Here is a 70,952-nt window from a genome sequence, read left to right on the forward strand (position 1 = left end):
CAAAAAACCCAAATACAAATAAACAAAAATTAGTTGGGCATGGTGGCAGGCGCCTGTAATCCCAGCTACTCCTGGAGGCTGAGGCAGGAGAATTGCTTGAACCCGGGAGGCGGAGGTTGCAGTGAACCGAGATTGCACCATTGCACTCCAGCCTGGGCAACAAGAGCAAGACTCCGTCTCAAAAAACAAGCACTTTGGGAGGCCAAGGCAGGTGGATCACGAGGTTAGGAGTTTGAGACCAGCTTGCCCAAGATGATGAAACCCTGTCTGTCCGAAAAATACAGAAATTAGTTGGGCGTGGTGGTGGGTGGCTGTAATCTCAGCTACTTGGGAAGTGGAGGCAGGAGAATCACTTGAACTAGGGAAGCAGAGGTTGCAGTGAGCCGTGATCATGCCACAGCACTCTAGCCTGGGCGACAGAGCAAGACTCCATCTGAAAAAAAAAAAAACAAAAACAGACATCCACAAGTAATAAATGAATCTCAACATAAACCTCATACCTTATACAAAAGTTAAATTGAAATGGATTATAGGCTTACATGTAAAATATAAAATTATAGAACTTCTTTTTTTTTTAGAGATGGGGTTTCACCATTTTGGCCAGGCTGGTCTTGAACTCCTGACCTGTGATCCACCCACCTCGGCCGCCCAAAGTGCTGGGATTACAGGCATGAGCCACTGCACCCCGCCCAAAATTATAGAACTTCTAAAAAATAGGTGAAATTCAGTATCTAGGGCTAGGCAAGGAGTTCTTAGATTTGACACTAAAAAGCATTATTTGGCCAGGCACCCAGCAGTTTGGGAGGCCAAGGTGGGTGGATCACATGAGGCCAGGAGTTTGAGACTAGCCTGAGCAACATGGTGAACCCCATCTCTACTAAAAATACAAGAAGTAACTGGGTGTGGCGGTGGGTGCCTGTAATCCCAGCTACACGGGAGGCTAAGGCAGTAGAATTGCTGGAACCTGGGAGATGGAGGCTGCAGTGAGCCAAGATTGCACCACTGCACTTCAGCCTGGGCAACAGAGCCAGACTCCATCTCAAAAAAAAAAAAAAAGAGAGAGAGAGATACTACTTATAATGTACCTTTTGCTTGCACATAGCAGGAACTGCAAAAATGGAATGTAGCTGGGCGCTGTGGCTCACGCCTGTACTTTGGAAAGCCGAGGTAGGCAGATCACCTGAGGTCAGGAGTTCAAGACCAGCCTGGCCAACATGGAGAAACCCTGTCTCTACTAAAAAAATACAAAATTAGCCGGGCGTGGTGGCACATGCCTGTAATTCCAGCCACTCAGGAGGATGAGGCAGGAGAATCGCTTGAACCCGGGAGGTGGAGGTTGCAGTGAGCCAAGATCACACCATTGCACTCCAGCCTGGGTGACAAGAGCGAAACTTTGTCTCAAAAAAAAAAAAAAAATAATTAAATTAAATTAAAAATTGGAATGTAAGCAGACACAGCCAGCAAATGTATACACCAAGAGATTTGCCTTTCACCTGTTCATACCACCCTCTCTTCCCACAAAGCAGAGATGCTCTGATTCATGCTGCTGAGGACACCAAGAAGAATTAGACAAGGTCGTTGCCCTCAGGATATTCACAGTCTAGTGGGGGAAGCACAAGGTACAGCGCATTGAGGGCATTTAGGAGAGAAACCTGAGGAGTGTGAGATTTTGCCAGGCAAGTAAATGCTGCTGTAACCACCCAGGACAGAGTGAGTGGATGTAGGCTGATTGTACCCCAGGAGACACTTGGTAGTGTCTGGAAATTTTGGTTGTCATGACTAGGGGTGAAGCTGGGGAGAGGTGATACTGGTGTCTAGTGGGTGGAGGCCAAAGAACATCCTGCTTTGCACAGGACAGCACCAACAACATAGAATTATTTCGGCCCAGCGCAGTGGCTCACGGCTATAATACCAGCACTTTTGAGAGGCCGAGGTGGGCGGATCGCCTGAGGTCAGGAGTACTAGACCAACCTGGCCAACATGGCAAAACCCCATCTCTACCAAAAATGCAAAAATTAGTCAGGCCTCATGGCATATGCCTGTAATCCCAGCTACTCAGGAGGCTGAGGCAGGATAATTGCTTCAACCTGTGGGTGGCGGTTGCAGTGAGCCCAGATCGCACCACTGCACTCCAGCCTGGGAGACAGAGCAAGATTCCATCTCGAGAAAAAAAGAATGATTTCACCCAAAATGTCAATAGTGTCAAGGTGGAGAAACCCTGGACAGGGGCTGTACTGGGAGTCCTCCATCTGACTGTCATGCAGAGGGAAACATGAACAGGGATGCATAGGAACTTATAAACTAGACTTTTTCTTGAGGTTCTCAGGAAGACACTGAAGAATTTTAATCAGTCTAGCAGCAGAACTGAATGTGTACTTTAGTTTTCATTTGTTTATTTATTTTTTGAGATGAAGTCTCACTCACTCTGCTGCTCAGGCTGGAGCACATTGGTGTGATCCCTGCTCACTGCAACTTCCGCCTCCCAGGTTCAAGCCATTCTCCTGCCTCAGCCTCCTGTGTAGCTGGGATTACAGGCACCCGCCACCATGCCCAGTTAATTTTTGTATTTTTAGTGGAGATAGGGTTTCACGGTGTTGGCCAGGCTGGTCTCAAACTCCTAGCCTCATGTGATCCACCCACCTTGGCCTCCCAAAGTGCTGAAACTACAGGCATGAGCCACCACTCTTCCACCTCTGGATTTGTACTTTAAAAAGACCCCTCGGTTGGGCGCGGTGGCTCACACCTATAATCCCAGCACTTTGGGAGGCCCAGGTGGGTGGATCACGAGGTCAAGAGATCGAGACCATCCTGGTCAACATGGTGAAACCCCATCTCTACTAAAAATACAAAAATTAGCTGAGCATGGTGGCGCGTGCCTATAGTCCCAGCTACTCAGGAGGCTGAGGCGGGAGAATTGCTTGAACCCAGGAGGCGGAGGTTGCGGTAAGTGGTGATTGCGCCATTGCACTCCAGCCTGGGTAACAAGAGTGAAACTCCGTCTCAAAAAACAAAATAAAAAAAAAAAAAAAAGACCCCTCATGCCCGCTTCGGCAGCACATATACTAAAATTGGAACAATACAGAGAAGATTAGCATGGCCCCTGCGCAAGGATTACACGCAAATTCATGAAGCATTCCATATATTTTTTTTAATTAAAAAAAAAAAGACCCCTCTGGCTGGCTGCAGTAGCTCATACCTGTAATCTCAGCATTTTGGGAGGCTGAGGTAGGCGGATCACCTGAGGTCCAGAGTTTGAGACCAGCCTGACTGACATGGAGAAACCCTGTCTCTACTAAAAATACAAAATTAGCTGGGTGTGGTGGTGCATGCCTGTAATCCCAGCTACCCAGGAGGGTGAGGCAGGAGATTACTTGAACCTGGGAGGTGAAGACATTGTGGTGAGCCAAGGTCATGCCATTGCACTCCAGCATGGGCAACAAGAATGAAACCCTATCTCAATAAAAAATAAAAGAAAAAATGTAAGGACCTTGGGATTCACAGTCTAATGGGAAAGATAGACTGAAAGATGACATAAACAACATACCTTTCAATCTGCTTCCTGGATTAGGAAAATTTATTTATTTATTTTTTATTATTTCTAAAAAATTTTATTTATTTATTTATTTTTTTTTTGAGACGGAGTTTCGCTCTTGTTACCCAGGCTGGAGTGCAATGGCACGATCTCGTCTCACCGCAACCTCCACCTCCTGGGTTCAAGCAATTCTCCTGCATCAGCCTCCCAAGGAACTGAGTCTACAGGCGTGCACCACGAAACCCAGCTAATTTTTTTGTATTTTTAGTAGAGACGGGGTATCACCATGTTGACCAGGATGGTCTCGATCTCTTGACCTCGGGATCCACCTGCCTCGGCCTCCCAATGTGCTGGGATTATAGGTGTGAGCCACCACTCCCGGCCCTATTTATTTTTTTTAAAGATGGGGTTTCACCATAATGGCCAGGCTGGTCTTGAACTCCTGACCTCAGGTGATCCACCCACCTCAGCCTCCCAAGGGGCTAGGATTACAGGCGTGAGCCACAGGGCCAGGCCAGGAAAATTAATTTTTTAAAACCTGGTTTCGGCAGGGCGCGGTGGCTCATGGTTATAATCTCAGCACTTTGGGAGGCTGAGGCAGGTGGATCACGAGGTCAAGAGATCAAGACCATCCTGGTCAACATGGTGAAACCCCGTCTCTACTAAAAATACAAAAAATTAGCTGGGCATGGTGGCGGGTGCCTGTAATCCCAGCTACTCAGGAGGCTGAGGCAGGAGAATTGCCTGAACCCAGGAGGCAGAGATTGCGGTGAGCCGAGATCGAGCCGTTGCACTCTAGCCTGGGTAACAAGAGCAAAACTCCATCTCAAAAAAAAAAAATAAAGAGATCAAGACCATCCTGGTGACCAAGGTGAAACCCCGTCTCTATAAAAATACAAAAAAAATTAGCTGGGCATGGTGGTGCGTGCCTGTAGTCCCAGCTACTTGGGAGGCTGAGGCAGGAGAATTGCTTGAACCCAGGAGGCAGAAGTTGCGGTGAGCCGAGATCGTGCCATTGCACTCCAGTCTGGGTAACAACAGTGAAACTCCATCTCAAAAAAAAAAAAAAAAAAAAAAAACCTTGGTTTCCTGCCTGGTCTATGATAATAAAAAAAAAAGAAAATCTAGTTACCCAGTTCGTAAAATGTGATGATATTGGTACCTTCCTTCTTAGCTAAATAAGCTTAGATGAATGATCCAGCAATTTCACTTTTAAGAATATACCCAAAGATGGCCAGGCACAGTGGCTCATGCCTGTAGTCCCAGCACTTTGGGAGGCTGAGGTGGGCAGATTGCATAAACTCAGGAATTTGAGACAAGCCTGGGCAACACAGTGAACCCCCGTCTCTACTAAAATCCAAAAAATTAGCCTGGCATGGTGGCATGTGCCTGTAGTCCTAGCCACTCAGAAGGCTGAGGCAGGAGAAGTGTTTGAACTCGGGAGATGGAAGTTACAGTGAGCCAAGATCGCACCACTGCACTTCAGCCTGGGTGACAAAGCAAGATTTCCTCTATTAAAAAAAAAAAAAATTAAGAAATTAGCTGGGCATGGCGGTAAGCGCCTGTTTTCCCAGCTGCTCCTCAGAAGCTCAGGAGAGAAAATATATATATATATGGGCCGGGGGTGCTGGCTCACGCCTATAATCCCAATACTTTGGGAGGCTGAGGTGGGTGGATCCCGAGGTCAAGAGATCAAGACCATCCTGGTCAACATGGTGAAACCCCGTCTCTACTAAAAATACAAAAAATTAGCTGGGCATGGTGGTGCATGCCTGTAGTCCCAGCTACTTGGGAGGCTAAGGCAGGAGAATTGCTTGAACCCAGGAGGTAAAGGTTGCGGTGAGCAGAGAACGAGCCATTGCACTCCAGCCGGAGTAACAAGAGCAAAACCCTGTCTCAAAAAAAAAAAAAAAATATATATATATATATATACACATACATACACACGTATATATGTATATACCCAAAGACATTGAAAGCAGGAACACAAACAGACTTTTTTTTTTTTTTTTGAGACAGAGTCTTGCTCTGTTGCCCAGGTTGGAGTACAATGGAGTTGCAGTTTCGCTTACTGCAAACTCTGCCTCCCGGGTTCAAGTGATTCTCCTGCCTCAGCCTCCTGAGTAGCTAGAATTAGTAGAGACAAAGTTTCACCACATTAGCCAGGCTAGTCTCAAACTCTGGATCTCAAGTGATCCTCCCACCTCGGCTTCCCCAAGTGCTGAGATTACAAGTATGAGCCACCTTACCCTGCCCCAAGCAGACATTTATACACCCATCTTCATAGCAGCATTATTCACAGTAGCAAAAAGGGAAACAACTCCAGTATCTATTGACAGATAGACAACGTTTGCTATATACATGTGTCAACTGAAGAATGATGAGGTTCATACATTTGGAAAGGAGAGCTTTATTTCTCAAAAAGGTTGCACCCTGCAGGGTGGCCATTCTGATAGGTTGGGAAGCATAGCCTCTGGTCAGAAGCCAAAAACAGCCACTTTGTGGAAGGGATAAACGGAATAGAAATTGGTACTGAGTGAGGTGGCTGCATGTATTATACATATTTATTTTTGATCTGTTCATTTATTTTTGATCCATTTATTTTTGAGACAGAGTCTCACTCTGTTGCCCGGACTGGAGTGCAATGGCGCTATCTCAGCTCACTGCAACCTCCGCCTCCAGGGTTCAAGCAATTCTCCTGTCTCAGCCCCCCAAGTAGCTATGCCCAGCTAATTTGTTGTATGTTATTTTGTTTTTATTTATTTATTTATTTTTTTTTTTTTGAGACGGAGTTTCGCTCTTGATACCCAGACTGGAGTGCAATGGCGTGATCTCGGCTCACTGCCACCCCTGCCTCCAGGGTTCAAGCAATTCTCCTGCCTCAGCCTCCCGAGTAGCTGGGACTACAGGCGCGCACCGCCATGCCCAGCTAATTTTTGTATTTTTAGTAGAGATGGGGTTTCACCATGTTGACCAGGATGATCTCGATCTCTTGACCTCGTGATCCACCTGCCTCGGCCTCCCAAAGTGCTGGGATTATAGGCGTGAGCCACCGCACCCAGCCACAAGAAATGAAACCCTTTTTTTTTTTGAGACGCAGTTTCGCTCTTGTTACCCAGGCTGGAGTGCAATGGCACGATCTCGGCTCATCGCAACCTCCGCCTCCTTGGTTCAGGCAATTCTCCTGCCTCAGCCTCCTGAGTGGCTGGGATTACAGGCACGCACCACCATGCCCAGCTAATTTTTGTATTTTTAGTAGAGATGGGGTTTTACCATGTTGACCAGGATGGTCTTGATCTCTTGACCTCGTGATCCACCCACCTCGGCCTCCCAAAGTGCTGGGATTATAGGCTTGAGCCACCGCACCCGGCCAGGAAATGAAACTCTTATCCATGCCACACGTGGATGAATTCTGAAAACATCAAGCTGAGTGAAGGAAGCCACACAAAAGGACAAATACTGTAAGGAAAAACACAGGGCACATAGAATAGGCAAATTCATGGAGACAGATGGCGACCAGGGGCTGGTTGCGCAAGTGTAAGTGTACCTAATGCCACTGAATCATAAACTTAAAACTGGTGAAGTCTATGTTACATATGTTTTACCACAACAAAAAAAAAATTACGTGACATCATCTTATAAGGTCAGTTAGCTCAGGAGGCAAATATTTATTATGACACCTTTTACCTAGAAGTAGTCCAATAAAGGGAAAATCCAAGAGCTAGGAGGCCAGAAGCAAGCAGGTTGGCAAATTCGGTCTGTGATCTTGGTCGGGGAAGAGTGGGGGCGCTTCACAGCCAAGGCCACGTGGGTGGAGATTTGGCTGCAGAGTTAGAGGAGGATGCTCCTGTGAGTGAGTGTGAATCCACTGACCATAAATAAACATCTAGGAGCAGGCTCCCCCACACACTAAGCTCCTGGTTGGGAGGGTCCACCTTTGGGAGCCCTTTGCACAGACCACTTGAGATCCTGTCCTTTGTTTTAGCAGGGCAGGAATTTCCCAGCCTGAGGTATTTGCATTTGGTATCTTAACTACTGACCTGTTCCTGCAGCTGCTAAACCACTGATATACTTTCTCTGAAACCCCTGATAAGCAGGCAGAAAATCAGTAAGCCTGGCCCTCCCAGCTTTCGTGTCATAATTAGTATTTTATTCCTTGTGGGGAGAGAAAATAGCCCAAACACCTGCTCTCTGAGGCGTCAGTTGCCGGCAGATCTCCTTTGTACACTCTCTATACATATGATTTTAGAGGAAGGAACTTTAGGAGTCTTAGGCCAACCCACTCATTTTACAGTGAAGCCAGCACAATGCCAGAGACGTAAACAGAGTGCAGTGTAAGGGGTGTGGTGGTTCGAATCTCTGCGGGCCACTTGCAAGCTCTGCGCCTAGGTAAATTATTTAACCTCTGGAAGCCTCATTCCCCCACAGTAAAACAAGGATAAAACAGCTTCCTCTTGGGGATCTTCTGAGGAACGAGGCCATGGTGGGGTTTCAAATTCGCTGGCAACTGGCAGGAGGGAAACTCAGCCAGCACCCCCTCAGAGAATCCTGTCCACGCCAGCCCCATCTCTTCACTCTCTCAAGCTCAACCTGGTTTTACTGCCTTCTTGACACCTGTCTTTAACTGAAGTTGGTTACCTGTATACTTTTTGGTTTTGTTACCAGAAAGGGGTTCTGTCCAGACACCCAGAGAGGCTTGAACCTCACACAAGAAAGAAAGAATTGGTGGCTGGGCATGGTGACTCATGCCTGTAATCCCAGCACTTTGGGAGGCTGAGGTGGGTGGATCATGAGGTCAGGAGTTCCAGACCAGCCTGGCCAACATGGTGAAACCCTATCTCTGCTAAAAAAAAAAAAAAATTAGCTGAGTGTGGTGGTGGGCGCCTGTAATCGCAGTTACTCAGGAGGCTGAGGTAGGAGAATCACTTGAACCTGGGAGGCAGAGGTGGCAGCGAGCCAAGATTGTGGCACTGCACTCCAGCCTGAGCTACAGAGCAAGTCTTCACCTCAAAAAAAAAAAAAAAGAAAGAAAGAATTAGGCAAGAGTCCACAGGGTAAAGTGAAAGCAAGTTTATGTAGGAAGTAAAGGAATAAAGAGCTGACATTGGGCCGGGCGCGGTGGCTCAAGCCTGTAATCCCAGCACTTTGGGAGGCCGAGGCGGGTGGATCACAAGGTCAAGAGATCGAGATCATCCTGGTCAACATGGTGAAACCCCGTCTCTACTAAAAATACAAAAAATTAGCTGGGGATGGTGGCGCGTGCCTGTAATCCCAGCTACTCAGGAGGCTGAGGCAGGAGAATTGCCTGAACCCAGGGGGCGGAGGTTGCAGTGAGCCGAGATCGCGCCATTGCACTCCAGCCTGGGTAACAAGAGCGAAACTACTCCGTCTAAAAAAAAAAAAAAAAGAGCTGACATTATCTTAAGTTATATCTCTTTCACTGTCTCGGTCATAATTTTGAAAAGGCATTTTCACAAAGACCTTGCTGGTAAAACACCAGCCAAAACCCACCAAAAGCAAGATGGCGATGAAAGTGACCTCTGGTCATCCCCACTGCTCACTACATGCTAATTATAATGCGGTAGCATGCTAAAAGACACTCCCACCAGTGCTGTGACAGCTTACAAATGCCATGGCAACATCAGGAAGTTACCCTATATGGTCTAAAAAGGGAGGAACCCTCAGCTCCGGAAATTGCCCACCCCTTTCCTGGAAAACTAGGGAAGGGCTAAATTCCCTTTAAAGTGAGAGACATGCTTCTGAAAAGATGTCCTTATTTCTGCTGAGAGCAAGTGTGGATGGAGGGAACCCAAAGTCCCCTTGACATCCCTTTTCCCCTGGCTCATCCCAGCGTTGGCCAAGGGACTGGATGTCCCTTTCTGGGCCTGGATGGGTCCTACTGTAAACTAGGAGGGGGTTGACGAGATTGGCATTACAAGCCCAAATGCTTACTGGGGTCATGTCAATGATAGAAACATCATTCGTGAATAATCCACTTCTTGATTACCACACAATCAAGAGATATCTATAATTAGAGTGGCCCCCCGCGCTGGTGCTCTGCCTATGGAGTAGCCATTCTTTATTCCTAGTCCTCCCAGGCTGGAGTACAGTGGCACGATCTCAGTTCACTGCAAACTCCACCTCGTGGGTTCAAGCAATTCTTCTGTTTCAGTCTCCCCAGTCTGGGACTACAGGCACACACTACGATGCCCAGCTAATTTTTTCTTTTGAGACAAAGTCTTGCTGGGTTGCCCAGGCTGGAGTGCGATGGTGTGGTCTCAGATCACTGCAACCCCCGCCTCTTGGGTTCATGTGATTCTCCTGCCTTAGCCTCCTGAGTAGCTGGGATTACAGGCAACTGTCACCACGCCCAGCTAATTTTTTTTTTTTTTTTTTTTTTAGTAGAGATGGTGTTTCTCCATGTTGGCCAGGCTGGTCTTGAACTGCTGACTTCAGGTGATCCACCCATCTTAGCCTCCCAAAGTGCTGGAATTCCAGGTGTGGGCCACTGTGGCCGGCCTAATTTTTGTATTTTTATTAGAGTCAGGGTTTCACCATATTGGTCAAGCTGGTCTTGAACTCCTGACCTCAGGTGATTCAACTGCCTCAGCCTCCCAAAGTGGCATGACAGGCATGAATCACTGTGCCCAGCCAGCCTCAAAGGCTTCTGATACACAGGGACCCAGACCCCTCCCATTCCTTCTTATCTCCTCTGCAAAGGCTCCCTCTTTTTTTTTTTTTTTTGAGATAGAGTCTTACTCTGTTGCCCAGGCTGGAGAGCAGTGGTGCAATCTCAGCTCATTGCAACCTCCACCTCCCGGATTCGAGTGATTCACCTACCACAGCCTCCTGAGTAGGTGGGGATTACAGGCGCCCACCACCACGCCCAGTTAATTTTTGTATTTTTAGTAGAGATGGGGTTTCACCATGTTAGTCAAGCTGGTCTTGAACTCCTGACCTCAGGTGATCCACCTGCCTCGGCCTCTGAAAGTACTGGGATTACAGGTGTGAGCGACCGTGCCTGGCTGTTTCCCTCTTTCTTTATTTTTTAGAGACTAGAATCTCACTATGTTGCCCAGGCAGGACTTGAACTTCTGGGCTCCTGCAACCCTCTCGTCTCGACCTTCTGAGTAACTGGGACAGGCATGTGCCACCCGGTCTGGCTGAATTCCCCCTTAAAGTGAGGGACATGGAGATGAGGGTGATGTTGCTTCTGAAAAGATGTCCTCATTTCTGCTGAGAGCAAGTGTGGATGGAGGGAACCCAAAGCCCCCTTGACATCCCTTTTCCCCTGGCTCATCCCAGCGTTGGCCAAGGGACTGGATGTCCCTTTCTGGGCCTGGATGGGTCCTACTGCAAACTAGGAGGGGCTTGACGAGATTGGGATTACAAACCCAAATGCTTACTGGGGTCATGCCAATGATAGAAACATCTAGGAATATTCATTTCCTCTAAAAGAGGTAGGTTCTCTTCTGATTTCCTTGAAACATGCCACAGTCTCAGTTTCATTTCCTACTTCTGATGACTCCGTAGAGGCAGATCTAAAGTAATAATTAAAAAAAAAAAAGCGGGCCAGGCGCGGTGGCTCACACCTGTAATCCCAGCACTTTGGGAGGCCGAGGCGGGTGGATCACGAGGTCAACAGATCGAGACCATCCTGGTCAAAGTGGTGAAACCCTGTCTCTATTAAAAATACAAAAAATTAGCTGGGCATGGTGGCACGTGCCTGTAATCCCAGCTACTCAGGAGGCTGAGGCAGGAGAATTGTCTGAACCCAGGAGGTGGAGGTTGCGGTGAGCCGAGATCGAGCCTTTGCACTCCAGCCTGGGTAACAAGAGTGAAACTCTGTCTCAAAAACAAAAACAAAACAAAACAAAACAAAACAAAAATGCAAGAGTGAAGAAAAATGATGGCCGGGCTCAGTGGCTCATGCCTGTAAATCCCAACACTTTGGGAGGCTGAGGCCGGCGGATCACTTAAGGTCAGGAGTTCAAGAAGCAGTCTAACCAACATGGTGAAACCCTGTCTCTACTAAAATACAAAAATTAGCCGGGCATGGTGGCATGTTCCTGTAATCCCAGATTCTTAGGAGGCTGAGGCAACAGAATCGCTTGAACCCAGGAGGCAGAGGTTGCAGCAAGCTGAGATTGCCCCACTGCACTCCAGCCTGGATGACAGAGCAAGACTCTATCTCAAAAGAAAAAAAAAAAAAAAAAGCCGGGCGTGGTGGCACGTGCCTGAAGTTCTAGCTACTCGGGAGGCTGAGGTGGGAGGATTGCTTGAGCCCAGGAGTTCTGGGCTGTAGTGCACTGTGCCGATCGGGTGTCCGCACTAAATTCGGCATCAATATGATGACCTCCTCCAGAGCGGAGGACCACCAGGTTGCCTAAGGAGGGGTGAACAGGCCCAGGTCGGAAACAGAGCAGGTCAAAACTCCAGTGCTGATCAGTAGTGGGATCTTGCCTGTGATTAGCCACTGCACTCCAGCCGGGGCAACATAGGGAGACCTCGTCTCTTAAAAAAAAAAAAAAAAAAAAGAGTGAAGGAAAATGAGAACTGGCACTTGGTCTCAGTGGAGGGGAATAAGAGGGTCCTGTAGGCGCTCACTGTCTACGAGGCACATGTAAGAAGCCTATTCTGGAGGGCTGGGCGCGGTGGCTCACACCTATAATCCCAGCACTTTGGGAGACCGAGGCGGTCTCCCACGAGGTCAAGAGATCGAGACCATCCTGGTCAACATGGTGAAACCCCGTCTCTACTAAAAATACAAAAATTAGCTGGGCATGGCGGTGTGCGCCTGTAATCCCAGCTACTCGGGAGGCTGAGGCAGGAGAATTGCTTGAACCCAGGAGGCAGAGGTTGCGGTGAGCCGAGATAGTGCCATTGCACTCCAGTCTGGATATCAACAGTGAAACTCCATCTCAAAAAAAAAAAAGTTTATTCTGTCTTCGGGGGCAACTGGCACTCAGCAAGCATGTGCTGATTGGTGCCACGTGGACATGCGGGCCCAGTGTTAGTGGATCTTACATGCTTTCTTTCTTTCTTTTTTCTTTTTTTTTAAGATGGGGTTTCACCATTATGGCCAGGCTGGTCTTGAACTCCTGACCTCAAGTGATCCACCCACCTAGGCCTCCCAAAGTGCTAGGATTACAGGCATAATCCACCACACCTGGTCCATCTTACATGCTTTCTAAAGAAATTGGACACATCAATTTGTATTTGAAATTTCCTGGCTGGGTGTGGTGGCTCACACCTGTAATCCCAGCACTTTGGGAGGCTGAGGCGGGTGGATTACCTGAGGTCAGCAGTTTGCCTGGTCAACATGGCAAAACCACATCTCTACTAAAAATACAAAAAAAAAAATTAGCTGGGTGTGGTGGTAGGCACCTGCAATCCCAGCTACTCAGGAGCCTGAGGCAGAAGAATCACTTGAACCTGGCAGGCAGAGGTTTGCAGTAAGCTGAGATCATGCCATTGCATTCCAGCCTGGGTGACAGAGCAAAACACCATCTTAAAAAAAAAAAAGGTCGGGCACAGTGGCTCATGTCTGTAATCCCAGCACTTTGGGAGGCCAAGGCAGGCGGATCATGAGGTCAGGAGATCAAGACCATCCTGGCCAACATGGTGAAACCCTGTCTCTATCAAAAATACAAAACAATTAGCTGTGGGTGGTGGTGTATGCCTGTGGTCTCAACTACTCAGCTGAGGTAGGAGAATCACTTGAAGTCAGGAGGTGGAGGCTGCAGTGAACTGAGATGCCCCACTGCACTCCAGCCTGGACCACAGAGCGAGACTCTCTCTCCAAAAAAAAAAAAAAAAATTTCCAATTATTAAAATGTCAGCTCAAATTTTTCTTAAAAAGTAGATGGGCCAAATGCAATACGTTCTGGACTGTGAGCTGCCAGTCTGCCATCTCCAGCGTAGGTTCTTTTGTTGTTGTTTGTTTTTTGAGACAGGGTCTCCCTCTGCACTCAGGCTGGAGTGCACTGGTGCAATAATGACTTACTGTAGCCTCAACTTCCCAGGCTCAGGTGATTCTCCTGCCTTAGCCTCTTGAGTAGCTGGGACCACTATTCAAGGTAGTGTGCCACAACTTGGCTAAATTTTTTTTGTTTTTTTTGAGATGGAGTCTCAGCCAGGTGTGGTGGCTCACACCTGTAATCCAAGCACTTTGGAGGCCAAGGCGGGCAGATCACCTGAGGTTGGGAGTTCAAGACCAGCCTGACCAACATGTTGAAACCCCGTTTTTTTAAAAAAAAAAAAAAAAAAGGCCGGGTACGGTGGCTCACACCTATATTCCCAGCACTTTGTGAGGCTGAGGCTAGTGGATCACGAGGTCAAGAGATCGAGACCATCTGGTCAACAAGGTGAAACCCCATCTCTACTAAAAAAATACAAAAATTATCTGGGTGTGGTGGTGCGCGCCTATAGTCCCAGCTACTCGGGAGGCTGGGGCAGGAGAATTGCTTGAACCCAGAAGGCGGAGGTTGCGGTGAGCCGAGATCGAGCCATTGCACTCCAGTCTGGGTAACAACACTGAAACTCCATCTCAAAAAAAAAAAAAAAAATATATATATATATATATATATATAAAAGAGATGGAATCTCACTCTGTCACCCAGGCTGGAGTATAGTTGCATGATCTTGGCTCACTGAAACCTCTGCAGGCCTGGCTAATTTTTTTTTTTTTTTTTTGAGACTGAGTTTTGCTCATTACCCAGGCTGGAGTGCAATGGCGCGATCTCAGCTCACCACAACCTCCACCTCCTGGGTTCAAGCAATTCTCCTGCCTCAGCCTCTCAAGTAGCTGGGACTACAAGTGCGCACCACCATGCCCAGCTAATTTTTGTATTTTTAGTAGAGATGGGGTTTCACCATGTTGACCAGGATGGTCTCGATCTCTTGACTTCGTGATCCACCCACCTAGGCCTCCCAAAGTGCTGGGATTACAGGCTTGAGCCACCGTGCCCGGCCATGTTTTTAAAGCTGTCTTTCTGCTGGAATGTTTTGTGAAGGGAGCAGTGAACAGGGAAGGAGGAAAAGAAGAAGGGATGGCAGGAGCCACTGGGGAATCTCTTTGAGACCCAGTTTGCCAGGAGAGGAAAAGGCCTGGCCTTTCCTGGCTCTTGTTAGGCTATCCCTTCTTTTCCTCTTGCTGCTGGCTCTCACTTGGGAGAAACGTAATGGCCCAAGCCTTAGGAGTGACTGAGCAGGTTTCAACAGCACACTCCAGTGTGTAGCTGGAGAAGCAGGGCTGCGGCTCTCAGCGCTGGTGGAAGGAGAGAGAGGAGACCACCATCATAGTCCAGAAGAGGCCTCGGCCTCGGCCTCCGAGTGGACCACTCCCTGTGCCCTGGCCTGCTGCTAGCCCTGGAGGAGCCCCGGATGTCCTCCTGACTGGGCCTGTGTGTCAGGGAGAGAGAATGTAGTCTGTGGTCAGTGTGGCTGACGGCCAGCCTGGCAGATGGCCAGAGCCCAGAGCTGGCTGGGAAGGAGAATAAACAAGGCGCCTGGTGGGCAGCTGTGACCCAGAATCTTCCAGCAGAAAAGCAGTGAGGAGGGAGCGGGGACACCAGGGGGACCTTCACCGTGATTCCCCAGGCTGCCCAGGACTCAAGCATCAGTCAGGGACAGCATGGGGCTCCCTGAGGCACCGGGCAAGCAGCTGAACTGGAGAAGCCCACCTGGAAGGGGTCTCCTGAGACTCTGGGATCCCATAACTGTGATTCCGTTTTTCTCACACCGTAGAATCTCTCTGCACAGAGGACATATGCGGTTTTCCCTTGCCCAGCATCCACTTTGCTCCTTCTATTAGCAGCATAGTAGTTATCCTCCAGGAAGCCACCCCGCCTCCACTCTCCTTCCACCCGGTTTGGGTGAGGCTGACTTTGCCTTTCTACCCTCCCAGCTCGAGGGTGGGCATGTGTGCCAGGCCTGGCCAATCAGTAGATTTCTTCTTCTGCTGGATCCAGGGAGACCCAATCCAAGGGATTTTGCTGGAATTCTTGGAGTATAATTGCGAGGAATTGGCTTGATGCATATCTGGAGGTGCTGGGGGCATCTGGTCCTCACATGGGAGGAGCTTGCCTGAGAATGAAGCCATCGCAAAGAAAGACATCATAGAGAGGAAGGAAGAGAACAACAGATTAATTAATTGACATGTGTAAGAGACAGAAAAAGACCTGAGACTTGGTAAAAATGGTTTGAGCTCCTAAATCCAGGGTTTATATATATATATATATATATATTTTTTTTTTTTGGAGACAGAGTTTCACTCTTGTTACCCAGACTGGAGTGCAATGGCGCGATCTCCACTCACCGCAACCGTCGCCTCCTGGGTTCAAGCGATTCTCCTGCCTCAGCCTCCCGAGTAGCTGGAACTACAGGCACGCGCCACCTTGCCCAGCTAATTTTTGTATTTTTAGTAGAGACGGGGTTTCACCATGTTGACCAGGATGGTCTCGATCTCTTGACCTCGTGATCCACCCGCCTCGGCCTCCCAAAGTGCTGGGATTTATAGGCGTGAGCCACCCTGCCCGGCCATATATATATATTTTTAAAGACGGGGTTTCACCGTATTGGTCAGGCTGGTCTTGAACTCCAGACCTCAGGTGATCCACCCGCCTCAGCCTCCCAAAGTGCTGGGATTACAGGCACGAGCCACCGCGCCCCACCTAAATCCAGTTTTAAATGACATAGTCGGTATGTAATTCCTGGGTTTTCCAGTGAAGGGGTCCAGGATATGCCGCCATGGGCATAAAAATTACCTTGAGCAGAAGGTATTTGAATTCCTGAAATCTTTGATCTGCCTAAAAGTAGAGCCTCTCAAAAGAACAATTATAAATCCCCTCCCATAGCAATCAGGGAAGATTGACTCTTATCTCTGAAGAGAAGTCACCACACCTAAACACACAGTCACAAAATTATCATATCTGCCATCTATTCTTCTAAGGGCCCATTTATCTATTATTCTAAAAGTCTTGTGTTCCTGTAAGTGCCCTTCTCCCTTTGCCTTCCTCTATTGAGATGGTGTATAAACTCCCAATTCTAATGCCTCCCTGAGTCACATTTTTCCATTAAATCCTGTAGGGACATGATTAAATGATTAAATCTGTCTCTTCTCATGCTAATCTGTCTTTTGTCAGTTTAGTTTGCAGGCCCCCAGTCATTATCCTAAGAAAGTAGAGAAAAACTTTTCCCTGCCCCGCCTCCACCTGCTCACCTAAGCTTCCGTGACTCCAACGTTCTACACAAGTCTGTGATTTACCTAAGAACTAAATTCTACTTCATTTTCTTCACGGCAGAAAGAAGACAGCAATGAACCTGGGGCCCCTTAAAACCTACCCTGATTGCTTAAAATCAGAGAGATTGGCCAACGAAATCTCAAGAATCCTGGCTGCATTTCTCCCCTGTCATCACCACAGTGTTATCGGAAAAGGGAGTCCCAATCGAGACCTCAAGAGAGGGTTCTTGGAGCTCATGAAAAAAAGAGTTCGGGGAGAGTCCATAGAGTAAAGTGGAAGCAAGTTTTATTTATTTATTTATTTATTGAGACAGAGTTTCACTCTTGTTACCCAGGCTGGAGTGCACTGGCGCGATCTCGGCTCACCGCAACCTCCACCCCCTGGGTTCAGGCAATTCTCCTGCCTCAGCCTCCTGAGTGGCTGGGATTACAGGCACACGCCACCATGCCTAGCTAATTTTTTGTATTTTTAGTAGAGACGGGGTTTCACCATGTTGACCAGGTTGGTCTCGATCTCTTGACCTTGTGATCCACCCGCCTCGGCCTCCCAAAGTGCTGGGATTACAGGCTTGAGCCACTGCGCGCGGCCTATTTTATTTTATTTTTTTAAAGCTGGGCTTTCTCCATGATGGCCAGGCTGGTCTTGAACTCCTGACCTCGGGTGACCCACCCACCTCGGCCTCCCAAAGTGGTAGGATTACAGGCGTGAGCCACCGCGACAGATGGAAGCAAATTTATGCAGGAAAAAAAAGGAATAAAAGAATGGCTACTCCATAGGCAGAGCAGCAGCTTGGGCTGCTGGACAAAGGATACTTACAGTTATTGTTTGATTATATGCTAAACAAGGGGTGAATTATTCATGAGTTTTGTGGAAAAGGAGCGGGCAATTCCTGGAGCTGAGGATTCCTCCCCTTTTAGACCGTATAGGGTAACTTCCTGATGTTGCCATGGCATTTGTAAACTGACATAATGCTGGTGGGGGTGTCTTTTAGCATGCTACTGCATTATAATTAGGGTTTAATGAGCAGTGGGGGCGACCAGAGGTCACTTTCATCACCATCTTGGTTATGGTGGGTTTTGGCTGGTGTCTTTACTACAACCTGTTTTATCAGCAAGGTCTTTATGACCTGTATCTTGTATTGACCTCCTATCTCATCATCCCGTGCCTAAGGATGCCTTAACTTCCTGGGAATGCAGCCCAGTAGGTCTCAGCCTTATTTTATCCAGCTCCTGTTTAAGATGGAGTCACTCTGGTTCAAACGCCTCTGACAACGACATATACCGTAGGCAGCCTTGATTTCTAGAGCCCAAACCCACAAAGAGAATGTCATAGGTCCCAGTATTGTCCTTCATTCATCTGTCAATTCAACACACATGTGTGGAGCACCAACTGTGTTCAAAGATGTTCTCATTCTCAGAGATCTTAGATTTTGGTGAGGAAAACAGATCAGTAAAAAGAATTTCATCAGAATGTGATTAGTGCTGTATTAGAGGTAAGTACAGAGACGTGGCCTCCAGACCAGGGGGAGGCAGCAGACATGACATAGCTGCTTCCTGAAGGAAATAACCCTTTAGCTGAATTCCACAGGATGAGGAGTCAGGCAGGAGAGAGGGCAGAGGAAGAGCTTTCCAGGCAAGCAAAGGAGCAGCATGAGGTGCCAAATCCAAAGCATGAGAGAGGCTGTCGCTTGTAGGAGGAATTGGTTGGGGTAGAGTTGGTGTGGGTAGAGGCTGCCCATTGGGGAATAGGGTGGCTGGCCCGCTGTTTGACAAGCTGGCTTTGATGAGGGCTGCTTCCTATGTGGGCACTAAAGGCAGGGCCCAGCGACACTTTGCAAAGATCTTCCTTCTCTCCCACTCCCCAGTTCCTCCTAGATTCCCCTCTTTCCCATGCATGTCCTTGAGCTCTGCAGGGCCTGTGAGAACAGGAAACGATTATGGGTAAAGGTGGGTGCTTTGTGGAGTCAGACAACCTCCAGTTCCATGCCTTGCTGGGCCATTATTGAGAGGGTGACCTTCTTTTTTTTTTTTTTTAATTTGGCTTTTTTGAGGGGCGTGGTGAAGGACACAGTCTTACTCTGTTGCTAAGGCCGGAGTATAGTGGTGTGAGGATAGCTCACTGCAGCCTCAAACTTCTGGACTCAAGGAATACTCCTGCCTCAGCCTCCCATGTAGCTGTGACTATAGGTGTGCACCACCATGCCCAGCTAAATTTTTTTTTTTTTTTTGTGGAGACAAGGTTTTGCTATGTTGCCCAGTCTGGTCTTTAACTTCTGGCCTCAAGCAATCTGACTTCCCAAAGTACTGGGATTACAGGCATGAGCCACTGTGACTGGCAAGAATGTAACCTTTTTTAATTTAAAATTTTAACATTTTATTTATTTATTTATTTTCTGAAACACTTCTCACTCTGTTGCCCAGGCTGGAGTGCAATGGCACAATCTCGGCTCACTGCACCCTCCACCTCCTGGGCTCAAGTGATTCTCTTGCCTCAGCCTCCCGAGTAGCTGGGACTACAGGTGCCTGCCACCATGCCTGGCTAATTTTTGTATTTTTGGTAGAGATGGGGGTTTCATCACGTTGGTCAGCCTGGTCTCAAACTCCTGCCCTTAAGTGATCCACCTGCCTTAGCATCCCAAAGTGCTGGGATTATAGGCGTGAGCCATTGCACCCAGCCGAGTGTGACCTTCTGACACAATCTCTCTGTGTCTGTCTCCTCCTCTGCAAAATGAAGATTATAGTACAGATTACATGAAGTAACGTATATATAGTGAAACAGTCATGAGTTCACTCATTGACTCTTTTGTCTATGAAGCATTCCTTTCTTTGAGAATTCATGCTATTCATTCATGCACTCTGCTGAGACTTTCAGTCAGAGCCTTGGCCTCTTCCTGGGCACAGGGTGGGGGCACAGACCATGCCCAGCCAATCATGAGATCCCTGTTTTGGCAACAGTGATTGGTCCCTGAGGTGGGATCAAGCCTCAAGAAGGCCAACCAGCACCTGCCTTGGGAAAGGACTGCTTCTTCCTGGGGTTACAGAGCTGGGAGAATATGAATCTGGAGAGAGCCTGTCTATCTGTGGATGGATGAAGTCACTTCGAAGGAAGGAAAGCCAAGATGATGAAGATGATGTAGACATCATCATGTACTACTTGAAGCGAAATTCACTTTAGGACTTCCCAATTCCATGAGCCAATTAATAAGTTGGGTTTTCTTTATTTAGTTAGGGTTCCTTTATTTGCAGTCACAAGAATCTTAACTGTTTGCCATGCAAAGCCCTGAGCACAGTATCTGCCACATACAAAGGTCTCAGCATATCGTCACTACAATGAGGAGGGTGGAAATGATCTTATTGCCCTTCTTCACCACTGTTTTTACTCCCAGAACACAGTTTCACTTCTTCTCCTTCTGGTCTGTTGGCTATGTGGGCTTTCCATTGGCAAGAATGGGGTGGGGTTCAGGGATGCAGTGAGAGGCAAGCCAGACTATGCAGTGCCCACTGGACAGACAACATGGGAGCTTTGCACCACTAAGGTTCCCAGCCTCGTCACTGTATGTGATTGGAATCAACTGCACGGTAGAGCAGGAATAAGCTGGAGTCAGACCGACCTAGTTTAAATTCCATTGCTAGAGCTTTGTGACCTACAAAAGGTCACTTTATCTTGCCACTTTATCTTCCTGGTCTATAAAACCAAGACAATAATGACCCCTTGTCTATAAAACCAAGACAATAATGACCCCTTGTCTATAAAACCAAGACAATAATGACCGCCAGGCGCGGTGGCTCACGCCTGTAATCCCAGCACTTTGGGAGGCCGAGGCGGGCGGATCACGAGGTCAAGAGATTGAGATCAACCTGGTTAACATGGTGAAACCCCGTCTCTACCAAAAATACAAAATATTAGCTGGGCATGGTGGTGCGTGCCTGTAGTCCCAGCTACTCAGGAGGCTGAGGCGGGAGAATTGCTTGAACCCAGGAGGCGGAGGTTGCAGTGAGCTGAGATTGTGCCACTGCACTCCAGCCTGGCGCCTGGTGATGGAGCAAGACTCTGTCTCAAAACAAAACAAAACAAAACAAAAATATTGTGATTAATATGTTCCAGGCATCGGTCTAAGAACTTTGCAAACTATTAGTCTAATTAATCTTCATAACAAACCTGCATGGCAGGTATTATTATTCTTCCTACTTGAAAGATAAAGGAATTGTGTCCAGGTGTGGTGGCTCATGCCTGTAATCCCAGTACTTTGGGAGGCCAAGGCGAGCAGATCATCCGAGGTCAAGAGTTCAAGACCAGCCTGGCCAACATGGTGAAACCCCCTCTCTACCAAAAATACAAAAATTAATGAGGCATGAGATGGTGGATGCCTGTAAATCTAGCTACTAGGGAGGCTGAGGCAGGAGAATCACTTGAACCTGGGAGGTAGAGATTGCAGTGAGCTGAGATCTCACCATTGCACTCCAGCCTGGGCAACAAGAACAAAACTCCAACACACACAAAAAAAATGAAGGAATTGAGGTTAGTATGCCCTGAAGTAGAACCCAGCAGTTATGGTAAATCCTGTGGTACCTGAAAAGCAAGAAAAGGGGCAATAACTGGGGGCCCTGATGGTGCCTCCTCCCCTTCGCTTTTGCATATCTAGAAGCTTCTGCAGACAACTCTACATAGCTGGGTGCAGACCTGCCACAAAAAGTAAGCTGTCTCTTCCTCCTCTTTTTTTTTTTTGAGATGGAGGTTTGCTCTATCTCCCAGGCTGGAGTGCAATGGTGTGGTCTTGGCTCACTGCAACCTCCACCTCCAGGTTCAAGCAATTCTCCTGCCTGAGGCTCCAGAAGAGCTGGAACTACAGGTGTGTGCCACCACATCCAGCTAATTTTTTTTTTTTTTTTGAGACAGAGTTTCGCTCTTGTTACTCAGGCCAGAGTGCAATGGCGCGATCTCGGCTCACCGCAACCTCCACCTCCTGGATTCAGGCAATTCTCCTGCCTCAGCCTCCTGAGTAGTTGGGACTACAGGCACGCGCCACCATGCCCAGCTAATTTTTTGTATTTTTAGTAGAGACGGGGTTTCCCCATGTTGACCAGGATGGTCTCGATCTCTTGACCTTGTGATCCACCTGCCTCGGCCTCCTAAAGTGCTGGAATTACAAGCTTGAGCCACCGCGCCCGGCCTTGTTTTTTTTTTTTTAATAGAGGCAAGGTTTCACTATGTTGGTCTTGAACTCCTGGTCTCAAGTGGTCCGTCTGCCTTGGCCTCTCAAAGTGCTGGGATTACAGGCGTGAGCTGCCTCACTCAGCCCTTCTGTTTAAAGGGAATCATCCCAGCAACTGCTTTGGGGTTTGTGAGAAGCAGATGAAGCAGTTGTTGAAAATCAGGAGGCACTTAAGTAAGGTGAAATCCCAACTCCATATGACATTCTTTTGCAAAAGCCTTGCTGGGTCCCCTCATTCCCCTCACTCATGCAGACCTCTGTAAGACCTTGGTGAGGAGCTGGGAACAGCTGCCACCTGCTGTCCTGGAAGCAGGCAGGAACCCACAGGTGACAGTATGAGCAAGGGTAAAAGATCTTGGCCAGAGCACAAGAGATGTGGGGTCTGAGCCTGCTCTGGCAGGATAGAGCATAGACGGTCATGGGAACTCTTCCCTTTGACGCAGCATTCTGTCTCTAGGGATTTATCACACGGATAATCTTGCGAAAGTGCATAAACACTTCAGAAGGCTATTTACTGCAGCGTGGATTATGATTAGCAGAAGACTGGAAAAAAAGACCAAGTGGCCAATAGGAGGTGATTTAATTAAACAAACTATGATGCACCTGAACAATGGAATGCTCTGTGCTCTTACAAGAAACGAGGCCCATCTAGATGTGCTGAAACAGGCTGATATATGAGACAAATTATTAGTGAAAAGTGCAAGGTAAGAACAGTGGCTGGTATACTCACATTTGTGGGGGGTGCTAAAAAGAGGTATTTGTGTGTATTCATGCAAGCATCTTTTGCTATCTAAATCTATTTGGTTTCTGAATTCAGATATCTAGGGTTCAGAAAGCAAGGAATGCTGCATTACTGGAATCTTTGACTCCTACATTTCATTTCAGATATCAAATAGCAAGAGTTGGATAGGCTGGGCGCAGTGGCTCACGCCTGTAATCCCAGCACTTTGGGAGGCCCAGGCAGGTGGATCACTTGAGGCCAGGAGTTCAAGACTAGCCTGGCCAACAAGGTGAAACCCTGTCTCAAAAAAAAAGAGTTGGCTAGCAAAATAGTTGATCCAAGAGGTGGTCTGAATCCATTTGGTTTTCTCCATTGGGATAATGTCTGGATAACTAGAGTAGACAGTAGAGACATCTGTATATGTATAATTCTCACACCTATGTATATGTGGACTCTCTGGGAAGACACATAAGAAATTGGTTAGTAATAATTGTTGCTACAGGGAGTAACTGAGCCCTGAGGGGACAAGGTGGAAGGGAAACTTGTGTTCTCCGTTTTCTTTTTTTTTTTTTTTTTGAGATGGAGTCTTATCTCCCAGGCTAGAGTGCAGTGGCGCAATCTCAGTTCACTGCAACCTCCACCTCCTGGGTTCAAGCGATTCTCCTGCCTCGCCATGTGAGTGCATATCTCAAAAGTTCAGTCCCAGGCCAGGTGCGGTGGCTCATGCCCATAATCCCAGAACTTTGGGAGGCCAAGGCGGATGGATCACCTGAGGTCATGAGTGTGGGATCAGCCTGTCCAACATGGTGAAACTCTCGTCGCTACTAATCACACAAAAATTAGCTGGGCATGGTGGCACCTGCCTGTAATCTCAGCTACTTGGGAGGCTGAGGCAGGAGAATCTCTGGAACCCAGGAGGTGGAGGTTGCAATAAGCCGAGATTCTGCCATTGCACTTCAACCTGGGCAACAAGAGTGAAACTCCATCTCTAAAAAAAAAAAACAAAAAAGTTCCTTCCCAGTCAAACATTCAAATGACATTTTTTCCAGCTGCCATGTGACTACAACAACACCTGAGACCCCAGGTGAGAACCACCCATCTGAAACGGGTCAACACATACAACCATGAGGGATCATAACACAGTGTTGTTTTAAGCCACTACACCCTGGTGTGTATTTGTGTATGTGACGATAACTGGAACATTTATATTACCACATGCATTACTTATTCAAAATTCAGAGTATCTTCCTTGTAAACATACAAGAGATGATGCTGAATGTTAAATGCACAATATCTATTTTATTCCTCACAGGGTACTGCCATTATCTCTGTTTTATAGATGAGAAAACAGGGGCTCAGAGAGGTTCTTCTACTTGTCCAAAGGCACACAGCTCATAAGAAGCATCCCTGCAATATGAAACCAAAAGGCTTCTCAGCTCCAGGGCTGCCATTCATGAGTCCCCACTCAAGAACTTGCCCACTGTAAACCTGACTTTCCTTAGTGAGGGGTTTGGAGTACATGAGGGGTAGAAAACTGGTCAGTAACACAAAGGGGTAAAGTGGGCACAGTGGGCTCTGTCTGGAGCAGTTTGAACTTAGCTCAGGGAAAGTTCTGCCCAGAGTTGCCAGATTTTAAATGTTTTTTTTTTTGAGATGGAGTCTTGTGATCTCTGCTCACCGTAACCTCTGCCTCCAGGGTTCAAGCGATTCTCCTGCCTCAGCCTCCCAAGTAGCTATTACAGGTGCCCACCACCAAGTCCAGCTAAGTTTTCGTATTTAGTAGAGACCAGGTTTCACAACATTGGTCAGGCTGATCTCAAACTCCTGACCTCAGATGATCTGCCTGCCTCAGCCTCCCAAAATGCTGGGATTACAGGCATGAACCACTGTTCATGTGCCCAGCCTTTCTTTCTTTTTTTTCTTTTTTTTTTTTTTGAGACGGAGTTTCGCTCTTGTTACCCAGGCTGGAGTGCAATGGCACGATCTCGGCTCACCACAACCTCTGCCTCCGGGGTTCAGGCAATTCTCCTGCCTCAGCCTCCTGAGTAGCTGGGATTACAGGCACGTGCCACCATGCCCAGCTAATTTCTGTATTTTTAGTAGAGACGGGGTTTCACCATGTTGACCAGGATGGTCTCAATCTGTTGACCTTGTGATCCACCCGCCTCGGCCTCCCAAAGTGCTGGGATTATAGGCTTGAGCCACCGCGCCCGGCCTTTTTTTTTTTAGACAGGGTCTCACTCTGTCACCCAGGCTAGAGTGCAGTGGCACGATCTCAGCTTACTGTAACCTCAACCTCCTGGGCTCAAGTGATCCTCCCACCTTACCTTTCTGACTAGCTGGGACCACAGACACGCACCACCACACCTAGCTAAGTTTTCCATTTTTTGTAGAGACAGGGTCTTGCTATGTTCCTCAGGCTGGTGTCAAACTACTGGGCTCAAGCAATCCACCTGCTTCAGCCTCTCAAAGTGTTGGGATTACAAGCATGAGCCACTGTCCCTGGCCAGATCGTTGGAATTTTTTTTTCTTTTCTTTAAAGATAGGGTTTCACCATGTTGCCCAGGCTGGTCTCGAACTCTGAGCTCAGGCAATCCACTCCCTTCGGCCTCCAAAAGTGCTGGAATTACAGACGTGAGCCACCGTGCCCGGCCTTGATCTTTGGAATTTTTAAGAGAAACCAGAAATCAGATTTTTTTTTCCAGAAATCAGATTTTTATGTGCAATCTATTTCTGTTTAAATGTTGGCAACTAATTCTTTTTTTCTTTTCTCTTTTAACTGTGCAGACTGAGAAGCAAAACAAAAACAAAAGCAAGGGCTGCTGATCTGTCTCTGGACTAGCAGATCTCTAAGGAGTCTTCGGCTCGACATCTTGACTTTCACCAGAGTCTCTGGGGAGACAACATAAATGCCACTCCCAAGAGGTGGAGATGGGAAAAAGGAGAGGGCAGTGGGGAAGATGGAGGTGCCCAGCTTCCCCTCACCAAGCCCCTCCAGAGGTATTTGGGGAATCTGGGTTGATGGGAAGCCAGGCCACAGGGTGCTAGAGAGGTGCGGGAGAGCAGCTGGGCCTGCGATAAATCAGCCGCCATAACCTGTCCGCTTTCCCAGACTCATTCTGCTCCCTGGGGTGCGGGGAGCTGGCAGGGCACCAGGGGAGGCTGAATTTCCTTTGCAATGGGACCCCCCCCCCTGCCTGCCGCCCCCGCCCACATCAGCCATTTTCTCCACCTCTCCTTTCTCACTGCTCTTCCAATGGAAACCCTGCCCTCCCTTCTTCCCCCAATCGACCCTTCTTAGCTGAGGGGGAATTGATCCAGATCTTGCCTGTCTTTCTGGACCTCCCCTCCCTCCCCCTCAGTGGCTTCGATTCCCTCCTGAGCCTGCGGCCCATTCCGTCTTCAGCAGACTTGTCTTCCTGTGAGATCCAGCCTGGCAGAGAGCAGCCGCGTGATTGATGAGCTAAGACGCTTGGCTGGCAGGCAGGTGGCAGCCAGCCAGAGACAAGGCTCTCACAAGATAGCAGAGCTGCCCCAGGAGGGGCCGCAGCTACCAGGATGCGATGCTCCCTGGGGATGCTCCCTTAGCTCCCCCCATGCCTGGGTTGGTGGTGGCGGCACTCTGGGCAAAGCAGGTAGCCAAAAGGGTCACTGGTTCAGTACCTGATGCATGGCGGTCCCTCAGTGAATGAGTGCTCTCTTCTTTCCCTACTCCAAAACAGAGCCCAAGGAGATTAACACTGAACTTCTTAAAGCTGGAAATGTCTATCATTCAGTCATGCCACTCAGTCCAGGTGTTTATAATTTGCCCATTCATTCATTCATGTGTGCAGCATGAAGGTTTGCTGTGAGGATCAGCACTCCATTGTCACTGAGAGTATGGTCTTGGGAGGCAGGCTGGTTTGAATCCAGGCTCCATTTCCGCCTAGCTGCATGATGCTGGGCAGGTCACTTCACCTGCCAAAGCCGCAACTTCTCTCAAGGTTGCCACTGCAAGATTCAGCCAGATAATACATGTAAACTGCTTAGAACAGAGCCTAGCATAGAAAAGAGATCAAAAAATTCATTCATTCAATGACTGATAGCTGAAGACCTACATTGGCACAGGTTCTGGGCCATGGTCACCAACAAGGCAGATATGATCTCTGATCTCAAGCACTTCACCTTTGAGAGAGGAAAGACTGAGACTTAAAACTGAATGAAAAAACAAGGACATCCTAGGGCAAGCTAAGAGGGTGTAAAATGGCAAGGGGTGATGGGGAGGGGGCAGTCATCATGAAGGCCCCTTCAAGGAGGGGACTTGGGAGCTGAATTTGGACGAGGAAGGGTCTGTCAGGTGAAAACCTGGGGAAACAGCATTCTAGCTAGAGGAAATAGCACATGTTCCCAGAGGCAGGAATAAACCTTGGAATATGTAAGAATCAGAAAAAGAGAACAGAGACCAGTGTGGAGGAGCAAAAGGAAGGGGAGAAGATAGATGAGCTTGGAGACACAAACAAGCCAGATCAGCTAGAGCTTGCAGGCAGGCATAAAGGTTTTGTTTTAAGCACAGTGGAAAGTGACTATGCTTTTGTTTTTGTTTGCCTTTCAGTCTGCATAGTTAAAAAAAAAAAAAAAGGAATTAATTGCCAACATTTTAGGTGCTGGAGCAGTCTGATGGAGGAAATAGGAGAGAGAGCAGCTTCCATGGTGGCTTGGGCTCCGGTGGTGGCCATAGCAGATTCTGGAGGGTTTGAGAGGCACAGGGACAGGTCTTTCCCTGGGTACCTGGGAGGAGGGCAATCACAATCAAGGTGACCGTTCTATTATCTCATTGGAGCCTCCTGATGAATGCCGGTGTAGGCCATGTACTGAGGTAGGGAAGCCTGGAGAGACAGTGTGGATAATGGTGATTTTGCTTTATGCAGTTGAGTTGAGAATAGAGGGTACAATGCTTATGGGAGGTGATCTCTGTCCTCAAGAATCTGAGGTCCAGCTGGGGAGTCAGAGAAATGAGCAGGCAATGATAATCCAGTGTGACAGCCGCTGTGACAGGGAGGGAAAGGGGGCTCGGTGTCCAGGGGAAGACCTACGCAAATATGGGAGTGCTGGCTTCCTGCTCTTGCCTCTTCTCCAGCCTCCTCTGCTCCAGCCACACTGGTCTTTCCATTCTTCTAAGAAGCCATATCCTTCCTGTCTCCCAGCTGTGCACATGCTGCTGCCTCCTCCCAGAGTTCTCCTACCCCACCTATCTCAGCCCTTGTTTCTGTCCCTCCCATGTTCATCCTAACTTAAATTCCCTTTTTCTTTTCTTGTATTTTTTTTTTTTTGAGATAGGGTCTTGCTCTGTTGCCCAGGCTCAAGTGCAGTGGTGCGATCTTGGCTCACTGCAACCTCCGCCTCCCAGGTTCAAGAGATTCTTCTGCTTCAGCCTCCAGAGTAGCTGGGATCTGCCACCATGCCCCGCTAGTTTTTGTACCTTTGTAGAGAAGGGGTTTCACGATGTTGGCCAGACTGGGCTTGAACTCCTGACCTCAAATGATTCCCCCTGCCCTCACCTTGGCCTTTCAAAGTGCTGGGATTACAGGCTTGAAACAAAGCGCCTGACCTCCTTTTCTTTTCTTTTGTTTTTTTTTTTTTGAAACAGAGTTTTGCTCTTGTTGCCCAGGCTGGAATACGATGGCACGATCTCGGCTCATACAATCTCTGCCTCCACGGTTCAAGCGATTCTCCTGCCTCAGCCTCCCAAGTAGCTGGGATTACAGGAATGTACCACCATGCCCGGCTAATTTTGTATTTTCAGTAGAGATGGGGTTTCTCCATGTTGGCCAGGCTGGTCTTGAACTCCTGACCTCAGGTGATCTACCTGCTTTGGCCTCCTGAAGTACTGAGATTACAGGCGTGAGCCACTGTGCCCAGCCAACCTCCTTTTCTTAAATGAAATTGTTTAATTGACTGTCTTTTCCTATAAAAATCTGTAAACTGCTGTCTTTTCCCATAAAAATCTGATATGTGCCTGTACTCCCAGCTACTCAGTTGTCTGAGTCAGGAGGCTCACATGATCCCAGGAATTCAAGTCTAGTTTGGGCAACATAGCAAGACCCACTCTCTTATTTATTTATTTACTTTTGAAATGGAGTTTTGCTCTTGTTGCCCAGGCTGGAGTGCAGTGGTGAGATCTCGGCTCACTGCAATCTCCACCTCCCAGGTTCAAGCGATTCTCCTGCCTCAGCCTTTCAAGTAGCTGGGACTACAGGCGCCCGTCACCATGCCTGGCTAATTTTTGTATTTGTAGTAGAGATGGAGTTTCACCATATTGGCCAGGCTGGTCTCAAAATCCTGACCCCATGATCTGCACATCTTGGCCACCCAAAGTGGTGGGATTACAGGCATAAGCCACTGTGTCTGGTCTGGTTTTTGTTTCTCTTATTTTATTTTTATGTTTTCTTGAGACCAAGTCTTGCTCTATTGACCAGGCTGGAGTGCAATGGTGCAATCTGGGATCACTGCAACCCACACCTCCTAGGTTCAAGCAATTCTCCTGCCTCAGCTTCCCAAGTAGCTGGAATTACAGGTGGGTGCAACCCTGCCTGGCTAATTGTTGTATTTTTAGTAGAGACAGGGTTTCACCATGTTGACCAGGCTGGTCTCCAACTCATGACCTCAGGTGATCTGTCTGCCTCAGCCTTCCAAAGTGCTAGGATTACAGGTGTGAGTCCCCTGTGCCAAGACCCTCTCTCTTAAAAAAAATGGGAGGGGGTTCGGGTGCAATGGCTCATGCCTGTAATCCTAGCACTTTGTGGGGTGGGCAGATCATGAGGTCAGGAGTTTGAGATCAGTCTGACCAACATGGTAAAACCCCATCTCTACTTAAAATACAAAAGTAGTCAGGCGTGGTGGCGCTCGCCTGTAATCCCAGCTACTCGAGAGACTGAGGCAGGAGAATTGCTTGAACCCAGGAGGCAGAGGTTGCAGTGAGCCGAGATCTCACTGTTGAACTCCAGTCTGGGCAAGGCTCTGTCTCAGAAAAAAAAAAAAAAAAAAGAAAGAAAGAAAAAGAAAAAGAAAAAAACCAAAAATCTTTGAGCTTCTAGAAAACAGGGACAGAGTGTATCTCGTTCACTCTTAGATACCAATCCCACAGCTTGGCATAAGGTAAGTGTTCTCTTGGTGTGAATTGAATGAACGAATGCATGAATGAATGAAGGTGAGGCTTGAAAAGTAAACTGAGAGGTAAGACAATGCCAGGCATAGGTAATGGCCTGTACAAAGGCCAAAAGTCAAAAGAAAATGGTATAGTCAGAGAACTGAAAGGACTGAAAGATGTGAAAACGTCTTTATCTTTTCTGGGCTCTTAGCCAGGCACACAGGAGATCTTTAGGAAGTGTAGAAGACTTCCCTCTATTTCTACCTCTGTTTTGTGAATAGAAAAATAGAAGCAGGGCCGGGCACAGTGGCTCACCCCTGTAATCCCAGCACTTTGGGAGGCTGAGGTGAGTGGATCGCTTAAGCACAGGAGTTTAAGATCAGCCTGGGCAATATAATGAAACCACGTCGCTACAAAAACTATAAAAATCAGCCAAGTAGGCTGGGCCATGTTGGCTCACACCTGTAATCCCAGCACTTTGGGAGGCCAAGGCAGGTGGATCATGAGGTCAGGAGTTCCAGACCAGCCTGGCCAACATGGTGAAACCCCGTCTCTCCTAAAAATACAAAAATTAGCCAGGCGTGGTGGTACACGCCTGTGGTCCCATAGTCCCAGCTACTCGGGAGGCTGAGGCAGGAGAATCGCTTGAACCTGGGAGGCAGAGGTTGCAATGAGCTGAGGTTGCACCACTGCATTCCAACCTGGGTGACAGAGCAAAGCTACATGTCAAAAAAAAAAAAAAATCAGCCAAGTGTGGTGGTGTGTGTTCAAACCACTGCACACCAGTCTGGGTGACAAAGTGAGACCCTGTCTCAAAAAGAAAAAGAAAAATAGTAGCAGGATGAGATGGTGCCTGAGAGTTCCTAGGACAAGAACTGTGCCTCATTCACCCTTGATTCTCAGTGCCTAATGTATGCTGGCACATAGTTCTGAAATTGAATGATGCTGAAAAGACATTCAGCTCTCAGGTGCAAAAGCAATGCTGTTCGATAATTCCAGAATGTCAGCTCCAGCAAGTACTTCATAGCCCAACTTCCCTCATGTTACAAATGATGAAACCGAGCTCCAGAGTGGGGAGCGGATTTGCTCACTGACCGCAAGTCAGTGGCAGAGTTGGGACGGGAGCTCAGATATCCCGACTGTTGGTTCAGATCCTCTGCCACTCTGTCTGACTGTCTGTCAATCCATCTCCTTTCCCTTCCTGTCCTCTGATTTTCAAGATGTCAGAAACCAGCAGATTGGGCTGGGCATAGTGGCTCATGCCTGTAATCGCAGCACTTTGGGAGGCCAAGGCAGGTGGGTCACCTGAGGTCAGGTGTTCGAGACCAGCTTGGCCAAGAGGGTCTCTACTAAAAATACAAAAATTAGTCAGGCTGGTGGTAGGCAACTCAAGCGTAATCCCAGGTACTTCGGAGGCTGAGGCAGGAGAATCTCTTGAACCCAGGAGGTGGAGGTTGCAGTGAGCCGAGATCACGCTGAAGTATTTGGATCGAGTATAAAATTAGCACCAAGACAAAAGTATGCCAAATTGCGGGGTCTTTATTGCTGGCGACCACGGAGGACTCACGTCTTTCCAACCCATGGCCCCGAAAGGAGGGTGACAAGACCCTTTTATGCCCGTAAGCCACCTCCGGGGTGAGGGTGTGGGGCGGGGGTGGGGGTGAAGGGATTCAGACATTCTGAGGGCCAGGGGATTCTGTAAATCACCACCCAGGCAGAGAGGAGGGTGCGGGTCTCCAGACATTCCAAGGACTAGGAGACTTGTTGTTACTTCAATTGTTACCTAAGAGGTTTACAGAAGTCAAGATAAGGGTTAGTTTACACATCCTCTGGGCAGTGGTGGAATCCACAGATCTTAGTTACTTATTACAAGTCGAAGGGGCCAGGATGGAATTAGCTTGGGCTGCTTATTCTGGTCATTACTGGTAAGCAAAGGCCAGCAATTTGGGCAGTTACTGATAAAAAAGGTAAGCAGCTTTACATAGTGGGCATTTTACAGAGCAAGCTAGCAGTTTTATTTACAGAAGCCAAGGCCAGCAGTTATTGTGAGGAGAATGGGGCAGCCGTTACAACTTATTTCTGAAAAACAGCTTTGTCTTGTATAAAATGGTGTTGTTCAGCCTCTAACTCTAGGCCAGCTATAGCACAACGCCATTGCACTCCAGCCTGGGTGACAGAGTGAGACTCGGTCTCAAAAAAAAAAGAAAAATAAAAAAAGAAACCAGCAGATTGGAGCCCAACAGGAAATCCCCGAATGCCTTTTAGTAGGGTGAAGGCATTAGGTTACAGGGCAGGCAGATGGGGAGACCCATTAGTGAACTAACACTGAGTTCCTGTATGTTCCATTAGTGACTCCAATTGACCCATTAGCACCCACTGAAAGCCGGAAGAGCAGGGACCAGGGACTACAGAGGGGATGAGTCACTGAGTAAATCAGCTTTGATGAGATTTAGGGAGCAGAGTTGGAGAGACAGAAAGGGGTCTTTACTCTTTCCTTGGAAAGTGGGCTCAAAAGCAGAAAGATTGTGCCTGGCAGATAAGGACCAGGTACGACTCAGAATCATTGAATTTGAGACCTCCAGAGAGCCCAGTGAACTGACCCACTGTCCAGATGAAAAAACTAAGCATCTGAGAGAGGGAATTTATCTCTGAGTCACTCATGGAGAATCCAGGTTTCCTGCCTGTCACACTACATTATGGGACTCAAGTGAGCCTTAGGAACGACAGCCAAAACTACAGCCACTGTGCTAACTGCTTTACAAACATTATTTCATTTTTTTCTCATAGCAACCCCAGGAGATAGGTATGATCAGCCCGATTTACAAAGCATAACTGTCATCTGCTGTGCAGCAGAGTCACCTCTTGACAAATACTGTCTGCGGAGCCCTCCAAGGGCATGCTTTTTATAGCAAACACTTCACTTCAAGGTAATATTATCATCCTATTTCACAGATGGAAAACCCAAGGCACAGTAAGGCCAAGTGACCTGCCTCATGTCACATACATAAATATTGTGAGAAACTCCTGATTGTTTGGGTGCAAGGCTAAAGCTTCCAGCCTATCCAATATATGAATGTGGTGAACACCACCCCCACATTCCACGCTATGACAGCTGTGTCATGTGCCACCTCCATGCTTGGCATCCAGAATGATTCATCCACTTATTCATCCGTTCATTCACTAATGCAACACACATAATCTTGAGCGCCCTCTGTGTGCCAGACCCCTGCTTACAAGACCAATGTAACTTACCTTCTACTTGGGGACAGGACAGACAAGCAATTCCAGTAAGGTGGAGGTGAACATTGGATTAACATCCAATGTTAATCTAGATGTTATGATCTAGACCTAGGGGGCAGAGAAGGCCAAGTTGACCCTTACAGGACTAGTAAGTGTAGTCCAGGCAAAGAGTGGAGCCAGGACCAGCTATGCAGAGGTCCCAGAGGCCTAGAGGAGCACCCAAGCAGCACCGCAGGGAAGGGAGGGATGAGAGGTGGAACTGCAGATTCCAGAAGTGGCTGGAGTTTGGGGTGTAGCCATGAGACAAATGGGAACCACTGCAGGGCATGAGGCACGGCAGCATAGATTTGCATATAGAAAGCTTGGGGTCTAGAGGAAGGGTGCAGTGGGGAGGGAGTTTCATGGAGCTTCCAGAGATAAGGAGGGCCTCTGATGTTTGATTAGATCTGGGAGTGAGAGGTATGAGGAGGTACGGTTTCTATTCTGTTTTTTTCTTTTCTTTTCTTTTTGACAGAGTTTTGCTCTGTCAGCCAGGCTGGAGTGCAATGGGGTGATCTTGGCTCACTGCAATCTCCGCCTCCCAGATTCAAGCAATTCTCCTGCCTCAGCCTCCCAAGTAGCTGGGATTATAGACACCCACCACCACGTCTGGCTAATTTTTGTATTTTTAGTAGAGACAGGGTTTCACCATGTTGGTCAGGCTGCTCTCGAACCCCTGACCTCAGGTGATCCACCCACCTTGGCGTCCCAAAGTGTTGGGATTACAGGTGTGAGCCACCATGCCCTGCCCCTCCCCTCCCCTCCCCTCCTCGTTTTTTCCTCTCTCTCTTTTTTTTATATCACAAACGCTTTATTTAAAGGTCCATCTCAATTTACATGTGGCAGCACAAAATAAAGGACGAGATTGTGACACACCATTTCCATCTCAAGTGGTCGAATCTTACATCCAAAACCCAGCGAGACTCAGCGCAACCTCCGGGCCTCCAACAGGGTCAGCATGTCGCCCTTGCACACGGGGCCTTTTACATTGTGGATGATGGAGCAGCTCCTGTAGTCCATAAATTCCACGTGTACCTGCGTGCATTGTCCCTGAGAACCGGTCCTGCCCAGGACCTTGGTGACCCTGGCCAACTTGACAGGCTGCACACGGCTGGTATCCATGATGGTGGCTCAGCAGTGGTCTGGTGGAGAGGAGAGCTCTTTTTTTTTTTGGCAGAGTCTCACTCTTTTGCCAGGTTGGAGTGCAGTGGTGTGATGATCTTGGCTCACTGCAACCTCCACCTCCCGGGTTCAAGCGATTCTTCTGCCTCAGCCTCCCAAGTAGCTGGGACTTCAGGCATGTGCCACCACACCCAACTAATTTTTGTTTTTTTAATAGAGATGGGGTTTCACCATGTTGTCCAGGATGGTCTCGATCTCTTGACCTCGTGATCCGTCAGCCTTGGCCTCCCAAAGTGCCGGGATTACAGGTGTGAGCCACTGCACCTGGCTGGCTGACTTCCTTCTTTCCTTCCTTCCTTCCTTCCTTCCTTCCTTCCTTCCTTCCTTCCTTCCTTCCTTCCTTCCTTCCTTCCTTTCTTCCTTCCTTCCTTCCTTCCTCTCTCTTTACTTTCTTATTTCTTTTTTTTGAGACAGGGGTCAGGGGAGTCTCATTTTGTCACTCAGGCTGGAGTGTAATAGCACAATCAGCTCAACACAGCCTCAAATTCCTGGGCTCCAGCAATCCTCCTGACTCAGCCTTCCAAGTAGGTGGGGCCATGGTTGCGTGCCATCATGCCTGGCTAATTCTTTTGTAGAGATGGGGGTCTTGCTATCTTGTCCAGGCTGGCCGTGAACTCCTGATTTAAAGAGATCTTCCAACTTTGGGCTCCCAAAGTGCTGGGATTACAGGAGTAAGCCATGGTGCCTGGCTGTGGGAGGCCTGGTTTCTGACTGGCATGACAGGCACATGGTGAGCGAAGGCTGAGGATGAGACCCCAGCAAGAGAAGTCTGGGGAACAGAGGTAAGTTCTGTTTTAGACTCAGTGAGCATGAGAGGCCTGAGGGTGTCCCAGTACCTAGATTTCAGGCCATTCTCTACAGAACTTGAAAGTTTTGGTAGAAAATTGACTCCTGATCTTACTTCTCTGTACCTCAGCTTCCTCATCTGTAAAATTACCTATCTCAGAGTTGTTGAGGTCATACGAATATAAAATATATATAATCAAGTGTTACTAAACAATTGGTATTCTGAGAAATGAGTTATCAGGCCATTTCTTTGCTCCTAGACCAAAAACCTGTAGAGTATCTTATTGTACTGAATACTGTAGGCAATTGGAACATAATGGTAAGTATTCGTGTATCTAAACATATCTAAATAAAGAAAAAGTATAGTAAAAATACATCATACATGTAATGCCAGCACTTCCGGAGGCGTGTGGATCACCTGAGGTTAGGAGTTCGAAACCAGCTTGGCCAACATGTGAAAAGCCATGTCTACTAAAAATACAAAAAATTAGCTGGGCATGGTGGTTGGACCCCTGTAATCCCAGCAGTTGAGAGACTGAAGCAGGTGAATCACTTGAACCCAGGAGGCAGAGGTTTCAGTGAGCCAAGATCATGCCATTGCACTCCAGCCTGGGCAACAAGAGCGAACCTCTGTCTCAAAAAAAAAAGGACTGAGGCCGGGCCCAGTGGCTCACGCCTGTAATCCCAGCACTTTGGGAGGCCGAGGCGGGTGGATCATAAGGTCAAGAGATCAAGACCATCTTAGTCAACATGGTGAAACCCCGTCTCTACTAAAGATACAAAAAATTAGCTGGGCATGGTGGCGCGTGCCTACAATCCCAGCTACTCGGGAGGCTGAGGCAGGAGAATTTCCTGAACCCAGGAGGCGGAGGTTGCGGTGAGCCGAGATTGCGCCATTGCACTCCAGCCTGGGTACCAAGAGCGAAACTCTGTCTCAAAAAAAAAAAAAAAAAAGGATTGAAAAATGGTACACCTGTATAGGGCGTTTATCACTAATGGAGCGTGCAGGACTGGAAGCTGCTCTGGGTGAGTCAGTGGGTGAGTGGTGAGTGAATGAGGACTAGGACATCACTGTATACTACTGTAGACTTTATAAATACTATACACTTAGGTTACAATAAATTTAAATTTATAAAAAATATTTTTCTTCATAACAAGTTAACTTTAGCTTATCGTATAAAGTTTTTCTTTCTTTTTCTTTTTCGTTTTTTTTTTTTTTTTTTTCTGTTTTTTGAGACAAGGTCTTGCTTTATTGCCCAGGCTGGATCATCAACCACAGCAGCCTCCACCTACTGGGCTCAAGTGATCCTCCCACCTCAGCCTCCCGAATAGCTGAAACTACTCAGCACACCACCATGCCTGGCTAAATTTTGTATTTTTTGTAGGGATGAGGTTTTGCCATATTCTCCAGGCTGGTCTTAAACTCATGAGCTCAGGCCTCCCAAAGTGCTGGGACTACAGGGGTGAGCCACTGCGCCTGGCCCTATTGTAGCTTTTTTGCTTTACAAACTTTTTTCTTTTTTGAGATGAGGAGTCTCACTCTGTTGCCCAGGCTCACTGCAACCTCTGCCTTCAGGTTCAAGTGGTTCTCCTGCCTCAGCCTCCCGAGTAGCTGGATTTACAGGCATGAGCCACCACACCCGGCTAATTTTTGTATTCTTGGTAGAGATGGGGTTTCATCGCGCTGGCCAGGCTGCTCTTGAACACCTGCCCTCAGATGATCCACCCACCTTGGCCTCTGACAGTGCTGATATTACAGGTGTGAGCCACCATGGCCGGCCAACTTTACAAACGTTTTAATTTTTTAAAACTTTCTTTTATAACAACACAGCTTAAAACACAAACACGTAGCACAGTTGTACAGAAGTATTTTCTTTCTGTGTATCCTAATTCTGTAAGCTTTTTTCTATTTTTAAAATTATTTATTTTTTTAATTAATTTTTTTTTTTTTTTGAAATGGAGTTTCACTGTTGTTACCCAGACTGGAGTGCAATGGCACGATCTCGGCTCACCGCAACCTCTGCCTTCTGGGTTCAAGCAATTCTCCTGCCTCAGCCTCCCGAGTAGCTGGGACTACAGGCGAGCACCACCATGCCCACCTAATTTTTGTATTTTTAGTAGAGACGGGGTTTCACCTCGTTGACCAGGATGGTCTCAACCTCTTGACCTCGTGATCTGCCCGCCTCGGCCTCCCAAAGTGCTGGGATTATAGGCGTGAGCCACTGCGCCAGGCTTTACTTTTTTAATTTTTAAACTTTTAATTTTTTTTTTTTTTTTTTTTGCCAATCAGTTTGAGCTTATGAGGTTGCTCAGGTTAGCCTTGAACTGATGACCTCGCCTTTGTGAGCACCATGACCTCCTGCGGGAGCCACTTTGGACCCCTATTTTTTTTTTTTAAACTTTTTATTTAAAAACTAAGACAAAAACATCCAGGCATGGTCAGGATCCTACACAGAGTGAGGATCATCCACATCACTGTTTTCCAGCTCCACATCTTGTCCTCCTAGAAGGTCTACAGGGGCAGAAACACATAGGGAGCTGCATCTCCTATGACAACAGTGCCTTCCTCTGTAATTCCTCCTGAAGGACCTGCTAAAGGTTGATTGACAGTTAACTTTTTGGTATCTATAAATAGAAAGAGTACACTCTAAAATAATGATAAGGTCCGGGCACGGTGGCTCATGCCTGTAATTTCAGCACTTTAGGAGGCTGAGGCGGATGGATCACTTGATGTCAGGAGTTCAAGACCAGCCTGGCCAACATGGTGAAACCCTGTCTCTACTAAAAACATAAAAATTAGCCAGACATGATGGCAGGCACCTGTAATCCCAGCTACTCGGGAGTCTGAGGCAGGAGAATTGCTTGAACCCAAGAGGCGGAGGTTGCAGTGAGCCAAGATCGTGCCATTCCACTCCAACCTGGGTGACAGAGTTAGACTCGGTCTCAGAAAATAAATAAAAATTAAAAATATAAATAAATAAAATATGATATAAAATATAGTATAGTAAATATATAAATCACTAACATAGTCCTTTATTATCATTCTCAAGTATTATGTACTTGATAAGAGTTTTTCAGCTCCATGGTTTTTTGTTGTTGTTGTTGTTTTTTAAGACAGAGTTTCACTGTTGTTACCCAGACTGGAGTACAATGGCACGATCTTGGATAACCGCACCCTCCGCCTTCTGGATTCAAGCAATTCTCCTGCCTCAGCCTCCCGAGTAGCTGGGACTACAGGCGCGCACCACCATGCCCAGCTAATTTTTGTATTTTTAGTAGAGACGGGGTTTCACCTTGTTGACCAGGATGGTCTTGATCTCTTGACCTCGTGATCCACCCGCCTTGGCCTCCCAAAGTGCTGGGATTACAGGCTTTAGCCACTGCACCCGGTCTTGTTTTTTTTTTTTAAATTTATTTATTTATTTTATATTTATTTATTTATTTATTTATTTATTTTTGAGACGGAGTTTCACTCTTGTTACCCAGGCTGGAGTGCAATGGCGCGATCTCAGCTCACCGCAACCTCCGCTTCCTGGGTTCAGGCAATTCTCCTGCCTCAGCCTCCTGAGTAGCTGGGATTACAGCCATGCGCCCCATGCCCAGCTAATTTTTTGTATTTTTTTAGTAGAGATGGGGTTTCAACATGTTGACCAAGATGGTCTTGATCTCTTGACCTTGTGATCCACCCGCCTCAGCCTCCCAAAGTGCTGGGATTACAGGCTTGAGCCACCGCACCCAGCCTTTTTTTTTTTTTTTTTTAAAGACAGGGTTTCACCATGTTGGTCAGGCTGGTCTTGAACTCCCGACCTCAGGTGATCTGTGTGCCTTGGCCTCCAAAGTGCTTGAATTACAGGCGTGATTTTTTTTTTTTTTTTTTTTTGAGACAAAGTTTCACTCTTGTTGCCCAGGCTGGAGTGCAATGATGTGATCTCGATTTACTGCAATTTCTGCCCCATGAGTTAAAGTGATTTTTCTGCCTCATCTCCTCAAGTAGCTGGGATTACAGGTGTCTGCTACTATGCCTGGCTAATTTTTGTATTTTTAGTAGAGATGGGATTTCTCCATGTTGGTCAGGCTGATTTTGAACTCTTGACCTCAGGTGATCCGCCTGCCTTGGCCTCCCAAACTGCTGGAATTACAGGCATGAGCCACCACGCCCGGCCTATATGTGCTCCTATATGTGCTCTTTTTTTTTTTTTTCTTTTTTTTGAGACAGAGTCTTCCTCTTGTCACCAGGGCTGGAGTGCAATGGCATAATTTCAGCTCACTGCAACCTCTGCCTCCTGGGTTCAAGCGATTCTCCTGTCTCAGCTTCCCAAGTAGCTGAGATTACAAGTGCCTGCTATCATGCCTGCCTAATATTTGTATTTTTTGTAGAGACAGGGTTTTACCGTATTGGCCAGGTTGGTCTTGAACTTCTGACCTCGTGATCTGCCCACCTCAGTCTCCCAAAGTTCTGGGATTACAGGCTTGAGCCACCGCTTCTGGCCTATACATGCTCTTAAATGTCTCGGCATGGGATGGAATCGCCTAGGAGAAGAGCATTAACAAGGAAGAGAAGCAGTTCCATGACCACACCTGGGGGAGCACATTGCATTTTCTTGCCAAGTAGAGGAGGAACCTGTGAAGGAGACTGAGAAGCAGCAGACAGTGAGGCAGGAGGAAAACCAGGACATTTTTGTGAAAGAGCAAAAGCTTTGCAAGAAAGGAAGAAGTAATACAAAACTAGTACTACTGGATGAGTCTTGGTAGGGAGAACTATCTGAGGACAGACTCGGCTGGAAGGGAGGGGGACGAAGGACAGTGGACTCGGGGCCCAGATGAAGTGGAAGACATGCGGGAGGAAGGAGAAAATGAATGGCAGGAGGAAGAAGTGCTGGTCAAAGAGAACCGCTGACCTTGGGATTTCAGAGGAGGTGTGATGCTAGGATGGGAGTCAGGGATATGACTGTGGAAGAAGGGCCGAGGTGGGTGGAGGGGACAATTGATTGTAGGGGCTAAGAAATGAGGCTAAAGGTCAGGGGGTCCTGCAGGTGGAGGCTGAAGTGGTGGTGACAGGAATACAGATGAAGACAGCTGTGAGCCACCTCTGACCAGTGAGGGCCGCCTCCAAGAAGCTGGCAAGAGAGAGGAACAAGAGGAGTTGTGGGCAGGAGTGAAAGACTGATGTAAATAAATTGATGTAATAAATACCACCGGTGGGTACAGGCGGTAACGTGTTTGGAAGAAGGAAGAGCTGGGCGTGGTGGCTCACGCCTGTAATCCCAGCACTTTGGGAGGCCGAGGAGGGAAGATCACTTGAGCTCGGGAGTTTGAGACCAGTTTGCGCAACACGGTGAGATCCCGTCTCTACTGAAAACATAAAAGCTTAGCTGGGCGTGGTGGCGCCACTACTTGGGAGCCAGCTACTTGGGAGGCTGAGGTGGGAGCTAAGTCACAGGGTGGGGCGTTGGGGGTGGGGTGGGAGTTGCAGTGAACCACTGCACTCTAACCTGAGTGATAGAGTGAACAAAAAAATGAATTGCAAGAGAGTTGTAGCAGGGCAAGCTGCACAGGAAACCTCCCAGACACCGGATTTAAAGACGGAAGTGGCTTTATTCTGCCAGGAGCATCAGCAGACTTGTGTCTCAAGAATCGAGCTTCCCGACTGAGACAACCAGAGCCCTTTTAAAGGCTGCACAATTCTAGAGACTACCTGTGAGAGGGTTGTGATAGATGGAAGTAGGCGAGGGGTACATGACCAGGTGGGGGCTTGAGCAAGATTGAGCGAGAACAATGGAGGGCGTTTCTCCCTGTTACGCCTGTGATCTATAGACAGGAGTGCCATTAAGTGTGGGGGGTTTAATCTTTAACATCCAGGTCTGGTCGGAGGCGCCAGCCAACCTTGCCACTGACCTCATGCCTGCTATGTTTCAACTTTTACTTCCTCCTCCTTTGAGACAAGAGACAGGAAAGAGGGGTCTCTTTCCTCAAGTGACCTGACCTCCCTGGCCTTGATCTACAGGGTGTGTGAGAAAATTGAAAACAGCTTCCCTTGACTCTCCTGGTTGCACTGTAGTCCCAGCTACTCAGGAGAAAGAGGCTGGAGGCTCCCTTGAGCCCAGGAGGCTGGGTAGAGCCCGTAGCGAGCTATGATTGCTTTACTGCACTCCAGCCTGGGTGACAGCAAGACCCTGTCTCCAACAACAACAGCAACCGCAAAACAGCATACCTTGAAGGCACTAGAAGAGGGGCACAGGGTCCTGGAGGGAAGGGAGTCAGCACGTAGGTGAAGGGACTGTACAGGGAAGAGGGGAGACGCCAGTACTTACGCTTGAGGAACCAACTGCACAGGGTGAGGGTTGGGGGGGTCATGAAAGAGTGGGGAACCTTGGGAAACAGAAAACTCAAGTCAGATCAGGAGTGGTGCCCTGACTTGGGGGAGCAAGGGTGCAGGTGATGGAAGCTGGGCACTGTGGGAAGCTTGGGCCTGTGGGCTGAAGGGTCTACCCTTTCCACCAACAGTTCCTCTCCAGCACCTGTTCTGAGCTGCGCCCTTAAAACTATTTGCTTTTTTTTTTTTTTTTAAACGGGGTTTCACCATGTTGGTCAGGCTGGTCTTGAACTCCGGACCTCAGGTGATCGGCCCACCTTGGCCTCCAAAGTGCTTGGATTACAGGCGTGTGCCACCACGCCTGGCCTGCTTTTTTTTTTTTTTGAGACGGAGTTTCACTCTTGTTGCCCAGGCTGGAGTGCAATGGCACAATGGGCTCACCACAACCTCTGCCTCCCGGGTTCAAGCAATTCTCCTGCCTCAGCCTCCTGAGTATCTGGGATTACAGGCATGTACCACCATGCCCAGCTAATTTTGTATTTTTTGTAGAGACGGGGTTTCTCCATGTTGGCCAGGCTGGTCTCGAACTCCCAACCTCAGGTGATCCGCCTGTCTCTGCCTCCCTACGTGCTGGAATTGCCTGGCCTGTAATTATTTTTATTTCTCCGGGCTACAAGAGAGGGAATCTTCTGCATTTCTATGGGGCAGCCCTCCCAGTTCACCCGGGAGAAAAGCAGGCAGGGGCCGAGCTAGGATTCCAACGGGGCGGGAAGCCCTGGCGGAGGTGGGTTGGCTGAAGCCAAGCACCCCAGGAATGCCCTCCCGGTCTCTCCTCCCGATTCCTTATCAGCTAGAAGCTCGAGTTTCTCCAGCCACAAGCGATCAAATGCTGCTTCAGGGCTTTAGGAAACCGGGTGTGTCTTCTGCGCTTTGTCAAAAAAAGAAAAGAAAAGAGCATTAGCAAATCCCCAGGCCAGGTAGCCGGCTGGCTGAGCGCGGTCCCGCCTTGAAACTCGGCGGCGGGGGGTGGGGAGCGGGAAAGGGACTCGGGTCGGGATGGGGGCCCTTGGCTCCAAAGGCAAAGCTGCGTGCGGCGCAGAGCTGGGAGCGGGAACTGCAGGGAGGCCACTCCGGAGGCGCCTCCTCTTTCTCGCTGGGAGAGGCGGCCGCTGCGCAGCGCCCGGCCTGCACCAACCCTCCGGGCCCCGTGGAAGGGAGGAGGCCTCAGGCCCCGAGGTGTCACCCTCGGGACCCCCGGCTTTGGCCTGCTTCTTCCCACAGAGAGAGAGGCAGTGCCGGGACCCGGCTGGGTGGCTTTGGGCAGATTACCTCCTGTCTCTGGGCCTCAGATTTTCTCATCTAAAAAGAGGGGCTAGACTCATTTCTCCAAGGTCCCTCCGGGTTGGAGCGGTTCCCTGCAATGCCCTTCCTTCTCTGGCTTTGGAACTCTTCCCTCCCCCATCGCCTTTGGGTGGATCCTGGGTTATCTGGGTGATGTTTTTCCAGTCTGCCTCCTGCAGTGAGAATGCTGCCCTGCCGCGGTGATTTACAGCAGGGCTCTGCACGCTTTTACTTTTTTGCTTTTCTTTATTTTCCCTCCTTCCTTCCTATTTACATCTAGAGTACACACTGGAATCACCCTTTTCCTGTAAAGGGTCAGGGAATAAATACTTTGGGCTTTGCAGGCCACGTGCCCTGTCACAGCTATTCAACTCCGTCATTGTAGCCAAGGCAGCCCTGGGTGAGACGTAAATGAATGGGCATGATGTGTTTCCATGAAGCTTTGTTTATAGCGGCTGACATTTGGATTCTCACGGGTCAAGAAATCGTATTTTGGGCCGGGCGCAGTGGCTCATGCCTATAATCCCAGCACTTTGGGAGGCCGAGGCGGGTGGATCACGAGGTCAAGAGATCGAGACCATCCCGGCCAACAAGGTGAAACCCCGTCTCCACTAAAAATACAAAAATTAGCTGGGCACAGTGGTGCACGCCGATAGTCCCAGCTACTCGGGAGGCTGAGGCAGGAGAATTATTTGAACCCAGGAGGCGGAGGTTTCGGTGAGCTGAGATAGTGCCATTGCACTCCAGTCTGGGTAACAACAGCGAAACTCCATCTCAAAAAAAAAAAAAGAAGAGAAATTGTATTTTATTTATTTGAGACAAAGTTTAGTTGTTGTTGCCCAGGCTGGAGTGCAATGGTGCAATCTCAGCTCACTGCAACCTCCGCCTCCCAGGTTCAAGTAATTGTCCTGCCTCAGCCTCCCAAGTAACTGGGATTACAGATGCCCACCACCACGTCCAGCTATTTTTTGTTTTTTTGAGACAGGGTCTCACTCTGTCACCCAGACTGGATTGCAGTGGCCACCGTGCCCGGGCTGTGTCTCAGTTTTATAGAAGAGAAAACTGAGGCATGAGATTAAGTGAGAAATGAAACCTAGACCTGCTTGACCCCAACATTGAGCTCTTTCCACTGAGAATAGCTTCTGAGTAACCAATTGTACAGACCCTAAGTCTAGGAGGCTTTGAGGACTCCTCCTTTCCCATAACCCATGTCCAGTATACTGGCAAGTTGTTTTGATTTATCCCTGAAAATATATCCTGAATCTATTTCAGGGCTAGAGGGAAACCATAGCATGGTTTGGAAGTTATTGTGGTCTTTTAAAAATGCAAATCAAGGCCGGGCACAGTGGTTCACACCTGTAATCCCAGAACTTTGGGAGTCTGAGGCAGGTGGATCACCTGAGGTCCAGAGTTTGAGACCAACCTGACCAACATGGAGAAACCCTGTCTCTACTAAAAACACAAAAATTAGCCGAGCGTGGTGGCGCATGCCTGTAATTCCAGCTACTTGGGAGGCTGAGGGAGGAGAACAGCTTGAACCCAGGAGTCAGAGGCAAATCAGATCATGCCCCATCTCTGCCTAGAACCTTGGAATATTTCCTAGTTTACCTGAAATAAAACCCCAAACCTGGCAGGGCATGATGGCTCATACCAGTAATCTCAGCACTTTGGGAGGCTGAGGCCGGTGAATCACCTGAGGCAGGAGTTTTCGACCAGCCTGGCCAACATAGTGAAACCCTATCTCTACTAAAAATACAAAAAATTGGCCAGGTGTGGTGGCGGGCATCTGTAATCCCAGCTACTTGGGAGGCTGAGGCAAGAAAATCACTGGAACCTGGGAGGTGATTGCAGTGAGCCGAGATTGCGCCATTGCACTCCAGCCTGGGCAACAAGAGTGAAACTCCATCTCAGAAAAAACAAAAACAAAACAAAGCAAAAACCCCACCCACAAGGCTCTGTGCTAACTAGCCCCTGCTCATCTCTCTACTGTTTTCCCCTCTCCCCTCATTCCTTTTGCTTCAGCTTCAATGGCATTCTTTCTGTTTCTCTTTTTCTCTTTTTTTTTTTTCTTTTTTGAGACAGAGTTTCGCTGTTGTTACCCAGACTGGAGTGCAATGGCACGATCTCGGCTCACCGCAACCTCTGCCTTCTGGGTTCAAATAATTCTCCTGCCTCAGCCTCCCGAGTAGCTGGGACTACAGGCGCGCACCACCATGCCCAGCTAATTTTTGTATTTTTAGTAGAGACGGGGTTTTACCTTATTGACCAGGATGGTCTCGATCTCTTGACCTCGTGATCCACCTGCCTCAGCCTCCCAAAATGCTGGGATTATAGGTGTGAACCACTGCGCCCGGCCTCTCTTTTTCTTTATTAAAAAATTTTTTTTAATTTGAGATGGGGTCTCACTATATTGCCGAGCCTGGTCTTCAACTCCTAGGCTCAAGCAGTTCCTCCTGCCTTGAACTCTCAAAGCACTTTCTATTTCTTTAACTTGCCAGGGAGCCAAGTCTCCTTTCTGTCACGTGACTCCTTGGACTTTCCTGCCAGTCTTCACAAGGGTAAAGGCCCCAGTGACGTCTCCTCAGTCAGCCTTCCCTGGCAGCCCCCACTAGTCCTCTTTTTCTTTTTCTTGTTCTTTTTTTTGAGGCAGAGTCATGCTCTGTAGCCCAGGCTGGAGTGCAGTGGCACGATCTTGGCTTATGGCAACCTCCGCCTCCCGGGTTCAAGTGATTCTCCTGCCTCATCCTCCTGAGTAGCTGGGATTACAGGCAGGTGCCATCATGCCTAGCTAATTTTTGTATTTTTAGTAGAGACAGGGTTTCACCATGTTGGTCATGCTGGTCTCGAACTCCTGACCTCATGATCCACCCGCCTCAGCCTCCCAAAGTGTTGGGATTACAGGCATGAGCCACCGTGCCCAGCCCCCCCCCCTTTTTTGAGATGAAATCTTGATCTGTTGCCCAGGCTGGAGTGCAGTGGCATGATCCTGGCTCACTGCAACCTCCTCCCAGGTTCAAGTGATTCTCCTCCTCATCCTCCTGAGTAGCTGGGATTATAGGTGCCTGCCACCATGCCTGGTTAATTTTTATATTTTTAGTAGAGGCGGGATTTAATCATGTTGGTCAGGCTGGTCTTTAACTCCAGACCTCATGATCCACCGGCTGGTCTTTAACTCCAGACCTCATGATCCACCTGCCTTGGCCTCCCAAAGTGCTGGGATTACAGGTGTGAGCCACTGCACCTGTCCTGGTCCTTGTTTTCTAAATTAAACTTTTTAGAGATAGGGTCTTGCTATGTTGCTGAGGCTAGTCTTGAACTCTTGGGTTCAAGCAATCCTCCTTCTTCATCCTTCCAAGTGGCTGAGATTACAGGCTCAAACCACCATGCCTGGCCTCACCAGTCTTTTATCCCTCACCCTGTTTTCTCCTGTTTCAGCAGTCATCCCTATCTGACATTTTTCTGCACACACTGTGTCTTCCTCGGTGCAAGATTAGCTCCATTCCTGCAGAAATCTTGCGTGTTTATTCTCCATTCAGTCCCCAGGCTTAGCCCATGTCTGGAACATAATAAGTGCTCAATATTTGTCTGATGAATTAAGGGCCCATTAGGCCTGGATCCCCTCTCTACTGGAGATCATGAACTTGCAAAAGAATCATCCAATACAGATTGGGCTCTACTATGCCTCTGGCACCGAGCCAGACAGCAGGGCAGCCTCAGAGACATAGGCTCAGTCCCAGCTGAGAAGCTCACTGGCCCACGGGGCAGAGATGATATGCATGCACAGTAAAGCCGGGCAAGGCGCATGTGCCCAGGTTCTACTGAAAAGCCGTCTGGGGTCAGAGGGTAGCTGAAGAGAATGCCAATGTGGCTCCTGTATCCTATAAGAAATCCCACGCTGGGCTTGGTTGCTCATGCCTGTAATTCCAGTGCTTTGGGAGGCTGAGGTGGGAGGATCACTTGAAGTCAGGAGCTTGAGACCAGCCTGAGCAACATAGTGAGACCCTGTCTCTACAAAAAATAAAAAATAAGCCAGGCATGGTGGCTCATACCTGGAATCCCAACTACTTGGGAAGCTGAGGCAGGAGGATTGCTTGAGCCTGGGAGGTTGAGGCTGCAGTGAGCCATGTTGCACCACTGTACTCCAGACTCGGCAATGGAGCAAGACCCTGTCTCAAAAAGAAAAAAAGAAAAAGGCTGGCTGCGGTGGCTCAAGCCTGTAATCCCAGCACTTTGGGAGGCAGAGGCGGGTGGATCATGAGGTCAAGAGATCGAGACCATCCTAGTCAACATGGTGAAACCCCGTCTCTACTAAAAATACAAAAAATTAGCTGGGCATGGTGGCATGTGCCTGTAGTCCCAGCTACTCAGGAGGCTGAGGCAGGAGAATTGCCTGAACCCAGGAGGTGGAGGTTGCAGTGAGCCGAGATCGCATCATTGCACTCCAGCCTGGGTAACAAGAGCGAAATTCTTGTCTCAAAAAAGAAAAGAAAAAGAAAAGGCCAGGTGCTGTGGCTCATGCCTGTAATCCCAGCCCTTTGGGAGGCTGAGGTAGCCAAACCACGAGGTCAGGAGATGGAGACCATCCTGGCTAACACAGTGAAACCCTGTCTCTACTGAAAAATACAAAAAATTATCTGGGCGTGGTGGCATGCACCTGTAGTCTCAGCTACTCGGGAGGCTGAGGCAGGAGAATTGCTTGAACCGGGGAGGTGTAGGCAGAGGTTGCAGTGAACTAAGATCGCACCACTGCACTCTAGCCTGGGCGATGACAAAGCAAGACTCTGTCACACACACACAAAAATAAATAAATAAAAGAAATCCCCATTCCTTTTCTTTGGCAGAGCTAGGCCTCTCACTAGGGACTCCCCCTGTGTGTGGGAACCCCCTCCACTGCACTCCAGCTCTCCCAGGCTTTTTATGCCTTCTTTCACTCCAGTTTTCACCTCTTTTCCTCCACGCCTTTCCTGACACCTGATGTCTCACCTTGATGGCAGTCCCTTTAGATCTCAGTCCTGATGCTGACCACTGCTCTGGCGGCCGGTTTCCCTGCCTGTACCTCCATGTTCCCCACTCCCTGCTCATCCCATCGGTCTATTTGTTCCTGGAAAGCAGGGCCTTGACTAGCACCCAGCGTGGTGCTCAGTACATAGCAGGAACTCAAGGGATATTTGTTGTCTGAATGAACAAGTACACAGAAAGAAAATTTCCTGGGAAGGCAGAATTTAATCTCCTTCCTGGCTAGGTACGGTAGCTCACGCCTGTAATCCCGGCACTTTCGGAGGCTGAGGCAGGCGGATCACTTCAGGTCAGGAGTTCAAGACCAGTCTGGCCAACATGGTGAAACCCTGTGTCTACTAAAAATGCAAATGTTAGCCGAGCTTGGTCGTGGGCCCCTGTAGTCCCAGCTACTTGGGAGGCTGAGGCAGGAGAATCGCTTGAACCTGGGAGGTGGAGGCTGCAGTGAGCTGAGATCAAGCCATTGCATTCCAGGCTGGGCAGCGGAGTGAGACTCTGTCTCAGGAAAAAAAAAAAAGGAACTTAATTTCCTTTCTGAGGCCAGCACAAGGGGTTGAGAACAAGAGCCCCTCCACTTGGTCCTAGTCCATTCTCAGTATATTCACTGCTGGCCTGGAAACCTCCTCATTCAGGGGTTCTACTGCCAATCCTCAAACTTCCCTCTCTCTCTTTTTTTGAGACAGGGACATGCTCTGTCCCCCAGGTTGAAGTACATTAGCACGATTACAGCTCACTGCAACCACAACTTCCCAGGCTTAAGCGATCTGCCCCATCTCAGCCTCCCAAGTAGCTGGGTCTACAGTCACGTGCCACCCTACCCGGATAATTTTTGGTAGAGACAGGGTTTTGCCATGTTACTGGTCTGGAACTCCTGAGCTTGCCTCAGCCTCCTAAAGTGCTGGGATTACAGGTGTGAACCAGCACAGCTGGCTAATTTTTCCTTTATTATTATTTTTCTTAGGTCCTTGAAGGTTTATACTGCAAGAAGTCCACAAGGTATAGAGCAACGAGGTTCCCTGTTTCTCTTCCCCAGAGGGAGCTGCTGCATGCTTTCCGTGTGCTGTCTTCCACTTTGCTGAATGTTCACTTCAGGGAGGCCTGCAGTCTGCAGCACACTTGGGACCCAAGGGCACCACTCCCTGTTGGAACAGAGGGGTCAGTTCTGGCATCAGTGGCGTCACTCTGTAGCTGGGTCCAGACGGAGGGGACATGGGCCAGGAGGATTTGTTCCAGGCTGGAAGATGCCCAAGCACAGGGCAGCTGGAGAAGCCCATGCAGAGAGAGCAGACAGTGCTCCCAGTCTTCTTTTACAGGGTCTCCACTGGTCCTCATGGTCAAACCACCAAGATGCCAGGTGGCTTGATGATGGCTGGGGGCAGCTCTGACACTCAGTGGGGAAGGGTCTCACTTCACGGTGAGGCCTGGAGAGGGACATCCCCTATCTGACTCACTCTGCCAGTTCTAGCCCAAACCTTTCCCAAGAGGATTGAGAGGGCGGTGAAAACCTCAACTACAGCCCCTCTGCCCAAGCATGAATCTGGGTTAACATTAGGTAAAGATGAGCAATAGGAGGCCTCAAACAGGAAACCTGATGGGGCTCTGGGGAGAGAGGCTCTAGGGTTGGGGAGGTTTTCCTGGGGGAATAGTGTATATAGGAGCCTCAGGTCTTGTGAGGTTTTTTGGAAGAGGGTTGGCAGCTTCATATCTGAGTCACTGCTAAGTTGCAAGGAGTGGGGAGTGTCAAGATATCTACTAGTCCAATTCAATTTTCCTTCTTTTTCTTTCTTTCTTTTAATATAAAGACGGGGTTTCACCATTCGGTCAGGCTGGTCTTGAACTCCTGACCTCCGGTGATCCTCCCACCTTGGCCTCCAAAGTTCTTGGATTACAGGCGTGTGCCACCACGCCTGGCCTCAATTTTCTATTTCCCATATCTTAGGACTGGGAAGGCTGATGTTGGCCACTCACAGCCACTCCCATCTGCTTTTCTGCTCCAGACCTTAATTTTTTTTTTTTCTTTGAGACGGAGTCTCTCTGTCACCAGGCTGGAGTGCAGTGGTGTGATCTTGGCTCACTGCAACCTCCACCTCCCAGATTCAAGCAATTCTCCTGCCTCAGCCTCCCTAGAAGCTGGGACTACAGGTGCGAGCCACCACGCCCAGCTATTTTTTTTTTGTATTTTTAGTAGAGATGGGTTTTCACCATGTTGGTCAGGATGGTCTCGATCTCTTGACCTTGTGATTGGCCTGCCTCGGCCTCCCAAAGTGCTAGGATTATAGGCGTGAGCCCTCGAGCCCGGCCCAGACCTTATTAAGCTATTGTGACACCTTGTCTGCTAAGCAATGCATGTCTGCAATGGGAGAAATCCCATTTGCCACCCTTCCCTAAAGCAGCTCTGCCTTACCTCAACAAGCCCCACAGAGAAGCCTGCGGGAGTGGCCTTCCCTAGAGTTTTGCAGTGCACAACCTGTGCAGCCCTCTGCAGGCATGCTGCCAGGCTAGACAGATGGCTTCGGAGACTCCTTAGAGAGGGTAGAGATGGGTGGGCCTAAGGGGTTTCATACCCCCCCACACTGCTTCACCCTAGGCACTTCTGCATTCTCTCTTTCACACATTGGATTTACATAAGACTTCACTTGAGACAATGTGTGCCATTGCTAATGACAGTGACACAGCCTGTGAAAACCCCTTCAGTAGAGAGAGTCCAGTTAAACCACAGGCTTACAGTCTGAATCCCAGCTCTGCCTCTGACTGCCTGCGTGATCTTGGGTGAATAATACTGTGTACCTCACAGTATGCCTGAGAAGACCAATCAAGATAGTGCAGGGACAGTGTGGCTGCTGTAGTGATAGTGGGACCACAGGAAGAGGACAGTCCCTTCCAGCTCTGCTGGCAGACCCTGCGGGGGCTCTCAGCGGCAGCACTGTCGGCGCCAATCGTTCTTTGTCATGGGGGCTTTCCTGTGCATGCCTGGTCTCCACCCACTCCCTGCCAGCCCCGCCCCCTCCTCAGTTATGGCAGCCAGCAATGTTTCCAGACATTGCCAAATGTCCCAGGAAGACAAAGTCGCCTCCAGTTGAGAACCATGAGTCTGGAGAGAAATGCTGCAGGAAGCGAGAGGGTGAGGCATTGGGAGCTGGAAGGAATGTGGAAAGCAGGGATGTCACCCTCCCCTTGCTCCGGAAACTCCTCAGTCAGCTCCTCGGCTCTGTCCCTGGAGACCGCTTGTCTCTGCTGGAGGCTTCCTCCTGATAAGGCTGCTTCGTGTGCGCGCGCGCGCGCGCGCGTGTGTGTGTGTGTGTGTGTGTGTATGTGTGTGTGTGTGTGAGAGAGAGAGAGTGAGAGAGAGAGGAGCAGGAGGTGGGGGAAGGAGCTGGAGAGAGAAGGGAGAGGGAGAGAAGAAGGGGGAAGAGAGGATGGGGAGAGAGATTGCAGAAGATGGAAGGAGAGAGCTAGAAGGCTGAAAATACCTCTGGCCCCAGGTCCCTAGTTTTTGCACAGACCCAAGATAAAGCCCTGGTGACCTGGGGACCTCTGGCAGCATAGTCTGGGGTCCTTCGCCCCCTCCTCTTAGTGGCCTGAGGGGCACGGTTTGGGCCATTTAGGAAGGGGATAAAGGGGGAAGAGGGAGGCACCCAGCCTTTGCTCTCCCTGTCCCCTCCAGACAATATCCCAGCAGGTTTGCCTTTTGTGCCTCTAAAATCCACCAGGGTCAGATTCCTGCCCTCCCCATCAGCCGCCACCTCTTTGTTTCTGCGGTTACTACCTCCCTAGTCTCCCTGCTTCCATGCTCCCTCTTCCTATCATGTATTTTCCAGGAAGCAGATGAAATGACATGAAAACTGCAAATTGGATCATGCCATCCCCATGCCTAAAGCCCTGTAATGGTCCCCTCAGCCCTCAAAATCAAAGCCAGATTCCTAGCCACAGGCTTCAAGTGTTCATGGTCCCCAGTGCAAGGTTCTTTGAACTGGCTGGTCACTGGCCATGGCCACCCCAGTGACCAACACGCACACCTCTGGATGGCCTCTGGACTTGGAAAATCTGAAGAAACTGGAAGACCATGAAAAGAGGAAGAATGATCAAACCCTGCAGGGCATAATTAACTTGAGACAGTCTTCTATTGGTCCTCATTCCCACCTCAATTGATAAGGCAGTTGGACTCTAACCGACCTTGATCAACCTAGTGACTCCAGACCCTATGACCCCTCCCAGCTTGCAAAAACTGCCTTGAACTGTAACTTCTGTAACTTTCCACTGCCCACCCCAAACCTATAAAACCAACGCCTGTCCCACCACCCTGCACTGACTCTGTTTTCCGACTCAGCCCACCTGCACCCAGGTGAATAAACAGCCATGTTGCTCACACAAAGCCTGTTAAGGGGGTCTCTTCATTCAGAGCACATGTTTAACACCCAGGCCCCCTTTTTCACTCACCACCAAGCTCCTACCACACAGTCCTTCATTCTGTTCCTTCAATGTGCTAAGATTGCCTGCATCATCCCCCTAGCTTTTTACCAACTGTGCAATTTACCTAAAATTCCTCTGCCTGCTCTTCTCAGCCCCGTGTCCTAAGCATTAAGGTGTCCACAAAGATTCCTTTCTCAGGCACGCCTTCCCTGCCCACCCCATCTGAAAATGACCTCCTCAAATACTGGCCCATCACCCTGCTGTTCTTTGCAGTGCTTTTGACCCCACACATTATCTTAATTCCTGGAGGGCAGGGACCTCACCTGTCTCTTCTGTTTTTCCAGGGCCCATGTGCCTGGCACACAGTGAGGGGTCAATAAAATGGATTGAAAAGACAAATGAAAGAATGATGAGATGGTCTCCGGCCCCTCCCAGCGTGCTGGCTCTGTGTCTCCTTGCAGACCTTGCACCTCTGGCTCCAGGGAGCTCACAGGCCGGTCCAGCCCAGAGGCAAGGAAGACAGTGCTGATGATGGTGGTGGTGGTGGCGCTGCAGGTGCTGACCCAGGTAGCCCCGTGAAGCTGGAAAGAAGTCATTTGAGACAAATGAAAGGATGTCCCAGGTCACAGTGGGGAACACTTTGTGGGGAACTTGTTCACCTTTCTCTGTGATGCTAATAACTTAAGACTTGTCATGGCTTCAAAGCCCTTTTCCTCCTTTCGGCTGTCTCTCTGTGACTGTCTTTGTGAGAGTCTCATTGCTGCTGTTACTAAGCTGATGAACGCTTAGGGTAGTGGCAGGTTCACCCACCCCTAGAGGTGATGGCGGTGGGAGGAGGGCAGCACCTGGTCCCCTGGGCTCAGCCTCTCCTGCGCCACCCCGGGCCGGGCCAAGTCGGCCACCAGAGGGCGCTCCAGGTCGCGGCATCTTCCCGGCTCCTTGGCAGCCTGGGGCCGACAGGTGGGGCTCGGCAGTCTCCTGCTGAGGCCTCCCTCTTCCCCTCTCTCTTGCCGTTCCTGTCTCACTCTCTCCCTACCTGGCATCTCCCCCTGCTATCTTCATCCTTCGCCCCTCTCCTTGGTCTCCATCAGCAAACCCGCATTAAAGCCTGTCCTGTGGGGAGCCCCAGTGTCGGCGGGGGAAAGACACAGACCTGTCCCAGTGGCATCTCCGCCCATCAGGGAGCTCACATCCTAACCTGAATCCTGACATCAGTCTGGAGCAACGAAACCTCCTGAAAGGACTGCTGAGGAGAGACAGGCCATCCTACAAGAAGTGGGGCAGGGCCAGGCGCTGTGGGAGGTGGGCGGATCACAAGGTCAGGAGTTCAAGACCAGCCTGACCAACATGGTGAAACCCCGTCTCTACTAAAAGTACAAAAATTGGCCGGGTGCGGTGGCTCACGCCTATAATCCCAGTACTTTGGGAGGCCGAGGCGGGTGGATCACGAGGTCAAGAGATGGAGGGCATTCTGGTCAACATGGTGAAACCCCGTCTCTACTAAAAATACAAAAATTAGCTGGGCATGGTGGTGTGCGCCTGTAGTCCCAGCTACTCAGGAGGCTGAGGCAGGAGGATTGCTTGAACCCAGAAGGCGGAGGTTGCGGTGAGCCAAGATCGTGCCATTGTACTCCAGTATGGGTAACAACAGCAAAACTCCGTCTCAAAAAAATAAAGAAATAAATAAAAATACAAAAATTATCCAGGTGTGGTGGCTCATGCCTGTAATCCCAGTACTTTGGGAAGCTGAAGCGGGTGGATCACGAGGTCAGGAGATGGAGACCATCCTGGTCAACATGGTGAAACCCTGTCTCTACTGAAAATACAAAAATTAGCTGGATATGGTGGTGCATGCCTGTAATTCCAGCTACTCAGGAGGCTAAGGCAGGAGAATCGCTTAAACCAGGGAGCTGGAGATTGCAGTGAGCTTAGATGATACCACTGCACTCCAGCCTAGTAATGGACTCCATCTCAAAAAAAAAAAGAAAAAGAAAAAATGATTTAAACATTTTAAAAATAGGAATGTTAGCCAAATATAATAAAATAAAATTAAGTAACAAAATAAAATAAAATCAGAGTTGAAGGAGGATCTAAGTGGGATTCCTTCTTCCCTTCTCATTTCTCACCTTTCTTTTTTCTTTCTCTCTTCCGTCCCCCTCCTCTCTTTCTTCAGGAAGCTACCTCTCCTGTTTTCTCCAGCCTACAGTGACCTTTCTCTGAACTCATTAATTCATTTGCTTGTTATTTATTTATTTATTTTTGAGACAGAGTCTTACTCTGTCACTCAGGCTGGAGTGCAGTGATGTGATCAAGGCTCACTGCAGCCTCCACCTTCCAGGCTCAAGTGATCCTTCCACCTCAGCCTCCTGAGTAGCTGGGACTACAGGTGTGCACCACCGTTCCCAGCTAATTTTTGTGTTTTTTTGTAGAGATGAGGTTTCACAATGTTGCCCAAACTGGTCTCAAACTCCTGGGTTCAGGAGATCCGCTCACCTCTACCTCCCAAAGTGCTGGGATGACAGGTATGAGCCACTGCACCCAGACATTCATTCACCAATGTGCTCTTGGGTGAAAACAAAAATTTAAGCAGCCTCTAGTTTCTGCTGTCTATGGGGGAGACAGATATGGAGGAGACACAATCCTCAGTAATGTCATTATTATTCATCTAAGTGCCATGAAGGAGAAGTGGCATGGCAGCGTAGAAAAGGGACCTGACCTAGCCTGGAGGGCCAGAAAGGGTTTTCTGAGAAAGTGACTTTTTTATTTCCATTTAATTCTTCTTCTTCTTCTTTTTTTTTTTTTTTTTTTTTAGAGAAAGAGGGAAGGGGAGGGGAGGGGCTGTTTCCATTTAATTCTTCAAAAACTGTCCTTTCTCATGAAGAAACTCAAACATAAACAAACATAGAATACCCCATGTATGCATCATCCAGCTCCATATTCATCAACTTGGCCAATCCTACCTCATTCTATCCCATCCACTTCCCCACTTGACCATGTCAAAAAGCAAAATGTCAACAAATTGAGTTTCAAAACTCTAATGGACTTTTCTTAGCAATTCGTGAATTGGTCAGCATCCCATATACAAAACAGAAAGGTGCTCTAATGAGCTGAGCAGAGAAGTTGGGCTTTTTTTTTTTTGGAGTAGTCTCGCTCTGTCGCCCAGGCTGGAGTGCAGTGGTGTGATCTCAGCTCACTGCAAGCTCTGCCTCCCAGATTCAAGTGATTCTCCTGCCTCAGCCTCCTGAGTAGCTGGGATTACAGCTGTGCGTCATCACACCTGGCTAATATTTGTATTTTTAGTAGAGATGGAGTTTCATCATATTGGTCAGGCTGGTCTTGAACTCCTGACCTCCTGATTTGCCTGACTCAGTTCCCAAAGTACTGGGATTACAGGCTTGAGCCACCATGCCTGGCAAGGCTTCTTTTTTTTTTTTTTTTTTTTTTTTTGAGATGGAGTTTTGCTCTTATTGCCCAGACTAGAGTGCAATGATGTGATCTTGGCTCACTGCAACCTCCACCTTCTGGGTTCAAGCAATTCTCCTGCCTGTCTCCCGAGTAGCTGAGATTACAGGCGTGCACCACCATGCCTGGCTAATTTTTATATTATTAGTAGAGATAGAGTTTTACCATGTTGGCTAGGTTGGTCCTGACCTCAGGTGATCTGCCCACCTTGGCCTCCCAAAGTGCTGGGATTACAGATATGAGCCACCGTGCCCGTCCAGAAGCCAGGTTTTATAGGCAGAAAAATGTTGAAGAATCCAGAAACAGGGAACGAAAAGCGGATTGGTTATTTCAAAGTTATACTCCTTGCAGGGTTAAAGCCCAGGAGACCTCCTTATCATGCTGTTTCAGGTTGGCTGGCCATTTTAGCTAGCTGCTGTGAACCTCCCATTTTTTTTGGAAAACTGGCCCATTTCTTGACCTCGTGATCCACCTGCCTCGGCCTCCCAAAGTGCAGGGATTATAGGCTTGAGCCACCGCACCGGGCCAGAAAACTGGCCCATTTCCAAGTTTAATTTGATTATGTGGCCCCTCAGAATGAGTGACTCCAAATCCCAGGTTTGGTCTGATCTGTTAGGGCCTAGCCCCGAAGTTCAGTACAAAACAATGACTTCTCATAAATTTTATTTAGCAATGCTCACCCCATTTCTTTTTCTTTGAGACAAGGTCTTGCTATGTTGCCCAGACTGGTCTCAAACTCCTGGGATCAAGCAATCTTTCTGCCTCAGCTACCCAACTAACTGGGATTACGGGTGTAAGCAACTGCACCCAGCTCCACCCAATTATTTTGAACCAAATCTCAGACATTATATTTCATCTGTAAATACTTCAATATAAATCTTGAAAAAATAAGGACTTTAAGGCCAGGCATGGTGGCTCATGCCTGTAATCCCAGCACTTTGGGAGGCTGAGGCAGACAGATGGATTACTTGAGGTCAAGAGTTTGAAACCAGCCTGGCCAACATGGTGAAGCCCATCTCTATTAAAAAAAAAAAAAAAAAATTAGCCAGGTGTGGTGCTCTTGGACCTGGGAGGCAGAGGTTGCAGTGAGCCAAGATTGTGCTACTGCACTCCAGCCTGGGCAACAGAGTAAGACTCTGTCTCAAAAAAAAAAGACCCACAAGGTCCTTGCTGAAGTCTTGCAGTCTCAGCTATTTGGGAGGTGGAAGTATTGCTTGAACCCAGGAGTTGGAGGCTGCAGTGAACTATGATCCTGCCACTGCACTTCAGCCTGGGCAATAGAGTGAGACCCCCCATCTCTAATAAAATAGAGATAAAAATAAAAATAAATAATACATATAAGAAAAAAGCTCACTATGGAGACGGAGTGAAATTCCACAGGGGCCACACAATGAGTGGTGTGTGAATGTGCTCAGCCCATGTCTTTCCTCCCCTGCTCTTCCTCATCCCCTGCATCCTATTTTCTTTACTGGCAAGCACACTGCTTGGAGAGGGAAGGAGAAGCCAAGTGCTCAGGGTCCACCTGAGGTCGGAAGCCTCACCCTGCTAGCAGCCTCGAGCTCAGGCTTCCTGCAGCTCCAGCTCCAGGGATAGGTCTCCAGCTCCATGGGTAGGTCTCCAGCTCCATGGGTAGGGATGGACTTGGTGTTGGATAGGAAGGGGGCATAACAGCTAAGATTTTCCACTGGCTTTTTGGGGGCCAGTGGTGCCTCAGATAGAAAAGCTCAAATCTGAAAGTCTCTCAGAGAATTAAAAAAATAATGTGGTGGTCCCATCTCCCACTGCCAGTATTGTGGTTTTGGCAGAGTTATGATAAAGGCTGAGTCTTCTTTCTGACTCGGGACCCAACTCTTTGGCAGGCCAGGCACAGTGGCTCAGGCCTGTAATCCTAGCACTTTGGGAGGCCAAGGCAGGTGGATCACCTGAGGTCAGGAGTTCAAGACCATTCTTGGCCAACATGGCGAAACCCCATCTCTATTAAAAATACCAAAAAAAAAAAAAAAAAAAAAGAGTTGGGCGTGGTGGTAGGTGCCTGTAGTCCTAGCTATTTGGGAGGCTGAGGTAGGAGAATCGCCTGAACCCAGGAGGTGGAGGTTGCAGTGAGCCGAGATTGCACTATTGTACTCCAGCCTGGGTGACAGAGTGAGACTCTGTCTCAAAAAAAAAAAAAAAAAAAGCACATAATATTCTATATGTATACACAGTGATTCACACTTAATATACACAGAGGAAAGTATATATCCTCCCAGGTACACAGACATAAGGACACATGTACATCATGTCTTACACATGCAGTTCTATGTATAGTAACACAGACATACAAGCACACGGGCACTATGCATTTCCACATAGAGGCACATATACTGGTGACATCGATGGTGACATGATTTCTTCCTACCCACATCTAAACAACCACAAGATGCATACCCACAGCTCTGAGGGCTGCTTGGCTATGAGCACCCAGGACTGAAGAAAGTTCAGGAAAGAGTTAGGAGAGGGACTTACAGAGCAGAACACCACCCAGAAGGAAGGAGGTCAGGTCCAGGGTGGCTTGGACAGGCACAGCAGTCCCATGGTCATGGATGCTAGACACAGCCCCAAGGCAAGTGGTGATTAGGCTGTTTCCACCTTCAAAGGAGAAAAAGCCTTACTCCCACCTGCCCCAGATCTCCTTCCATACAGACAAAAAACATACTTCGCCCTTTAAAGAGCTCTTTTTGTTTTCCTCATAGGCAAATAATTGAGTTAGGGGATTCCAGTGGAATCCCCTCAACCCACTCTGCTGTTTTGCATCTCCTTGCCTTTGCACCTTTCCTTCCATCTAGAACGCCCAGTAGCATCAACGGGAGAAAATGGACTTTTATGCAATTTTAGCACAGGGTCACGTGACTTTGCTCTCAGGCCTTCATCTTCCATCCATCGGCTTCTTCATGCCAAACACTCAAATTAAATTGATAACCAAGGTATTTTAGGAGACAAGGTAGCAATAGCCAAGTTTTCTTTCTGACTTTTGTATGGGGTTATTTGGGTTTCATTCTCTAAACTACCCCTCTTTTGTTTCTTTTTTATTACAGAGTTACCAAGGATATTCTTGCTAAATTAGTTTTATTTATTATTCAACAATATAAATTCATCTTTCAAAAATGTCATGTTTCCAAGTTTAATAAAAAGCTATTTTCCAAAACAGTACATATGGTATGTTCCCATTTTGGATAAAATGTTTGCATGTATATTTATATGTGCATATAATAAAGTCTGGAGTAAATACACACCAACTGTTAAACAATAGTTATATGTGAGTGACGGGATTGTAGGTCATCTTTATGTTTTTTGTTTTTTTTTTCTTTTTTTGAGACGGAGTTTCGCTCTTGTTACCCAGGCTGGAGTGCAATGGCGCGATCTTGGCTCACCACAACCCCCGCCTTCTGGGTTCAAGCAATTCTCCTGCCTCAGCCTCCCGAGTAGCTGGGACTACAGGCGGGCACCATCATGCCCAGCTAATTTTTGTATTTTTAGTAGAGATGGGGTTTCACCTTGTTGACCAGGATGGTCTCGATCTCTTGACCTTGTGATCCACACGCCTCGGCCTCCCAAAGTGCTGGGATTATAGGCGTGAACCACCGCTCCCGGCCCATCTTTATGTTCTTTAGACTTTTCTGCATTATTCTGAATTTTATGTAAAAAGCATGTGTTACTTTTATCATAAGAAGAAAATGATTTCAAATTTTTTTTAAAGTTTAAGACTGATCTCAATGGCTCACGCCTATAATCTGAGCACTTTGAACTAAGGCAAGAGGACTGCTTGAAGCCAGGAATTTAAGGCCATTGAGGGCAATATAACTAGTTCCTTTGTCTACAAAAAAAAAAAAAAAATTAGCCAGGCGAGGTGGTGCATGCCTTTACTCCTAGCTACTTGGGAGGCTGAGGTGGGAGGATCACTTGAGCCCAGGAGTTTGAGGTTGTTGTGAGCTAAAATCACGCCACTGCACTCCAGCCTGGGTGACAGAAAAAGATGTTTTTTTTTTTGTTTTTTTTTTTGAGACGGAGTTTCACTCTTGTTACCCAGGCTGGAGTGCAATGGCACGATCTCGGCTCACCGCAACCTCCGCCCCCTGGGTTCAGGCAATTCTCCTGCCTCAGCCTCCTGAGTAGCTGGGATTACAGGCACGTGCCACCATGCCCAGCTAATTTTTTGTATTTTTAGTAGAGACGGGGTTTCACCATGTTGACCAGGATGGTCTCGATCTCTTTTTTTTTTTTTTGGAGGGGGGAGGAAGGCAGAAAGGAAGGGAATAAGGACGGTAGGGAGGAAGGAAGGGATGAAGGAAGGAAGGAAGGGAGGAAGCGGGAAGGGAGGGAGGGAGGGAGGGAGGGAAGGGAAGAAAGGAAATCAAGCAATGAAAGAGACATTGCCGACCTGGATCTAGAAGTTTACAAGTTGATTTCTTTTTTTTTGAGAGAAGGAAAGAAAAGAAAAAAAAAAAATAAGTAAAGGAGAGGAAGAAAGAGTAAGAGAAAGAGGGAGAGTAAATGGAAATATTGCTTTATTTTGAAAAAAATTGGGTATTAATAATGGCCAATCAATGTTTCATTTAAACTTATGGGTAGGTGTGATGTGGTATTGACAAGAATGTATATTTTGTGTAATTGAAGTGGAGAGCTCTATAAATATTTATTAAGTTTACTTGTTCTGGATCTGAGTTCAAGTCCTTGATATCCTTATTAATTTTCTGTCTCATTGAATCTAAGTCTCCTATCTAGGTGTTAGGATCGTTAGCTCTTGTTGTTGCATTGATCCTTTTACCACTATATCTTTGTTGCTTTAAAATCTATTTTATCCGATACAAGAATTGCAACTCCTGCTTTTTATTTATTTATTATTTATTTTTGCTCTCCATTTGGTTGGTAAATCTTTCTCCATCCCTTCGTTTTGAGTCTTTGTGTATCCTTGCATGTGAAACAGGTCTGGATGTAACATGCCGTTGGGTTTTGGCTGTGTCTTTTGATTGGGAATTCAGTCAATTTAAATTTAGGGTTACTGCCATTTGATGTTGACTGGCTGTTTTATCCATTTGTTGGTGTAAATTCTTCTTTATGTTGGTGCTCTTTACTTTTTGGTGTATTTTTAGAAAGGCTAATACTGGTTGTTTCTTTCTGTGTGTAATGCTTCTTTCAGAAGCTCTTGTAAAGCAGGCCTGGTGGTAATAAAATCTCTGAGTTCTTGCTTGTTTTTTTTTTTTTTTTTTTTTTTCTTTTTTTTTGCGGGGGGGAGGAAGGCAGGAAGGAAGGGAAGAAGGACGGTAGGGAGGAAGGAAGGGATGAAGGAAGGAAGGAAGGGAGGAAGCGGGGAGGGAGGGAGGGAGGGAGGGAAGGGAAGAAAGGAAATCAAGCAATGAAAGAGACATTGCCGACCTGGATCTAGAGGTTTACAAGTTGATTTCTTTTTTTTTGAGAGAAGGAAAGAAAAAAAAAAAAAAATAAGTAAAGGAGAGGAAGAAAGAGGAAGAGAAAGAGGGAGAGTAAATGGAAATATTGCTTTATTTTGAAAAAAATTGGGTATTAATAATGGCCAATCAATGTTTCATTTAAACTAATGGGTAGGTGTGATGTGGTATTGACAAGAATGTATATTTTGTGTATTTGAAGTGGAGAGCTCTATAAATATTTATTAAGTTTACTTGTTCTGGATCTGAGTTCGAGTCCTTGATATCCTTATTAATTTTCTGTCTCATTGAATCTAAGTCTCCTATCTGGGTGTTAGGATCGTTAGCTCTTGTTGTTGCATTGATCCTTTTACCACTATATCTTTGTTGCTTTAAAATCGATTTTATCCGATACAAGAATTGCAACTCCTGCTTTTTATTTATTTATTATTTATTTTTGCTCTCCATTTGGTTGGTAAATCTTTCTCCATCCCCTTGTTTTGAGTCTTTGTGTATCCTTGCATGTGAAACAGGTCTGGATGTAACATGCCGTTGGGTTTTGGCTGTGTCTTTTGATTGGGAATTTAGTCAATTTAAATTTAGGGTTACTGCCATTTGATGTTGACTGGCTGTTTTATCCATGTGATGGTGTAAATTCTTCTTTATGTTGGTGCTCTTTACTTTTTGGTGTATTTTTAGTAAGGCTAATACTGGTTGTTTCTTTCTGTGTGTAATGCTTCTTTCAGAAGCTCTTGTAAAGCAGGCCTGGTGGTAATAAAATCTCTGAGTTCTTGCTTGTTCATAAAAGATTTTATTTTTCCTTCAGTTGTGAAGCTTAGTTTGGCTGGATATGAAATTCTGGGCTGAAGGTTCTGTTCTTTGAGGATGTTGAATATTGGCCCCCACTCTCTTCTGGCCTGTAGAGTTTCTGCCGAGAGATCTGCTGTAAGTCTGATAGGCTTGCCTTTGTGGGTTATCCAACCTTTCTCTCTGGCTGCCCTTAGTATCCTCTCCTTCGTTTCAACCCTGGTGAATCTAACGATTATGTGCCTTGGGGTTGCTCTTCTTGAGGAATATCTTTGTGGTGTTCTCTGTATTACCTGGGGTTGAATGTTGACCTGCTTTGCTAGTTTAGGAAAATTTTCCTGAATAATATCCTGAAGGGTATTTTCCAGCTTGGATTCATTCTCTCCGTTGCATTCAGGTACACCTATCAAACGTAAATTTGGTCTTTTCACATAGTCCCACATTTCTTGGAGACTTTGCTCATTCCTTTTTATCCTTTTTTCTCTAATCTTTTCTTCACGTTTTATTTCATTAAGTTGGACTTTGACCTCTGATATCCCTTCTTCTGCTTGAACAATTCGAGTGTTTAAACCTGTGCATACTTCTCGGAGTTCCTGTATTGTATTCTTCAGTTCCATTAATTCACTCATACTCCTCTCTAAGTTGTCTATTCTCAATAGGATTTCATCAAACCTTTTTTCAAAGTTCCTAGTTTCTTTACATTGGGCTACAACATGGTCTTTTAACTCACCGAAGTTTGTTATTATCCATTCCTTGAAGAGTGATTCTGTCATCAGGAGGCGCTCGTTCTCCATCAAGCCTTGTTCCATTGTTGATGTGGAACTGTGATCATCTTTAGAGGGAGAGGCGTTCTGACTTTGAGTATTCTCAGCTTTTTTACGCTGGTTTCTTCCCATCATTGTAAATTTATCCTCCTGTCGTCTTTGAAATTACCAACTTTCAGATTAGGTCTCTTGAGTGGACGTCCAGGTTGTTAGTTCCCAGGGCCAGAGCAGCGGCGTTAAAACTGATGGTGCTTTTCTGCCCAGGATTCTCCTGTCGGGCTTCCTTCTTGTTTCCGTAGTAGGCGACTCTGCCTTCCCGGGGCTCCAAACTTCGGTCAGAAGGGGAAGCGGTCCCGTTTACTCTGCTCCGAGAGCTGCCGCGCCGAGGTGCCGGCGGAACCGCTGCGCCGACCACGAGAGTCGCGCTGGCGACCCGTGTGTTTCCACCACTGGGGGATCTTCTGCTCCGTGAGCGACCAGACTTTGTCTGAAAGTGTGGCATCCTCTAGTTCTCCGCGCCTTCCCTGAGAGCTGCAATCCCGGGATGTTAGCGATCGGCCATCTTGGATCGTTCTTCTGAGTTCTTGCTTGTTCATAAAAGATTTTATTTTTCCTTCAGTTGTGAAGCTTAGTTTGGCTGGATATGAAATTCTGGGCTGAAGGTTCTGTTCTTTGAGGATGTTGAATATCGGCCCCCACTCTCTTCTGGCCTGTAGAGTTTCTGCCCAGAGATCTGCTGTAAGTCTGATAGGCTTGCCTTTGTGGGTTATCCGACCTTTCTCTCTGGCTGCCCTTAGTATCCTCTCCTTCGTTTCAACCCTGGTGAATCTAACGATTATGTGCCTTGGGGTTGCTCTTCTTGAGGAATATCTTTGTGGTGTTCTCTGTATTACCTGGGGTTGAATGTTGACCTGCTTTGCTAATTTAGGAAAATTTTCCTGGATAATATCCTGAAGGGTATTTTCCAGCTTGGATTCATTCTCTCCGTTGCATTCAGGTACACCTATCAAACGTAAATTTGGTCTTTTCACATAGTCCCACATTTCTTGGAGACTTTGCTCATTCCTTTTTATCCATTTTTCTCTAATCTTTTCTTCACATTTTATTTCATTAAGTTGGACTTTGACCTCTGATATCCCTTCTTCTGCTTGAACAATTCGAGTGTTTAAACCTGTGCATACTTCTCGGAGTTCCTGTATTGTATTCTTCAGTTCCATTAATTCACTCATACTCCTCTCTAAGTTGTCTATTCTCAATAGGATTTCATCAAACGTTTTTTCAAAGTTCCTAGTTTCTTTACGTTGGGCTACAACATGGTCTTTTAACTCACCGAAGTTTGTTATTATCCATTCCTTGAGAGTGATTCTGTCATCAGGAGGCGCTCGTTCTCCATCAAGCCTTGTTCCATTGTTGATGTGGAACTGTGATCATCTTTAGAGGGAGAGGCGCTCTGACTTTGAGTATTCTCAGCTTTTTTACGCTGGTTTCTTCCCGTCATTGTAAATTTATCCTCCTGTCGTCATTGTAAATTTATCCTCCTGTCGTCTTTGAAATTACCAACTTTCAGATTAGGTCTCTTGAGTGGGCGTCCGGGTTGTTAGTTCCCAGGGCCAGAGCAGCGGCGTTAAAACTGATGGTGCTTTTCTGCCCAGGATTCTCCTGTCGGGCTTCCTTCTTGTTTCCGTAGTAGGCGACTCTGCCTTCCCGGGGCTCCAAACCTCGGTCAGAAGGGGAACCTGTCCCGTTTACTCTGCGCTGAGCGCTGCCGCGTCGAGGTGCTGGCGGAACCGCTGCGCCGACCACGAGAGTCGCGCTGGCGACTCGTGTGTTTCCACCACTGGGGGATCTTCTGCTCTCTGAGCGACCAGACTTTGTCTGAAAGTGTGGCGTCCTCTAGTTCTCCGTGCCTTCCCTGAGAGCTGCAATCCCGGGATGTTAGCGATCGGCCATCTTGGATCGTTCTCCGGTCTCGATCTCTTGACCTCGTGAGCCACCTGCCTCGGCCTCCCAAAGTGCTGGGATTACAAGTGTGAGCCACCGCGCCCGGCCCTTTTTCTTTTTTAGAAGAGTCTTGCTCTGTCTCCCAGGCTGGAGTGCAGTGGCACAATCTTGGCTCACTGCACCCTCCACCTCCCAGATTCAAGCAGCTTTATTTTATTTTTAGAGATGGCGTCTCACTACGTTGCCTAGGCTGGTCTGAAACTCCTGGCCTCAAGCAATCCCCCTACCTTGGCCTCTCAAAGTGCTGGGATTACAGGCATGAGCCACTGTGTCCAGCCTTTTTCTTTATAAATTACCCAGTCTCAGGTATTCAACTGTATCAACAGAATGCAAACTAAGACATAGTTTTAATCAAAAGTATAAAATGGACTATAAGAAAACTTCAGGAAGAAGTGGGAAAAGGAGATACACTATCAGCCTGTTCATGGTAGAATCCTCCTGGTATGTTCAGGAGACCTGACCTGATCCAACCAAGGGAGCCTTGCAGCTCCATCCTCTGTACCAAGGCAAGTCAAACAGGTAAAGCAGATCATAGAAAGGGCTCTGACCTCAGAAACATATGCTCTCGGTGGAAGCATGAGTCACATATGAAAAACACAGCAGGCTATAAATTGCAGGTATGCTGGAAAGAGAATTCACCTGGTTACCAGGAGATATGGGCTCTGTTCCTAGTCCTGGCATCCAGTGGTGACCTTGGGAACCCAGTGGCTTCACTTCTGTGAACTTTAATCTTATCTGTCAAAGGGGTTTAATGACAATAATTGGGAAGCTGTGATAATCAGATGAGATAACCTATCAGTGACTGCTTTGTGAACTGTGGTATAAGTTACCTTTCAACCTGGAACAGCACTTCAAATGTGAAGGAATCTATCCCTATGGTGGAAATTCCCCCAAGCAGCAGGCAAGTGGGATGGATCATGTGGGGACAGGGCCAACTTTGGTTGACCCTTAAAATTCCCAGAACACAGGGGCAGCCTGCACAGATCTAACATTGCAGAACAAAAGTCAAGGTGGGCATTCTTGCCTCAGCTCGAAGACCTGCACGGCCTGCTCTCCTTCGTAGAGCAGCACACCCCAAGGAGAAAACACAGGAGCAGCCACGTCTCAGCCTTCTGAGAATGTCCAGTCCTTTTCATAATTTAACTGCTTGCTCTGCATAATTACTTTTCTCCCGCTTATGAGCTTAGAGCAATGGTAGTTCCCAATAACTAGAGACTTAATAAGGCTAAATTACAATGAGTGTCCTGTGGAATTACACACCGCATTAACACCAAATGAGTTCATTAGAAATTCATTAGGAATGATTCCTGCGGCTGCCACAGGAATTAATCACAGTTAGCCAGGGGCAGGAGAGGGGGCAATGAATGATTGCAGGGAGCTGGATGACCTTCTGCCGCCTGACTTTCTTCTGAGCAGTATCTTTCAAGCGTCATGGCCGCTTTGGTGGGGAGGTTGCTTGGATGTTGTTACACCTGCCTCCCAATCTTCTTCCCTCTTCCCACCACCGCCCTAGGGCAAACCTGTAGCTGTTGGAGTAGGCACACTTTTTCTCTCCTGGGGAGCTGAGAAGTCATCATGGGCACTCACGTTCTTGCCTGTCCAGCATCCTTTCCCCCTTCTTCTGTCAGTGTACTCCTGTGTTTCTTGGAGAGCTACTCCTTGAGACCCTGCTGCATGTGGATCTCAAGGAGTAGCTCTCCACCCACCTCACCCACCCGCCGAGGAAATATATGTCCTCTGCTGAGCCCATTGAACTTTCTCTCCTGGTATTTTTTTTTTTAGATGGAGTTTTGCTCTTGTTACCCAGGCTGGAGGGCAATGCCACGATCTCGGCTCACTGCAACCTCCGCCTCCTGGGTTCAAGCAATTCTCCTCCCTCAGCCTCCTGAGTATCTGGGACTACAGGCATGTGCTACCATGCCCAGCTAATTTTTTGTATTTTTAGTAGAGATAGGGTTTCACCATGTTGACCAGGATGGTCTCCGTCTCTTGACCTCATGATCCACCTGCCTCGGCCTCCCAAAGTTCTAGGATTACAGGCGTGAGCCACTGCGCCCGGCACTCCTGGTATTTTTTAGTGGCTGATATTTATGAAGAGCTTGCTAGGTGCTGGCCCCCTTTCTAAGGGTCTTCATGTACTGAGCATCCAACCCTCCCATTGCTAGTTAAGGAGGTGGGCTTAATTTTTAGCTCCTCTGTCAATGAGGACACCCAAGCACAGAGGTGAAGTGACTTGTCCAAGTGACAACGCCTGTAACTGTCCAAGCTGGGACTTTGAGTCATGAGTGCAGTACTATGAGGATGAAAGATTGTTGAACGTGATCAACAGGATGGCAGTGCCCCAGGGACTGTCCTTTTCTTCTTGTCCCCCTGGTGCTATGTGCTATCTGGAGGCCTGGTGGTTGAACTTTTTCATCCCTTCTATGAGCTACCCCATATATTTCCAAAAATTTTCTTTTTTGGTTTGTCACCAAGAGTCAGTTTCTATTACTTAGATCTTTAAGAGCTCTGGCTGATGCCTGAGCCAACCAACAGGTATGTAAAGACCCAGGTATAGCTGGGTGTGGTGGCTCACGCCTGTAATCCAAGCACTTTGGAAGGCAAGGGGGGTGGATCAGCTGAGGTCGGGAGTTCAAGACCAGCCTGACCAACATGGTGAAACCCCATCTTTAAAAAAAAAAAAAATAGAAAAGACCCAGGTATAGACCCTGCACATTTGTAGGCCCTGCCCTATACAGGCCAAATAAAAACATACGGCAGGTTTTCTGCCTTCCAACTGCTTACATATCAGATAGAAAAACAATGAGAACAGTTTAATCCTGTGCCTTCCTATGCAAGTTCTTTTTTTGAAATGAAGTGTTTGCTCTCGTCGTACAGGCTGGAATGCAATGGTACGATCTTGGCTCACTGTAACTTCCACCTCCCAGGTTCAAGCAACTCTCCTGCCTCAGCTTCCTGAGTAGCTGGGATTACAGGCGCTCACCACCACAACTGGCTAATATATGTGTGTGTGTCTGTGTTTGTGTGTGTGTGTGTGTGTGTGTGTGTGTATTTTTGAGACAGAGTCTTGCTCTGTCGCCCAGGCTGGAGTGTAGTGGTGCGATCTCCGCTCATTGCAACCTCTGCCTCCCAGGTTCAAGTGATTCTCCTGCCTCAGCCTCCTGAGTAGCTGGGACTACAGGTGTGTGCCATCATGCCCGGCTAATTTTTTTGTATTTTTAGTAGAGACAGGGTTTCACCGTGTTAGCCAGGATGGGCTTGATCTCTTGATCTGCCCGTCTCAGCCTCCCAAAGTGCTGGGATTACAGGCGTGAGCCACCATGCCCAGCCCTACAACTGCCTAATTTAAAAAATGTTTTTAGTAGAGACAGGGTTTCACCATGTTGGCCAGGCTGGTTTTGAATTGCTGACCTCAAGCAATCCACCTACCTTGGCCTCCCAAAGTGCTAGGGTTGTAAGTGTGAGCCACTGCTCCTGGCCCTATCTATGCAAGTTCTAAGTGGGAAAGAGCCTGGGTGGGATAGATTGGGAGGAGGAAAGATTTCATAGAAAGCATAGAGCTGGGTAGAATCTTTGGGGAATGATAACTGTCATGGACACTTTTTGGGCCTCTATCCACCCCACAGTCCCTTCTTCAAGAACTGTCCACCCAGAGCAGTTGGCCCTCATAGTCGAAATGGTACCTCACAACCCTTTTGGTGAGATCAAGCATCTGTTACCTTTTTCTATGTTTAGAGAACTCTCCACTACATGGGGCCCAGTTAAAGGTGGGTCCACCTTCCAGTACAAAGCTGAAAAGGCTAGTACTCATGTCCCATCACCCCATGGCAATGAGGGTGCCTCCTCATGAGGTGGGCTCAGCCTCTGCAGCTTGTGATACAATTAAGCAGGGACAAGAGAATCCATTCTGGTGGTCATGGCCATGTTCCATGCCCAGGGGAATGGTGACTGCAGAGTCTGTATGCAGGGCTACCCTTGACAGGGGTGCAAACCGCCCAGTCCAGCCTTTGGCAGCAGAATCCTTACAAAATCATTTCTGTGATGTGATTGTGGCTGTGGGTCCAGCTGTTTGTCTTATTCTGTCTCTGTCTGTTTTCCAATCCTGAAAAGTTTGTGATCCAGTCGATATCCTTTTGATAAATTTATTTTTTTGCTAAAATCAGTTTCCATTGCTTGCAATTAAGAGTACAATGAAGAGCTAGGCCTAGCAGTACAATGAAGAGCTAGGCCTCCCTGCCGAGGGCTGATTGGACCAGAGATGCCCACTTGACTGAGGATAGGCCAATCAGATTATTTCTCTTCTGATTTGGGTTCTGAAAGCTATGTTGTCTGCGTGCGCACATGGGTGAGCCGGAAAGGAGACCCGCAGACAATGAGACAGACACAGAAAGGAAAGGGGGGCAGTAGAAGAAGGGAGGGAAGGGTTCCTGATGTTTTTCAGATTCTGGTTCTAGTTCCTCATGAACCTAGACTTCATTGCTTATCCCTGGGCTCCTTGAGATCCTCCTGCATTCTTAGAATATTGGGTTGAACCATCTGAAATTGTTGTTTTTATAGGTCAAAAAGGTCAAATATCAGCAGTTACATATGCTGATGGTTCAACTTTATAAATCACCTTTTTTACTGCATTTTAGGTTTTGGGGTACATGTGAAGAACATGCAAGATTGTTGCATAGGTACACACATGGCAATGTGATTTGCTGTCTTCCCCCCTTCACCTATATCTGGCATTTCTCCCCATGATATCTCTCCCCAACTCCCCACCCCCCTCTGTCCCTCCCTATTTCCCCCCCAACAGACCCCAGTGTGTGATGCTCCCCTCCCTGTGTCCTTGCGTTCTCACTGTTCAACACCTGCCTATGAGTGAGAACATGCGGTGTTTGATTTTTCTGTTCTTGTGTCAGTTTGCTGAGAATGATGGTTTCCAGGTTCATCCATGTTCCTACAAAGGACACGAACTCATCATTTTTGATGGCTGCATAATATTCCCTTGTAAATCACCTTTTTTAAAAACCTAAGCTAGCTCAAGTAGGTTTTGCTTTTTTTCTTTTATAATTTTTATTACAGGGTCTTATTCTGTCTTCCAGGCTGAAGTGCAGTAGTGTAATCATAACTCACTGTAGCTTTGAACTCCTAGGCTCAAGTTATCCTCCCACCTCAGCCTCCCTACAAGCTGGGACTACAGGCACGTGCCACCATGCCTGGTTAATTAAAACATTTTTTTGTAGAGACAGGGTCTTGCCATACTGCTCAGGCTAGTCTTGCACTCTTGGCCTCCAGCAGTTCTCCTGCCTCAAGCCTCCCAAAGTGCAGGGATTGCAGGTGTATGTCATCACACCTGGCCTCAAGTGGATTTCTTTCTTTTTTTTTTTTAATTTTGTGGAGACGGGATTTCCCTATATTGCCCATGTTGGTCTCGAACTTCTGGGCTCAAGTGATCCTCCTGTCCTGGCGACCAGTGTGGCTGGCACGAGCCACCATGCCCGGCCTCAAATGGATTTCTTGACTTGTGACTCAAAGGACTTGTCTACAACAGTAAGAAATTTCATCACCTGGCCAGGCCTGGGGTCTTATGCCTGTAATCCCAACACTTTGGGAGGCTGAGGCAGGATCACTTAAGCCCAGGAGTTCAAGACCAGCATGGGCAACATAGGGAGACCCTGCCTCTATTAAAAAAAGAAAAGAAAAGAAATTCCATCAGGTCAGCTCAAAAGTGGGGAGTGGAACAGGCAGACACACAGAACAGAAGTAGAAAATAAAGGTTTTCCTTGTCTAGCAAAAACTGTTCCCAGCAAGGTGACTGCCCTGCAGAACTTCTCAGCTTGTCCCTGGTCACCATCTCAGAGGTCACTATCCTCTGCTAGTTTGTGACCCATGACCATCCAGTGGCACTGTAGCTCTATCCCACTTGCCTCACATAATAGTGTTCATGCTAACACCTGGTTTTGAATAATGCTTTTGTTTTCATTTTAACCATGTTGTGGCGTTTCCTATTGATGTACTCAATTTTCTTTTTCTAACCTAACTGTCCAAGAAAAGGAGAACGGCTGAGTAAGTTGTGATATGTCTGTACAGTGGATTACAATATGGTCATTAAAAGTGATGGCGGGCCAGGCTTGGTGGCTCATGCCTTGTAATTTCAGCACTTTGGGAGGCCAAAGTGGCGGATCACCTAAGGTCAGGAGTTCGAGACCAACCTGACCAACATGGTGAAACCCCATCTCTATTAAAGACACAGAAATAGCTGGGTGTGGTGGTGGGTACCTGTAATCCTAACTACTCAGGAGGCCGAGGCAGGAGAATCACTCAAACTGGGAGACGGAGGTTGCAGCA

General features: G+C 47.8%; 2 long non-coding RNA genes, 1 other non-coding gene and 1 pseudogene across 3 annotated transcripts; 2 read left to right on the forward strand and 2 right to left on the reverse strand.

Moving 5' to 3' along the window:
• Nucleotides 1-3,040: 3,040 nt before the first annotated feature.
• On the forward strand, nt 3,041-3,145 carry LOC118151816 (U6 spliceosomal RNA). Its single transcript, XR_004740223.1, has one exon. It is a non-coding gene; the product is annotated as a U6 spliceosomal RNA (small nuclear RNA).
• A 20,843-nt stretch (nt 3,146-23,988) lies between these two features.
• On the reverse strand, nt 23,989-33,364 carry LOC118148627 (uncharacterized). The gene is made up of 4 exons (XR_004735547.3): nt 33,088-33,364; nt 26,807-26,873; nt 26,373-26,699; nt 23,989-24,116 (listed from the first exon to the last, which is right to left on the reverse strand). It is a non-coding gene; the product is annotated as an uncharacterized LOC118148627 (long non-coding RNA).
• Nucleotides 33,365-33,911: 547 nt separating this feature from the next.
• Nucleotides 33,912-35,234, reverse strand: LOC108588797 (small ribosomal subunit protein eS28 pseudogene; annotated as a pseudogene).
• A 5,106-nt stretch (nt 35,235-40,340) lies between these two features.
• On the forward strand, nt 40,341-52,851 carry LOC108589468 (uncharacterized). The gene is made up of 3 exons (XR_001908704.4): nt 40,341-40,417; nt 48,714-48,748; nt 51,571-52,851. It is a non-coding gene; the product is annotated as an uncharacterized LOC108589468 (long non-coding RNA).
• The last annotated feature ends 18,101 nt before the right edge of the window (nt 52,852-70,952 follow it).

The sequence above is a fragment of the Callithrix jacchus genome, chromosome 2 (genome assembly GCF_049354715.1).
Source record: "Callithrix jacchus isolate 240 chromosome 2, calJac240_pri, whole genome shotgun sequence".
Taxonomy (NCBI): domain Eukaryota; kingdom Metazoa; phylum Chordata; class Mammalia; order Primates; family Cebidae; genus Callithrix; species Callithrix jacchus.